At 42.6% G+C, this 53100-nt stretch overlaps 1 protein-coding gene across 1 annotated transcript; it reads right to left on the reverse strand.

Moving 5' to 3' along the window:
* Positions 1 to 9561: 9561 nt before the first annotated feature.
* On the reverse strand, positions 9562 to 45760 carry mylk5 (myosin, light chain kinase 5). The gene is made up of 17 exons (XM_034190395.1): positions 45420 to 45760; positions 40388 to 40537; positions 37562 to 37714; positions 36359 to 36532; positions 34996 to 35031; positions 31060 to 31187; positions 30818 to 30971; positions 30432 to 30743; positions 30250 to 30358; positions 25167 to 25370; positions 24859 to 25076; positions 24654 to 24777; positions 15748 to 15900; positions 15538 to 15667; positions 15384 to 15471; positions 15155 to 15292; positions 9562 to 10599 (listed from the first exon to the last, which is right to left on the reverse strand). Exons 1-17 carry the CDS (start codon positions 45556 to 45558, stop codon positions 10394 to 10396), a joined length of 2616 nt encoding a protein of 871 aa, XP_034046286.1. The 5' UTR covers positions 45559 to 45760; the 3' UTR covers positions 9562 to 10393.
* Positions 45761 to 53100: the final 7340 nt, after the last annotated feature.

The following is a 53100-nucleotide window of genomic DNA, read 5'->3' on the forward strand; positions in this document are numbered from 1 at the left end:
TAAAGAAGACCTCTAACGGTCGAAGCATCGCGACGGAGCTCTTTTATCAGCTAACCTTCATCAGCGTTGGCAAGCTAACTAGCTTGCTAACGCTTTCGTTTTTATTTTTATTTTATTTTTTAGCACTGTTGTCGTGCTGCTCCACAGCCTGCCTAGTGGATTTTTATTTTATTTTAGCACTGTTGTCGTGCGTTACCTGTGCTGCTCCACAGCCTGTCCAGTGGATTTTTATTTTATTTTTTAGCACTGTTGTCGTGCGTTGCCTGTGCTGCTCCACAGCCTGTCCAGTGGATTTTTATTTTATTTTTAGCACTGTTGTCGTGTGTTACCTGTGCTGTTCCACAGCCTGTCCAGTGGATTTTTATTTTATTTTTTACCACTGTTGTCGTGTGTTACCTGTGCTGCTCCACAGCCTGTTCAGTGGATTTTTATTTTATTTTTTAGCACTGTTGTCGTGCGTTGCCTGTGCTGCTCCACAGCCTGTTCAGTGGATTTTTATTTTATTTTTTAGCACTGTTGTCGTGCGTTGCCTGTGCTGCTCCACAGCCTGTCCAGTGGATTTTGATTTTTATTTTATTTTATTTTTTAGCACTGTTGTTGTGCGTTACCTGTGCTGCTCCACAGCCTGTCTAGTGGATTTTTATTTTATTTTTAGCACTGTTGTCGTGTGTTACCTGTGCTGCTCCACAGCCTGTTCAGTGGATTTTTATTTTATTTTTTAGCACTGTTGTCGTGCGTTGCCTGTGCTGCTCCACAGCCTGTCCAGTGGATTTTTATTTTTATTTTATTTTATTTTTTAGCACTGTTGTTGTGCGTTACCTGTGCTGCTCCACAGCCTGTCTAGTGGATTTTTATTTTATTTTAGCACTGTTGTCGTGCGTTACCTGTGCTGCTCCACAGCCTGTCTAGTGGATTTTTATTTTATTTTAGCACTGTTGTCGTGCGTTACCTGTGCTGCTCCACAGCCTGTCTAGTGGATTTTTATTTTATTTTAGCACTGTTGTCGTGTGTTACCTGTGCTGCTCCACAGCCTGTCTAGTGGATTTTTATTTTGTTTTAGCACTGTTGTCGTGCGTTGCCTGTGCTGCTCCACAGCCTGTCCAGTGGATTTTGATTTTGATTTTTTTTTTTTTTGGCACTGTTGTCGTGTGTTACCTGTGCTGCTCCACAGCCTGTCTAGTGGATTTTTATTTTATTTTTACCACTGTTGTCGTGTGTTACCTGTGCTGCTCCGCAGCCTGTCCAGTGGATTTTTATTTTATTATTTTATTTTATTTATTTATTTATTTATTTATTTTTTTAGCACTGTTGTCGTGCGTTACCTGTGCTGCTCCACAGCCTGTCCAGTGGATTTTTATTTTATTTTTTACCACTGTTGTCGTGCGTTACCTGTGCTGCTCCACAGCCTGTCCAGTGGATTTTGATTTTGATTTTATTTTTTTGGGCGCTGTTGTCGTGCGTTACCTGTGCTGCTCCACAGCCTGTCCAGTGGATTTTTATTTAGCGCTGTTGTCGTGCGTTACCTGTGCTGCTCCACAGCCTGTCTAGTGGATTTTTATTTTGTTTTAGCACTGTTGTCGTGCGTTACCTGTGCTGCTCCACAGCCTGTCCAGTGGATTTTTATTTTATTTTTAGCACTGTTGTCGTGCGTTACCTGTGCTGCTCCACAGCCTGTCCAGTGGATTTTTATTTTATTTTTTACCACTGTTGTCGTGCGTTACCTGTGCTGCTCCACAGCCTGTCCAGTGGATTTTGATTTTTATTTTATTTTTTTGGGCGCTGTTGTCGTGCGTTACCTGTGCTGCTCCACAGCCTGTCCAGTGGATTTTTATTTAGCGCTGTTGTCGTGCGTTACCTGTGCTGCTCCACAGCCTGTCTAGTGGATTTTTATTTTGTTTTAGCACTGTTGTCGTGCGTTGCCTGTGCTGCTCCACAGCCTGTCCAGTGGATTTTTATTTTTATTTTATTTTATTTTTTAGCACTGTTGTTGTGCGTTACCTGTGCTGCTCCACAGCCTGTCTAGTGGATTTTTATTTTATTTTAGCACTGTTGTCGTGCGTTACCTGTGCTGCTCCACAGCCTGTGTAGTGTCAGATTCCCTGTTTGGGAATCCGCTAGCTTAGCGTAGCTACTAGCTCTTAGCCGTTTTAGCATGGCGGCTTCTCCTGTCTCTCCCGTACTTTTCTGCTCTGGGTGTGAAATGTTTCGTTATTCCTCGGCCTCTTTTAGCAGTAACGGTACATGTAATAAGTGCAGCTTATTCATAGCTTTGGAGGCCAGGCTGGGCGAATTGGAGGCTCGGCTCCGCACCGTGGAAAATTCTACAGCTAGCCAGGCCCCAAGGTAGCTTAGCCGCCGTTAGTTCCCCCCTGGCAGACCCCGTGCAGTCGGGAAGGCAGGCTGACTGGGTGACTGTGAGGAGGAAGCGTAGCCCTAAACAGAAGCCCTGTGTACACCGTCAACCCGTTCACATCTCTAACCGTTTTTCCCCACTCGACGATACACTCGCCGAGGATCAAACTCTGGTTATTGGCGACTCTGTTTTGAGAAATGTGAAGTTAGCGACACCAGCAACCATTGTCAATTGTCTTCCGGGGGCCAGAGCAGGCGACATCGAAGGACATTTGAAATTGCTGGCTAAGGCTAAGCGTAAATTTGGTAAGATTGTAATTCACGTCGGCAGTAATGACACTCGGTTACGCCAATCGGAGGTCACTAAAATTAACATTGAATCGGTGTGTAACTTTGCAAAAACAATGTCGGACTCTGTTGTTTTCTCTGGGCCCCTCCCCAATCAGACCGGGAGTGACATGTTTAGCCGCATGTTCTCCTTGAATTGCTGGCTGTCTGAGTGGTGTCCAAAAAATGAGGTGGGCTTCATTGATAATTGGCAAAGCTTCTGGGGAAAACCTGGTCTTGTTAGGAGAGACGGCATCCATCCCACTTTAGAGGGAGCAGCTCTCATTTCTAGAAATCTGGCCAATTTTTTGGGATCCTCCAAACTGTGACTGTCTAGCGTTGGGACCAGGAGGCAGAGCTGTGGTCTTATACACCTCTCTGCAGCTTCTCTCCCCCTGCCATCCCCCTATTACCCCATCCCCGTAGAGACGGTGCCTGCTCCCAGACCACCAATAACTAGCAAAAATCTATTTAAGCATAAAAATTCAAAAAGAAAAAATAATATAGCACCTTCAATTGCACCACAGACTAAAACAGTTAAATGTGGTCTATTAAACATTAGGTCTCTTTCTTCTAAGTCCCTGTTGGTAAATGATATAATAATTGATCAACGTATTGATTTATTCTGCCTAACAGAAACTTGGTTACAGCAGGATGAATATGTTAGTTTAAATGAGTCAACACCCCCGAGTCACACTAACTGTCAGAATGCTCGTAGCACGGGCCGGGGCGGAGGATTAGCAGCAATCTTCCATTCCAGCTTATTAATTAATCAAAAACCTAGACAGAGCTTTAATTCATTTGAAAGCTTGTCTCTTAGTCTTGTCCATCCAAATTGGAAGTCCCAAAAACCAGTTTTATTTGTTATTATCTATCGTCCACCTGGTCGTTACTGTGAGTTTCTCTGTGAATTTTCAGACCTTTTGTCTGACTTAGTGCTTAGCTCAGATAAGATAATTATAGTGGGCGATTTTAACATCCACACAGATGCTGAGAATGACAGCCTCAACACTGCATTTAATCTATTATTAGACTCTATCGGCTTTGCTCAAAAAGTAAATGAGTCCACCCACCACTTTAATCATATTTTAGATCTTGTTCTGACTTATGGTATGGAAATAGAAGACTTAACAGTATTCCCTGAAAACTCCCTTTTGTCTGATCATTTTTTAATAACATTTACATTTACTCTGATGGACTACCCTGCAGTGGGGAATAAGTTTCATTACACTAGAAGTCTTTCAGAAAGCGCTGTAACTAGGTTTAAGGATATGATTCCTTCTTTATGTTCTCTAATGTCATATACCAACACAGAGCAGAGTAGCTACCTAAACTCTGTAAGGGAGTTAGAGTATCTTGTCAATAGTTTTACATCCTCATTGAAGACAACTTTGGATGCTGTAGCTCCTCTGAAAAAGAGAGCTTTAAATCAGAAGTGTCTGACTCCGTGGTATAACTCACAAACTCGTAGCTTAAAGCAGAAAACCCGTAAGTTGGAGAGGAAATGGCGTCTCACTAATTTAGAAGATCTTCACTTAGCCTGGAAAAAGAGTTTGTTGCTCTATAAGAAAGCCCTTCGTGAAGCTAGGACATCTTTCTACTCATCACTAATTGAAGAAAATAAGAACAACCCCAGGTTTCTTTTCAGCACTGTAGCCAGGCTGACAAAGAGTCAGAGCTCTATTGAGCTGAGTATTCCATTAACTTTAACTAGTAATGACTTCATGACTTTCTTTGCTAACAAAATTTTGACTATTAGAGAAAAAATTACTCATAACCATCCCAAAGATGTATCGTTATCTTTGGCTGCTTTCAGTGATGCCGGTATTTGGTTAGACTCTTTCTCTCCGATTGTTCTGTCTGAGTTATTTTCATTAGTTACTTCATCCAAACCATCAACATGCTTATTAGACCCCATTCCTGCCAGGCTGCTCAAGGAAGTCCTACCATTATTTAATGCTTCAATCTTAAATATGATCAATCTATCTTTGTTAGTTGGTTATGTACCACAGGCCTTTAAGGTGGCAGTAATTAAACCATTACTTAAAAAGCCATCACTTGACCCAGCTATCTTAGCTAATTATAGGCCAATCTCCAACCTTCCTTTTCTCTCAAAGATTCTTGAGAGGGTAGTTGTAAAACAGCTAACTGATCACCTGCAGAGGAATGATCTATTTGAAGAGTTTCAGTCAGGTTTTAGAATTCATCATAGTACAGAAACAGCATTAGTGAAGGTTACAAATGATCTTCTTATGGCTTCGGACAGTGGACTTATCTCTGTGCTTGTTCTGTTGGACCTCAGTGCTGCTTTTGATACTGTTGACCATAAAATTTTATTACAGAGATTAGAGCATGTCATAGGTATTAAAGGCATTGCGCTGCGGTGGTTTGAATCATATTTGTCTAATAGATTACAGTTTGTTCATGTAAATGGGGAATCTTCTTCACAGACTAAAGTTAATTATGGAGTTCCACAAGGTTCTGTGCTAGGACCAATTTTATTCACTTTATACATGCTTCCCTTGGGCAGTATTATTAGACGGTATTGCTTAAATTTTCATTGTTACGCAGATGATACCCAGCTTTATCTATCCATGAAGCCAGAGGATACGCACCAATTAGCTAAACTGCAGGATTGTCTTACAGACATAAAGACATGGATGACCTCTAATTTCCTGCTTTTAAACTCAGATAAAACTGAAGTTATTGTACTTGGCCCCACAAATCTTAGAAGCATGGTGTCTAACCAGATCGTTACTCTGGATGGCATTTCCCTGATCTCTAGTAATACTGTGAGAAATCTTGGAGTTATTTTTGATCAGGATATGTCATTCAAAGCGCATATTAAACAAATATGTAGGACTGCCTTTTTGCATTTACGCAATATCTCTAAAATCAGAAAGGTCTTGTCTCAGAGTGATGCTGAAAAACTAATTCATGCATTTGTTTCCTCTAGGCTGGACTATTGTAATTCATTATTATCAGGTTGTCCTAAAAGTTCCCTAAAAAGCCTTCAGTTGGTTCAGAATGCTGCAGCTAGAGTACTGACGGGGACTAGCAGGAGAGAGCATATCTCACCCGTGTTGGCCTCCCTTCATTGGCTTCCTGTTAATGCTAGAATAGAATTTAAAATTCTTCTTCTTACTTATAAGGTTTTGAATAATCAGGTCCCATCTTATCTTAGGGACCTCGTAGTACCATATTACCCCATTAGAGCGCTTCGCTCTCAGACTGCGGGCTTACTTGTAGTTCCTAGGGTTTGTAAGAGTAGAATGGGAGGCAGAGCCTTCAGCTTTCAGGCTCCTCTCCTGTGGAACCAGCTCCCAATTCAGATCAGGGAGACAGATACCCTCTCTACTTTTAAGATTAGGCTTAAAACCTTCCTTTTCGCTAAGGCTTATAGTTAGGGCTGGATCGGGTGACCCTGGACCATCCCTTGGTTATGTTGCTTTAGACGTAGACTGTGTTTCATAATTATTGTATGGCCTTGCCTTGCAATGTGGAGCGCCTTGGGGCAACTGTTTGTTGTGATTTGGCGCTATACAAGAAAAAAGTTGATTGATTGATTGACTTCTCCAGCAGATGCTCAAAATGCTTAACAATGATGCTTTACATTTTGCTTCCCCAACCAAGGTCTACATATTGACAAGCCATGTCCTTATCCACTGCACTACATATACTCTGGAGGGCACGGTGTCCTTCTAGCAATTTTTACCTGTAGACTTATTTTTTTAAAGCAACATACTGGAAAAATGCTTACGGTTCAACAACTGTAGTGTCGATGTCACGTCGTTCATGATTCTTAAAACACATACTGTGGCTCGAAAAATTATTTGGCTCCTTGGTATGTCACACATTTTAACTTGTTTATACCATTTTCAAAAACAAAAAGTAATTCAGGCTTCTCAGTATAAACAATTCTAAAATTGTCTTCCTTAAACTCAAAGCAAATCTCTACAACTTGATATAAATTAATTAAAAATATGCAACCCATCATCTTCACTTTTATAAGTAATGGTCCACTTTGGTATAATATATGGGTAGGCACACGCTGATCTGATCAGTGTGGCGAGTGTGCAGCCCCGGACATCTAAGGGCATCACAGACCTGTTATTGCTCAATCTTGTGTGGCTGAACGCCACTCGTCTCTCTAAGAACTTGACGCTGACCTTCTCGGGTGTTCCGAGTCCACCACGTGATCTCTGCCTTTACATTTGTTGTGCATTTTGTTCGTTAGCTTGCTGGTGGATTATAGATAAGTATTTATGATCAAAGTTAGACATTGGTCTCAAAGGTCAAGTAATCATGACAAAGATCAGGGTCTAAGGTCAGCAAGCGGGGTCAAAGATCAGGATCAACAATTAGCAGAGGTGGGTCTTCATGGCCTGCAAGGCCTTTTGTGTTGGCAGAAGAAAATGCATTTTCAGTATTTAATGTTTTCAATCATGTTAGGTGTCGAAGGCATGGCAAACCTCTGAAGATGAGCAATGATGAACAAACATCAGGATCAAAGTTTATGCAACGTAATGATTAAAGATGAGTAATCCAGATCAAACGTCAGCAACCAAGATCAAAGTTCAGAAAACAGAATGTAAAGTAAGGTTTAACCCTATAACGCCAAGTGTATCATATTTGATTGTCTGCTTCATCAGTGTGATATTTTCTCCCCAAAAAACCCATCGTATACAATGAGATACTTGTAGTGCACAGACAAACCACCAGATGTCAGTATCTTATGCATCAGAGGGCCTTCAGATGAGACATTCAAAATGCAGCATTTTATAGGTTTGAAATGTTATGTTTGCTCTGGATTTAAAATGGATGTTTTTATGCTAGAACGCCCAATGTAGCAAATATGATACAAATAAAAACTCATACTTGTATATGCAAAAAGGTTTTTTTTTTTTTTTTTTTGGTGGGTTTGTTAAAAAGTCCAATAAAGACTCTTGTTTCAAAAAATTAGAATTTTCTGACAATTATTTCACAGGGTGGGCTTTATAGGGTTAAGATGAGTAATACAGGTCAAAGGTCAGCTATCAGGATCAAAGCAATGGTCGTAATTAGCCAAGGGGATGAGACAGCGTACAGGCGAGAAGTGGAGAACCTGACACGGTGGTGCAGAGACAACAACCTCATCCTCAACACCCAGAAGACCAAGGAGATAGTTGTTGACTTCCACAGGTCAGCCCCCACCACCCCCTCCCCCCTCTACATCAATAGAGCAGCGGTGGAGATCGTCTCCTCCATCAGATATCTTGGAGTCCACTTCTCCAACACTGTCACCTGGCACAGCAACACCACGGCTGTCATCAAGAAAGCCCACCAAGGTCTGTATTTTTTGAGGAAATTGGGAAGGGCTGGACTGACCACCGAGGTCCTCAGGGCCTTCTACAGCTGTGCAGTGGAGAGTGTTCTGTCCTGCTGCCTCCCTGTGTGGTATGGTGGTTGCATGGTGGCGGAGAAGAAAGTGCTGCAGCGGGTGGTGAAGTGTGCACAGAGGACCATCAGATGCAGCTTACCACCCATTGAGGACATCTACATCTCCAGATGTAGAGACAAAGCCACCTGCATCCTTCGAGACTCCACCCACCCTGTGCACAGTCTGTTCACACCCCTTACCTCTGGAAGGAGGCTGAGCAGCATCCGGGCAAGAACATCCAGACTGCACAGTCACTTCTTAATACTCTTAATGCTGCTGCTGCTGCCAACCCTGTGCCTTGTATATATATTCTATGGCCACAGGGGTGCACATATTGCACATTGCAAAAGTTTATACAATAGGTTAGGTTAAAAAACAAACAAAAAACTGTCCCAGTCAACTACACCAATACCTGGAGAAACTGCATTTCGTTCTGCCTGTAAGGGTCGTGTGACAATAAAAGTGAATCTGAGTCTGATAATGAAGAAGTATCTGATAAAAAAAGAAAATGTCAACAGAGACATGAACAGAGGATGAGTTGATGTTTGGCAGATGTTTGCACTCTAACGGCCCCTTAGTTACAGGCTTCAACATTATAATCTCATGGAACAGGCTAAACGGGATAAGTTGCAAATGCTGGCACATGACAGAACTGATACTTTAGGTGTTCTGAACTTGAGATCACGCTTTCATTTTAATGCCATTATCTCATCACATCCAACATGTGGCGTCACTTTCAGTAAAATGGTTAATTGTCAGGTTGAATGACCTCAAGAGTTACGCGGCTTATTTGACACTTGCTGACATTTCCTTCTCACAGCTTGTTGGAAACATGCAGATTTATTGAATGTATTCTTTGCAACCATCAGCCTGTGATGTGTAATATATATGATTAATGAAGGAGGAGTTAGTTTTGCTTTGTGTTATCAGCTGTGGTGTTACAACGCAGTGATGAAATAACAGGAAAAGTTGTGCAAGATCACCAAATGAGATAAGGACAGAGTGAGAGCTGTGGGATACACAACAGAAACTCTGAGTTAACTTTTGCACCATCTGACTGTGACGTGCACTAGGAATGTGCTGAGGGTTGCAGGAGGGATGATGATAACTTTGGTGGACATTATCCCTCTTCTGATGCATTTTTTTGTCATGATGATCAAATCATGTTATTAAACGCATAGCCAGAAAAATAGGCACACTTAATTCTGCATTAAAATGGTCTTAATTTAAAAAAATTCACGCAATAAAACGCCAACCAAATTCAATTAAAATCAGATTTACATTAAAATACTAATTGTGAGCACATTGTTGGGATGTTAGTGACACAGTGAACTAATAACCACCAGCACAAGATGTTTTTCATTTATAGAATTTTTATTCTTTGGCTTTGTAAAAGCCTACACTTGTACATTGTGAAATGGAGCACGTGAATGAATGAATCCATCCCGTCTGACGTGTGAACACAGTAACTCAAAAATAATAAATACTACCATTTTGTAACTTAATTAAAAAGGCAAAAATGATGACAAACTGTTAAATTTGTAGGACCCGATCAATTTAAAAAGCTTTATATCAGCCACTTGCCGAACACTGCCATCTGCTGGATGCCTGGTAGGTGCTGTAAATTACGAGCAGGTGTGCAAGAATTTACACAAAGCTTGTCTGCCACCTGCTGGACATGTCTGGGAATGTTGCAGTGAATAATGTTATCACATGCATGATGTGAATCAGGAGCAGCAGGAGTGGCTGAACTTAAATGGAGCTTGAAATAAGCTTGTTTGTCAGTTTGTTTTTATTTCCAAACCCTCACGGGGTTCGTCTCCATGGCCACCCCGCTACTTGTGTTGCAGAGCTATGAATATGGTAATTTATTTAAATATATTAATGTCATTATGACTGTGGAGATAGAAGTGGTATATATTATGAAAATATATATTATTATGTTCAGAAGCAAAATAATAATAAAATTAATAAATGTAAATGGTTAAGTGGTTAAAATGTTGGTTTATAACCAGAGAATCCTTGATTCAATCTCCGCCTGACCAGAAATTCACTGAGGGCCCTTGAGCAAGGTGTTTAATCCCCAAGCTGCTGCTGATGTGCAGTTGCATGGCAGCATGCTGACGTGTGTGTGTGTGTGTGTGTGTGAGGCATCACTGTAAACTGCTGTGAGCATGATAGCGCTCTATGAATACAGTCCGTTTTCTATCTAGGACTAGAGCGAGAGAGAACCTGCAGTTCAAGACTGCACTTTATATATGTGCGGTGTGGTGGACGTATGAACAGACAGAACGTCTACTGTTTAACAAGGAGTTTGGCTGAACAGGACGCCTCTCCATGGTCATTAGTGGCTTTGCAGGTGTAAACGTTGGCATCACTGGAGCCAACTTTGGCCAAGATTAAGGAACAGCAACCATCTTCATCGTACTCTATCTGCACCGTGGGCGACTCCTCCACGGGCTCCTCCCCACACAGCCACACCACCTCCGGGTCTGGATATCCTGCCGAAACAGGTCAGAGGAAAAAAGTATTCAACCAAATTGATCAAACTGAGCAAATAGCACCAAAACATACTGAAATGTCCCAAACAGAACACAGAGATGTTGCACTGAGGAGGTGTGGATGACATCATGCTGAAGATAACTAGGAGGGCACAGAACGTCCAAACATCTGCTAAGGTCCTGCAGTCCTCTGGTTACTTCATTTGTATTGGCAATGTCCTTTCATTGATCCTGATAGTTGATCTTTAATCCTGATCGTTGACTGTGATGACCTACCTTTGATTCTGGACTTCAACTGGATTAATCAATTAATCAATTCAATCAATTTTATTTATATAGCGCCAAATCACAACAAACAGTTGCCCCAAGGCGCTTTATATTGTAAGGCAAGGCCATACAATAATTACGTAAAAAACCCCAACGGTCAAAACGACCCCCTGTGAGCAAGCACTTGGCAACAGTGGGAAGGAAAAACTCCCTTTTAACAGGAAGAAACCTCCAGCAGAACCAGGCTCAGGGAGGGGCAGTCTTCTGCTGGGACTGGTTGGGGCTGAGGGAGAGAACCAGGAAAAAGACATGCTGTGGAGGGGAGCAGAGATCAATCACTAATGATTAAATGCAGAGTGGTGCATACAGAGCAAAAAGAGAAAGAAACACTCAGTGCATCATGGGAACCCCCCAGCAGTCTAAGTCTATAGCAGCATAACTAAGAGATGGTTCAAGGTCACCTGATCCAGCCCTAACTATAAGCTTGAGCAAAAAGGAAAGTTTTAAGCCTAATCTTAAAAGTAGAGAGGGTGTCTGTCTCCCTGATCTGAATTGGGAGCTGGTTCCACAGGAGAGGAGCCTGAAAGCTGAAGGCTCTGCCTCCCATTCTACTCTTACAAACCCTAGGAACTACAAGTAAGCCTGCAGTCTGAGAGCGAAGCACTCTATTGGGGTGATATGGTACTATGAGGTCCCTAAGATAAGATGGGACCTGATTATTCAAAACCTTATAAGTAAGAAGAAGAATTTTAAATTCTATTCTAGAATTAACAGGAAGCCAATGAAGAGAGGCCAATATGGGTGAGATATGCTCTCTCCTTCTAGTCCCCGTTAGTACTCTAGCTGCAGCATTTTGAATTAACTGAAGGCTTTTCAGGGAACTTTTAGGACAACCTGATAATAATGAATTACAATAGTCCAGCCTAGAGGAAATAAATGCATGAATTAGTTTTTCAGCATCACTCTGAGACAAGACCTTTCTAATTTTAGAGATATTGCGTAAATGCAAAAAAGCAGTCCTACATATTTGTTTAATATGCGCATTGAATGACATATCCTGATCAAAAATGACTCCAAGATTTCTCACAGTATTACTAGAGGTCAGGGTAATGCCATCCAGAGTAAGGATCTGGTTAGACACCATGTTTCTAAGATTTGTGGGGCCAAGTACAATAACTTCAGTTTTATCTGAGTTTAAAAGCAGGAAATTAGAGGTCATCCATGTCTTTATGTCTGTAAGACAATCCTGCAGTTTAGCTAATTGGTGTGTGTCCTCTGGCTTCATGGATTGATAAAGCTGGGTATCATCTGCGTAACAATGAAAATTTAAGCAATGCCGTCTAATAATACTGCCTAAGGGAAGCATGTATAAAGTGAATAAAATTGGTCCTAGCACAGAACCTTGTGGAACTCCATAATTAACCTTAGTCTGTGAAGAAGATTCCCCATTTACATGAACAAATTGTAATCTATTAGATAAATATGATTCAAACCACTGCAGCGCAGTGCCGTTAATACCTATGGCATGCTCTAATCTCTGTAATAAAATTTTATGGTCAACAGTATCAAAAGCAGCACTGAGGTCTAACAGAACAAGCACAGAGATGAGTCCACTGTCTGAGGCCATAAGAAGATCATTTGTAACCTTCACTAATGCTGTTTCTGTACTATGATGAATTCTAAAACCTGACTGAAACTCTTCAAATAGACCATTCCTCTGCAGATGATCAGTTAGCTGTTTTAAAACTACCCTTTCAAGAATTTGTGAGAGAAAAGGAAGGTTGGAGATTGGCCTATAATTAGCTAAGATAGCTGGGTCAAGTGATGGCTTTTTAAGTAATGGTTTAATTACTGCCACCTTAAAAGCCTGTGGTACATAGCCAACTAATAAAGATAGATTGATCATATTTAAGATCGAAGCATTAAATAATGGTAGGGCTTCCTTGAGCAGCCTGGTAGGAATGGGGTCTAATAGACATGTTGATGGTTTGGATGAAGTAACTAATGAAAATAACTCAGACAGAACAATCGGAGAGAAAGAGTCTAACCAAATACCGGCATCACTGAAAGCAGCCAAAGATAACGATACGTCTTTGGGATGGTTATGAGTAATTTTTTCTCTAATAGTTAAAATTTTATTAGCAAAGAAAGTCATGAAGTCATTACTGAAAAGAAACCTGGTGTTGTTCTTATTTTCTTCAATTAGTGATGAGTAGTAAGATGTCCTAGCTTTACGGAGGGCTTTTTTATAGAGCAACAGACTCTTTTTCCAGGCTAAGTGAAGATCTTCTAAATTAGTGAGACGCCATTTCCTCTCCAGCTTACGGGTTATCTGCTTTAAGCTGCGAGTTTGTGAGTTATACCACAGAGTCAGGCACTTCTGATTTAAAGCTCTCTTTTTCAGAGGAGCTACAGCATCCAAAGTTGTCTTCAATGAGGATGTAAAACTATTGACGAGATACTCTATCTCACTTACAGAGTTTAGGTAGCTACTCTGCACTGTGTTGGTATATGGCATTAGAGAACATAAAGAAGGAATCATATCCTTAAACCTAGTTACAGCGCTTTCTGAAAGACTTCTAGTGTAATGAAACTTATTCCCCACTGCTGGGTAGTCCATCAGAGTAAATGTAAATGTTATTAAGAAATGATCAGACAGAAGGGAGTTTTCAGGGAATACTGTTAAGTCTTCAATTTCCATACCATAAGTCAGAACAAGATCTAAGATATGATTAAAGTGGTGGGTGGACTCATTTACATTTTGAGCAAAGCCAATTGAGTCTAATAATAGATTAAATGCAGTGTTGAGGCTGTCATTCTCAGCATCTGTGTGGATGTTAAAATCGCCCACTATAATTATCTTATCTGAGCTAAGCAATAAGTCAGACAAAAGGTCTGAAAATTCACAGAGAAACTCACAGTAACGACCAGGTGGACAATAGATAATAACAAATAAAACTGGTTTTTGGGACTTCCAATTTGGATGGACTAAGACTAAGAGTCAAGCTTTCAAATGAATTAAAGCTCTGTCTGGGTTTTTGATTAATTAATAAGCTGGAATGGAAGATTGCTGCTAATCCTCCGCCTCGGCCCGTGCTACGAGCATTCTGACAGTTAGTGTGACTCGGGGGTGTTGACTCATTTAAACTAACATATTCATCCTGCTGTAACCAGGTTTCTGTAAGGCAGAATAAATCAATATGTTGATCAATTATTATTTCATTTACCAACAGGGACTTAGAAGAGAGAGACCTGTTTAATAGACCACATTTAACTGTTTTAGTCTGTGGTGCAGTTGAAGGTGCTATATTATTTTTTCTTTTTGAATTTTTATGCTTAAATAGATTTTTACTGGTTATTGGTGGTCTGGGAGCAGGCACCGTCTCTACGGGGATGGGGTAATGAGGGGATGGCAGGGGGAGAGAAGCTGCAGAGAGGTGTGTAAGACTACAACTCTGCTTCCTGGTCCCAACCCTGTATAGTCACGGTTTGGAGGATTTAAGAAAATTGGCCAGATTTCTAGAAATGAGAGCTGCTCCATCCAAAGTGGGATGGATGCCGTCTCTCCTAACAAGACCAGGTTTTCCCCAGAAGCTTTGCCAATTATCTATGAAGCCCACCTCATTTTTTGGACACCACTCAGACAGCCAGCAATTCAAGGAGAACATGCGGCTAAACATGTTTATTTACTAAACATATAAATTGAGGTTATGCCTTCATAGCTGTCTGTCTATCTCTGTCAGCAATAAATTGCCATAGATCTCTATTCTGATTCCAAAAATTCTGGTAAAAGGGACCAAAGATCAAAGGAAAGCAGTGTTAATTTCGATAGCAAATTTGGGTTAGTTTTAGTCATAGTCAATGACGTAGCAAACAAGAGACTTTGATCAACTAAATCTGCTGGAGACTTAGTTGACTATAATCTGATGATGATTAGGTGACTAAACTGCCATTTACTTTTAGCCATAATTTAGTCACCTGAATTGCCATTTTAGTTTACTAAATCAAATTTTAGACAGAAGATTTCATCAACCAAAGTCTCTTCTCTAAAATCTTTGTCAATGAGTATGACTAAAACTAAATCAAAATATGCTGTCAAAATTAACACTGATGAGAAGATCCACCACTTGTTCCAGATCTCTACCAACATCGAATCAATTCTTCCTTCACCAAAGTTGCATCTTGCCACCAAATTCTCTTTCCATCTTTTCATGTCTTTCTGAGATGAGATGTTCTGAGTACAGTACCAACATAACGTCTTCAATAGAGGTAGTAAGTCTTTGAATACCAGTGAGATGGCAGGACAGTCGGACACTGGATCCTTGTGCCACCTTCATATCCTCCAGGCTCTGGGTGAAGCGGGGAGGTTCTTGCATCTTTAGCTCCAGAGACTGCAGCACATGTGCTTCTGGGACCAGTGGAGCAACTGCAGAGAGCAGGAAGAGGAAAACAGCTGAAGGGAAAACCCAGCTGTAAAGTTAAACCTGGAAACAGAACGGCGAGTGCTGCTACATTACCCTCTTTGGGGCTGGTTGGAAATCCAGAGCTTTCTCCTTTGGACAGCAGAGCCATTCTCCTCAGGGCCAGCATGGCCTTGCCTGCTTTCTAAAGCATCAAATATGAATGCTAAAACCAAAGCATTTGAAATAAACTCCTGCTATCGTTTCTTACCTTCCACTTCTGCCTGGTGAGGAACTTCTTCATTTTCTCTTTGGACAGACTCTTGGTGACAGTGTGAGCTCCAGAATCAAATGCTGCCATCCACGGGTGAGCAAGAGCCTGTCTACAGGACATCCTCCGCCTGAGAAGGACGAAGAGGGTCAGAAATGGTAGATAGGGGTTGTTCATTACCGATTACGTAAGTGATGCTTCTGATTTCACCGCGTGTCCTTGGTGAGCAGCGCGCTGATAAAACTTTGGGCCTCCCCTGTGATCTCCTCAAAACTCTCCTCATCAAACTCGAACTGGGCCGCCGTCACCAAGGACAAGGTCTCTGCATCGCTGCTACCCTGGAATGGAGACTCACCGCTCAGTCTGAAAAGAAAGAAAACATAGCTATTATTATTACTATCACTATTATTATTATTATTATTAGTGCAGTGCCTTTAGGAAATTTGTATTGGGAGCTTAAGTAGATTTCTCATGTACGGCCGTATGAGGCTGTGTTTGAAGGTGGGATTATCTATCCATGAAGCCAGAGGACACACACCAATTAGTTAAACTGCAGGATTGTCTTACAGACATAAAGACATGGATGCCCTCTAATTTCCTGCTTTTAAATTCAGATAAAACTGAAGTTATTGTACTTGGCCCCACAAATCTTAGAAACATGGTGTCTAACCAGATCCTTACTCTGGATGGCATTACCCTGACCTCTAGTAATACTGTGAGAAATCTTGGTCATTTTTGATCAGGATATGTCCTTCAATGCTCATATTAAGCAAATATGTAGGACTGCTTTTTTGCATTTGCGCAATATCTCTAAAATTAGAAAGGTCTTGTTACAGAGTAATGCTGAAAAACTAATTCATGCATTTATTTCCTCTAGGCTGGACTATTGTAATTCATTATTATCAGGTTGTCCTAAAAGTTCCCTGAAAAGCCTTAATTCAAAATGCTGCAGCTAGAGTACTGACGGGGACTAGAAGGAGAGAGCATATCTCACCCATATTGGCCTCTCTTCATTGGCTTCCTGTTAATTCTAGAATAGAATTTAAAATTCTTCTTCTTACTTATAAGGTTTTGAATAATCAGTGTTGTGTGGGCCGCCAGAAGAGGAGGTACTGCTGGCCCACCACCAGAGGGCGCCCTGCCTGAAGTGCGGGCTTCAGGCACGAGAGGGCGCTGCCGCCACGGACACAGCCGGGGGTGACAGCTGTCACTCATTATCTCATGACAGCTGTCACCCATCTACACTTCATCATACTACTCCATAAAACCCGGACGTCATCTCCACCTCATTGCCGAGATATCATCTACCTGTGAAGGTAATATTCTCTGCTGAACTAAAACATTGAGTAATACTCTGAACTTCTTTGCAGCTGTTTTCCTGTAAGTGTTGCCTTATCTGTGGGATTGGCGTTTGGTGTGATCAGCGACGGCTTCGCTTCACACTCCAACCAGATAAGTGGATTAACAGGAGCTGCACGAGTGTGTGATTAGAGGTGGAGGTGACTTTCCACCTTCTGACTGTTTTTGTTACTGGGTGTGCACACATCCACATCTCACTGCTCCTCGCCAGCAGTACCAGATCCGACAGTTGGGGACGGTGATCACCTGGGAATTCGGGACTTGGCGGCTCCAGTATTCACCAGGTTCGGTGGCGGCGGAAATCGTGTGGTTCCGGCTCTTCTCAGGGCAGACGTCTTCTATCCTCGAGCCTGGCCACATGTCACCTTTGTGTATTGACTGCTATCAGATTCTGAGATTGTCTGTATACTCGTTGTGCACATTCACAACATTAAATTGTTACCTTTTGGCTCATCTATTGACCGTTCATTTGCGCCCCCTGTTGTGGGTCCGTGTCACTACACTTTCCCCAACAGGATATCTCGGCCAACGTCATGGATCCCGAGGGGCGTCAACCATCTGTTTGACACCCAATGGAAGAGCAGGGTGCACAGGCGTCGGCTGGAGGCGTGATTGGTGAGTTGCAGCACATCCTCACCGCCTTTACCGCTCGGATGGACCTGATGACTGAGCAAAACATCATCCTTAATCGCAGGATGGAGGCTCTCACCGCGCAGGTGGAAGCGCGCGCTCAGGGCGCTGCTGCAGCTCCTCCTCCTGCCGACCCGGTGCCGAATACAGACATTCCACTGGTCATTCAGCGACCCCCCCCCACCATCCCCTGAAGCATACATAAGCCCCCCAGAGCCGTACGGAGGTTGTGTGGAGACGTGCGCGGACTTTCTTATGCAGTGTTCGCTCGTCTTTGCACAGAGTCCCGTGATGTACGCGTCTGATGCCAGCAAGGTGGCTTACGTGATTAATTTGCTTCGAGGTGAGGCACGCGCTTGGGCTACAGCGCTTTGAGAACAAGGTTCATGGCTCCTCGCCTCTTATACTGGGTTTGTGAGGGAGCTCAGAACTGTTTTTGATCACCCTAACAGAGGCGAAACCGCGTCTACCGTGCTGCTGTCAATGAGACAGGGGCGCCGGAGCGCAGCCGAATATGCAGTCGACTTCCGCATCACGGCTGCGAGATCCGGCTGGAATATGACTGCGCTCCGCGCCGCCTTCATAAACGGACTGTCGTCGGTCCTGAAGGAGCACCTGGTGGCTAAGGAGGAACCGCGGGATTTGGCTGAGCTTATCGATTTGGTTATACGATTGGACAATCGGTTAGAAGAACGCCGACGGGAGCGAGGCGAAGGGTGTGGTCAGGCACAAGCCGTCCCTCTTCCTCCCGGGTCCGAAAGGGAGCCGTCTTCCCCACGCTCCACAGCCACAGCGCTCCGTGTGGCTACAGCTCCCCCTGCTGACGGTGCTAGGGACACAAGCAGGGCCACATTCAGACAGAGGAGGCTGGTCAGCGGGGACTGTTTTGTCTGCGGCTCGAGTGAGCATCAGCAGAGAGACTGCCTCAAACGGTCAAAACACAAATGCCCGCCCTTAGAGACTGGGCTGAGGGGGGGGTCAAAACATTCACGTGGGTCATACACATCTGTCAACACGACTCCCAGTTAAAATCCTGAGCGGGGATTTAACCCTTCAAGCCCCAGCACTGGTGGACACGGGGTCAGAAGGGAATCTGCTGGATAGCAGATGGGCAAGGGAGGTAGGGCTCCCTCTGGTGGCGCTTTCTTCGCCAGTGAAGGTGCGAGCACTAGATGGCACTCTTCTCCCTTTTATCACACACAAGACACTACCTGTAACCCTTGTAGTGTCTGGGAATAACCGGGAGGAGATTGAGTTTTTTGTAACTCCTTCTACCTCCCGCGTGATTTTGGGCTTCCCATGGATGATTAAACACAATCCCCGGATTGATTGGCCGTCTGGGGTTGTGACTCAGTGGAGCGAAACCTGCCACCGGAATTGTTTAGGATCCTCAGTTCCTCCCGGTGTAAATGCTAATGAGGAGGTTAAAGTCCCTCCCAATCTGACAGCGGTGCCGGTTGAGTACCACGACCTTGCTGACGTCTTCAGCAAGGATCTGGCGCTCACCCTTCCCCCGCACCGTCAGTACGATTGTGCCATTGATTTGGTCCTGAGCGCGAATCAATGGAGACCTACATCTGGGACTCATTAGCTGCCGGGCTGATCCGGAATTCCACCTCCCCGATGGGTGCAGGTTTCTTTTTTGTGGGCAAGAAAGACGGCGGACTCCGTCCATGCATTGATTACAGGGGGCTGAACGACATAACGGTTCGTAATCAATACCCTTTACGCCTGTTGGATTCAGTGATCACGCCCCTGCATGGAGCCCAAATTTTCACCAAACTGGACCTTAGGAATGCGTATCACCTGGTTCGGATCTGGAAGGGAGACAAATGGAAGACGGCATTTAACACCCCATTGGGTCATTTTGAGTACCTGGTCATGCCATTTGGCCTCACTAACGCCCCCCCGACGTTCCAAGCATTGGTAAACGACGTCTTGCAGGACTTCCTGCACCGCTTCATCTTCGTATATCTGGATGACATACTCATCTTTTCCCCGGACCCTAAGACTCATGTCCAGCATGTACGTCAGGTCCTGCAGCGGTTGTTGGAGAACCGGCTGTTTGTGAAGGGCGAGAAGTGTGAGTTTCACCGCACCTCTTTGTCCTTCCTGGGGTTTATCATCTCCTCCAACTCCGTCGCCCCTGATCCGGCCAAGGTTGCGGCGGTGAGAGATTGGCCCCAACCAACAAGCCGTAGGAAGTTGCAACAGTTCCTCGGCTTTGCAAATTTCTACAGGAGGTTCATTAAGGGCTACAGTCAGGTAGTTAGCCCCCTGACAGCCCTGACCTCTCCAAAAGTCCCCTTCACCTGGTCGGATCGGTGCGAAGCTGCGTTCAAGGAGTTGAAACGCCGGTTCTCGTCTGCACCAGTTCTGGTGCAGCCCGACCCTAGCCGCCAGTTAGTGGTTGAAGTGGACGCTTCTGACTCAGGGATAGGAGCCGTGCTATCCCAGAGCGGAGAGACCGATAAGGTTCTTCACCCGTGTGCCTACTTTTCTCGCAGGTTGACCCCCGCTGAACGGAACTATGACGTCGGCAGTCAGGAACTCCTTGCGGTGAAAGAGGCTCTTGAGGAGTGGAGACACCTGTTGGAGGGAGCGTCTGTGCCGTTCACGGTTTTCACTGACCATCGGAACCTGGAGTATATCAGGACCGCCAGGCGGATGAACCCCAGGCAAGCCCGCTGGTCACTGTTCTTCGGACGTTTTGACTTCCGGTTCACCTATCGCCCCGGGACCAAGAACCAGAGATCGGATGCCTTGTCCCGGGTACACGAAGACGAAGTCAAAACTGAGCTGTCGGATCCACCGGAGCCCATCATTCCGGAGTCCACTATCGTGGCCACCCTCACCTGGGACGTGGAGAAGACCGTCCGGGAGGCCCTGGCACGGAGCACGGATCCCGGAACTGGGCCGAAGAACCGTCTATACGTCCCAACAGAGGCCAGAGCTGCAGTATTGGATTTCTGTCACGGTTCCAAGCTCTCCTCTCATCCAGGGGTGCGAAGGACCGTGGCAGTTGTCCGGCAGCGCTTCTGGTGGGCGTCTATGGAGGCCGACGTCCGGGAGTATATCCAGGCCTGCACCACCTGTGCCAGGGGCAAGGCAGACCACAAAAGTTCCCAGGGACTTCTCCAGCCGCTTCCTGTGCCTCATCGCCCCATGTCCCATATCGGCCTGGATTTCGTCACGGGCCTCCCGCCGTCCCAGGGCAACACCACCATCCTCACGATAGTGGACCGATTCTCCAAGGCAGCCCACTTCGTGGCCCTCCCGAAGCTCCCAACGGCCCAGGAGACAGCAGACCTCCTGGTCCACCACATCGTCCGTCTGCATGGGATACCAACTGACGTTGTCTCGGATTGTGGTCCCCAGTTTTCCTCTCAAGTCTGGAGGAGTTTCTGCAGAGAACTGGGGGCCACCGTAAGCCTCTCGTCCGGGTACCACCCACAGACGAATGGACAGGCAGAACGGGCCAACCAAGAGTTGGAACAGACCCTCCGCTGTGTGACATCCGCGCACCCTGACGGCCTGGAGTACCCATCTGGCCTGGATCGAGTATGCACATAACAGCCAGGTGTCTTCTGCCACCGGCCTCTCCCCATTTGAGGTGTGTCTGGGGTACCAGCTCCCATTGTTTCCCGTGGTGGAGGGAGAGGTCGGTGTGCCCTCGGTCCAGGCCCACCTGCGGAGGTGCCGTCAGGTGTGGCGCACCGCCCGTTCTGCCTTGTTAAAGGCCCGGACGAGGGCTAAGGCCCATGCAGACCGCCAGCGGTCCCCGGCCCCTGCATACCAGCCCGGGCAGGAGGTGTGGTTATCAACGAAGGACATCCCCCTCCAAGTGGACTCCCCTAAGTTGAAAGACAGGTACATTGGACCATTTAAAATCCTCAAGATCCTCAGCCCTGCCGCAGTGAAGCTCCAACTCCCGGCTTCACTGCGGATCCATCCTTGTTTTCCATGTGTCCAGACTGAAACCACACCACACCTCACCCCTCTGTGCTCCCGGTCCGGCGCCGCCTCCTGCCCGGATCATTGATGGGGAGCCGGCTTGGACAGTGCACCGGCTCCTGGACGTCCGTCGTAAGGGCCGGGGGTTCCAGTATTTGGTGGACTGGGAGGGGTATGGACCCGAAGAACGCTCCTGGGTGAAGAGGAGCTTCATCCTGGATCCGGTCCTCCTGGCCGATTTCTACCGCCGACACCCGGATAAACCTGGTCGGGCGCCAGGAGGCGCCCGTTGAGGGGGGGGTCCTGTTGTGTGGGCCGCCAGAAAAGGAGGTACTGCTGGCCCACCACCAGAGGGCGCCCTGCCTGAAGTGCGGGCTTCAGGCACAAGAGGGCGCTGCCGCTACGGACACAGCCGGGGGTGACAGCTGTCACTCATTATCTCATGACAGCTGTCACCCATCTACACTTCATCATACTACTCCATAAAACCCGGACGTCATCTCCACCTCATTGTCGAGATATCATCTACCTGTGAAGGTAATATTCTCTGCTGAACTAAAACATTGAGTAATACTCTAAACTTCTTTGCAGCCGTTTTCCTGTAAGTGTTGCCTTATCTGTGGGATTGGCGTTTGGTGTGATCAGCGACGGCTTCGCTTCACACTCCAACCAGATAAGTGGATTAACAGGAGCTGCACGAGTGTGTGATTAGAGGTGGAGGTGACTTTCCACCTTCTGACTGTTTTTGTTACTGGGTGTGCACACACCCACATCTCACTGCTCCTCGCCAGCAGTACCAGATCCGACAGTTGGGGACGGTGATCACCTGGGAATTCGGGACTTGGCGGCTCCAGTATTCACCAGGTTCGGTGGCGGCGGAAATCGTGTGGTTCCGGCTCTTCTCAGGGCAGACGTCTTCTATCCTCGAGCCTGGCCACATGTCACCTTTGTGTATTGACTGCTATCAGATTCTGAGATTGTCTGTATACTCGTTGTGCACATTCACAACATTAAATTGTTACCTTTTGGCTCATCTATTGACTGTTCATTTGTGCCCCCTGTTGTGGGTCCGTGTCACTACACTTTCCCCAACAAGCAGGTCCCATCTTATCTTAGGGACCTCATAGTACCATATCACCCCAATAGAGTGCTTCGCTCTCAGACTGCAGGCTTACTTGTAGTTCCTAGGGTTTGTAAGAGTAGAATGGGAGGCAGAGCCTTCAGCTTTCAGGCTCCTCTCCTGTGGAACCAGCTCCCAATTCAGATCAGGGAGACAGACACCCTCTCTACTTTTAACATTAGGCTTAAAAGTTTCCTTTTTGCTAAAGCTTATAGTTAGGGCTGGATCAGGTGACCCTGAACCATCCCTTAGTTATGCTGCTATAGACTTAGACTGCTGGGGGGTTCCCATGATGCACTGAGTGTTTCTTTCTGTTTTTGCTCTGTATGCACCACTCTGCATTTAATCATTAGTGATTGATCTCTGCTCTCTTCCACAGCATGTCTTTTTCCTGATTCTCTCCCCTCAGCCCCAACCAGTCCCAGCAGAAGACTGCCCCTCCCTGAGCCTGGTTCTGCTGGAGGTTTCTTCCTGTTAAAAGGGAGTTTTTCCTTCCCACTGTCGCCAAGTGCTTGCTCACAGGGGGTCGTTTTGACCGTTGGGGTTTTTCTGTAATTATTGTATGGCTTTTGCCTTACAATATAAAGCACCTTGGGTCAACTGTTTGTTGTGATTTGGCGCTATATAAATAAAATTGATTTAATATGATTTGATCAATCAATCAATCAACTTTTTTCTTATATGTACAAAGAGGTGTACTTGTATTATTCTTTGAATGTAGTATTTCATATTGTTTAAAAAACTCAATTTCATTATCAATTATATGATAAAAGGATTCCTATTAAACAGGTTGTTGGAAGAGACTCAGTCAAAATTAAACAGAACATTTAGAATATTTGAAACAACAAATCCTCAGTACCCCTACCTCCTAAACATGGTTTATTTATTTATTCAGCTTATGTAATTAACGAAAAGTTGCACAAATTGTGGGAAAATATAAGATTTTATTCAGCTTATGTTGAAACGTTATACGGAAAAACGGATTTTAGCTAGTCTCCTCAGTGTTGTCAAGTTAAACTCAGTTGCAAGGAACACTGACAGCACGCCTTTCACAGTAAAAGTATTTACTGGAATGCTGGCATTAAACGTTTAATTTTGAAACGGTGCGAGCAAAATGAACTATCTGATGTCGTCTAACTTTGCTACAAGTAACGTCACCGAGTCACGCCATGTTGGAAGTACGAATGTGACAATGTTAATCAAAATTAAGGTTTCAAAATAAAGGTTTTGAACATTAATCCCAAAAAGTTTCATAATAAAAGATGCACATCATCATGCCATGCGCAAGACATATCTGAAAGCTGAGGCTGATTTGACAAACAGAGAGCTATGTGAGCTATGTGATGTTTCTTGCTTTATAGATACATTATTATATCATGTTATTATGACCCATTCAGTCTGCATCCACTAGAAGGCAATGCAAGACAAAAATAGTCCAAAATACAACCAAAAAAAAAAAAAAAACCCAACAAAAAAAAAAACACATTGTGGTCTGGTGGTACATGTGCTGCTCCTAGTGGTCCATGAGTATGTAGGTAAAATAATCACCTTTTAAATTAATAACTGAAAAATGTTTCTCAAACCAATCAAATACATGCAGTTGCCAGGATTAATTTCAGGGTCCAGGCTGATTCATACAGGCACATTCATAAACTGACTTTTTGTTTCTCCATATTGAATCGTTTGTAGATTCTCATTCACCAATGGCCTTGGAATGTACCATCAATCCAAAACCTTCCAACTGTGAAAAGCTCATCTCCAGTCAAAAGATTTGCCCCGAGAAATCGACAACTGCTGCCCTGCCTGAGGCCCAGATCAGCTTTGTAAGCATCTACAATGGGGTTTGCTGATTTCCTCGCTAAAGCTGGGTGAGGTCATCATGTAACAGACAGACAGGTAAACATTACAAGTAAATGTACATACATCATAGGGCCAGAGCTAATGTTGTGAGCACAAAAGGTCATAACGGAGATAAAGTTTGGATTTGGTCACTTCAATTCACTGGTCAGAAACTGTTAGAAGAACAGTTCCAGTAACTGATAGTGTGACTCACAAAATGTAGCAGATGACCCCGATGCTCCACATGTCCGTGGCCAAACACACGGGCTCATAACTGATGACTTCAGGGGCCACAAACTCTGGAGTCCCATGCATCACCATCAGAGGCTTGTTTCCATCTTTTAAACAAAAAATGTACACATTAGTACTGATGTATTTCCATTTTAAAGTAAAGGTGTGTCCACCATCAGCTCACATACCGAGCCAGCTGGCCAATCCAAAGTCAATGACCTTTATGGCAGTGCCGCTGCTGTTGACACACACGATATTCTCAGGTTTGAGGTCCAGATGGACGATGTTCTGCTGATGCATGTAGTCCACGCCCTCCAGGATCTGCTGCACGTAATGTACACTGGCAGCCTCGGTGTGCTCAAACTTATCATCCACGATACGTTCAAACAATTCTCCACCAGCAATGCTGCAAACAAGACAGTTTGTATTTACTGTAGCCGGCCGTATTATGAAGGTGTGTCAGGGAATAATGTATATATATAATAATGGCACTTACTACTCCATGACCATGACGATCTCAGACTTGTGATCGTACGCTGCCAGGCACTGAACCAGTTTGGGGTGATGAAGGTGGTTCATCAGCTTGACCTCTTTGCGAGCAGCCTCCCTGTCCTTGGCGAGACGGCCTTTGTAGAATTTGCCGGCGCACACTTGTCCTGATTGTTTGTGGATCAGCTTGAAGACCAGACTGAACTTTCCCCTAATGAAGACAAACCTCCGGTCACTTTTACCAACACTGAAAACATTGAATGAGGTATGTCATTTTTAAGAGGTTGTGATTGTCAGTGAGTCAGTAGTTTTCCATTATAGATGCGGTAAACAGAGTACGTAGCAGATGATTCTGTCCCGTTAGTATTTTTTGTGTGTTGGATGAGTCCTTCTCTGTATGTGTTTGCCTGTTATCACGCCCCCATGAGATTCTGTGTGCACCTGTTTCCCATGTGGAGCATGTGTGTGTGTCCGCACCTGTCACCCCTGGTCTGTGTCTGTCATGTGTGTGTGTGCAATTGTGTGTCTGCCGTCCTGTGTGTTTGTATCTGGAGTCTCGTGTGTGTCTCTGTCGTGTTGTCCCGTAGGTGTATGTGTTTGTGTGTCACTCGTGTGTGTCTCTGTCGTGTTGTCCCGTAGGTGTATGTGTTTGTGTGTCACTCATGTGTGTCTCTGTCGTGTTGTCCCGTAGGTGTATGTGTTTGTGTGTCACTCGTGTGTGTCTCTGTCGTGTTGTCCCGTAGGTGTATGTGTTTGTGTGTCACTCGTGTGTGTCTCTGTCGTGTTGTCCCGTAGGTGTATGTGTTTGTGTGTCACTCGTGTGTGTCTCTGTCGTGTTGTCCCGCAGGTGTATGTGTTTGTGTGTCACTCGTGTGTGTCTCTGTCGTGTTGTCCCGTAGGTGTATGTGTTTGTGTGTCACTCGTGTGTGTCTCTGTCGTGTTGTCCCGTAGGTGTATGTGTTTGTGTGTCACTCGTGTGTGTCTCTGTCGTGTTGTCCCGTAGGTGTATGTGTTTGTGTGTCACTCGTGTGTGTCTCTGTCGTGTTGTCCCGTAGGTGTATGTGTTTGTGTGTCACTCGTGTGTGTCTCGGTCGGGTGTATCTCTCTGGCGGCCTTCTCTCATTTGTGTCGCGTGTCAGTGTGTGTGGATGTGGGTGTGTCCCCCGCCAAGGGTGCAATTTAGAACTAGAAATGGGGGGGGGACAAAGTGCGAGGCCTGCAGGGCCGAAGCCCATAGGCCGGGGGTCTAGCCAACGGTTTCTAGATAAGCTCAGATGCATTCTGAGCATCCAGAACAGTAATTTTAATGTTTTGAGAAGACCATAAAGTGGACACCATTTGACTTATGCAATTTGAAACTGTGGATATAAGTACTTTATTCTGACAATAGCCAGCATTGATTTTATTAACATCCTGGTGTAAATAAGGTATCACCACATGTGTAGAACCCAAAAAGAATGATAGGTTGAGTTTTCATTAAAAAACAACAACTGCAATGTGGTAAAATGTATTCATAAATATGAAAGAACAGGCTCTTAATAATTATTAACTATCGCATACTGTATTTTTTTTTTCTCAAGATTTGTTTTTGCATAAGTTTGAAAAAACAACAGATTATAAGTTTAGGATAAATTACTTATCATGAATTTAATTTTCGAAATGGCACTAATGACAACACTCATACTGAACATCATTTCGCTTGCATAGACTGATTTTGGAGATCAAGCAATAATTGCAGATGGGCTTTCTGAGGTCCCAGATAGCTTTTCTGATTTCCTTTTCTAACTTTCAGAATTTAGTAAATTAGCATATGGTCCATTGATACTTATGTGTAGACACTAGTCCCAGGGGTGGGCAATCATGTGCCATAAAAGGCCGAGACACTGCAGGTTTTCTGTGCAACCAATCACCTCAGCAGGTGATTTCATTAATGATCATGTGTCTCAGCAGGTGATTTCATTGACAACCAGGTGTTTATGTTCAGAGCAAAAGCTCATCACCAACCCACCTGCTGAGGTGATTGGTTGCACGGAAAACCTGCAGTGTCTTGGCCCTCGACGCCCACCCCTGCCCTAGAGGCAACTATTTTTGATTTCAAATCTGGGCAAATGCAGTCCCAGAAAATTCTGAATGTGACAAACAAGAAACAGGTGTTGTAAACAAGTCAATACTGCTAAAAATATAAACTTGCAGAAACAAAGATACTATTCTGACATGGTTTTGCACATAAGACTGACATGGTTTTGCACACAAGACTGACATAGCATGTTTCAAGTACACAAATATATGTCAGAAGGTGGGGGGGCATACCATATTCTGTCCCCCTGGTTGAAAAGGTGGGGGGGGACATGTCCCCCCTATCCCCCACCAAATTGTGCCCATGTCCCCCACTGTCACTCTCCTTCTTGTTCACACTCCTCGGTTCCCAGTCCATCGTGTCTCTGTGTATTATACTCCCGTTCTGTCCCGGTCTCCTCCATCCTTGATTCTTCTTGTGTCTGTGGTTTGGTTTCTTGTGTGTCTTTCACAGTCTGTGCCGCGATTTGCCACCTGTTCACTGTTCTGTATTTTATGATTTGCATTTTGTCCTTTCGTTAGCCTTATGATGCTTGTCTGAGTGTTTATCATGTATCATGCAGGTTTCTATGCCTTTGGGGTTTTGTATTTTTATGTGCTTTGTGCATTACTTATGTGCATTGTTAGTTTGCACCTGTGTCTCATTTGTGTTTTTGTATTTAAGACACTCCTGTTTTGTTTTTCATGGCGGGTCGATTGTCGAGTGTTGTCCTTTTTGACATGGTGTCCTGTGCTTCCGTTCGCTCCCTGTTTATAAAGAGTTGTAAGTACCCTGTTGGATTCTTCACACTTCTTTTTGTCAGCCCTTTTTGTTATCACCTCACCGTCACACCTGCTGGCCTCCTTCAGTCCTGTGTTTAGCGTGACCTTTGTATTTTTGTTGTGACCCCCTCTGCACCTGTGTCTGTTGTTTTACTCACCGTGTGGATTATTAAAGCACTTTGGATTTTTTTTGTGCACTTATCCCTGGTGTCCTGGCTGATCTGCATATTTGGGGTTCAGTTTAGTTTCCGCTCCAGCATGCTGTAACAGATTTATTGTTTTGGTGATTTGGATCAACCTCAGAATGTTGTTTTTTTCTTTACTCTTTCCTAAGCACTGAGTGAAATGGATTCATTTAAAAAAAAAAAATTATTGCTATTAATGAGAAACCACTTCATGAGATCACAAAGATCTGTAAATATTCACCCACCTCTATATTGGTTATTTATCCAATGATGGAGGAATGAACTGTCTTAGTGCCCGCATTTTTGTTTGTTTGTGTGAATTTGTAGTGGTTATGATGGTATATGTCTAATTTTATATACATATGTATAATTTTTAATTTTGGTTTAAGGGGTAGGCCTTTACAAACTTCGTGGTATGTTTTTGTTGTTTTTGACTTGTGTGTGCCGAATTAATCCATTCATTCACTCATTCATTCAGTTGGACTGTGTTTTATTTTGGCAATTGAAAATCAGCCTATAAGGTCACTCAGTGGGTCTTGCATCCACACAAAGAATCCCCTCCAAAAACAGTTATCTTTCAGAAGGGAACAAACCTTTGCATTTCAATGGCATCCACTAGGGAGCAGTATGCTTTTGAGTTTAACCCACATGGGCACCAGAAAGCTGCAGGACACTCAGGACACAAAAAATGTCAACTAATGTTTCATAATATAAGAAAAGCAAGTTTGAAAATTAGTTTCCTGCCAGAAGCAAAAGTAAACAGCAGTGGTATCACACCTTGAGGGCAGGCACAGTTTGATCACGTTTCTTCTTCTGTCAGTACAAGTGGAGGAAGATTTTAGTGTCATATCCGCGTTAATAGCAGCCACTGTCACTGTGGAGCATCTGTTCTTAATAAAAATGACAAAGATCGTTGTTTGTCTGTGACTCGCTCAGTTGCTTTGTTAGTCAGTTAGTAGAATATCCCAAACAGATATCAATAAAACGTGGTAGAGAGATAGGCCTTGGGTTAAGAAACAAAGTGTTTAATTTTTGGTTCCGACCCAGATCAAAGGCAAGATTCATGTCTTTGATGGTGACCTGATCAAGGATGAATCCTTCCATTCATCTTTGATGTTTGATCCTAATTCCTTTGTTCCTGACTGCAGGATCAACACAACCAGAATATAGATAAGAATCAAAGCTCAGGCTCTACCTGTCGCTCCTTATATCTTTGATTAGCATTAAAGGATCAAAGAAATACACAAACAGATGGAAAAGCAAATGGTGATGAAAAATAGCTTCTGTGACATGGATCAAAGATGACTAATCAAAATCAAAGACAGGTGATCAGGATCAAAATTCAGTAATCCAAATCAAAGGTTAGTAATTAGGATTAGACCTGAGGATCAAAGATCAAGAATCAAAGATGAGTGACCAGAATCAAAGCTTGATGATCAGGATGAAAGATCAGACTCACAGACCAGCAAAATGACATGTTTATAAGAGATGTTAGAGAAGGGATAATAAAGAATTATCCCTTCCATGCATCCTTGATCTTTGATCTTTGTTCCTGATTGTTTTGTTCTTGATTACAGGATCAGTGCAACCCAAATCTAATTTCACTATCAAGAATCAAGGCTTGGAATCTACCCATTGTTCGTGATATTGTTGATTCTCATTAAAGTATCTAAGAAAGAGAGAAAGACAAATGGTGACAAAATCATAATCTCTGTGGCATGGATCAAAGATGACTGATCAGGATCAAAACTCAGTCATCAGAATCACAGTTTGGCCACCAGGATTAAATCTCTGTATCAAGAATTAATAATCAAAGATGACTGACCAGGATCAAAGGTTAGGATCACAGAGGTGTCAAAGAGATGTCTGAGATAAGTTAGAGAAGGGAAATACTGAATAAAAGAGACCAAAGTAAAATGCTGAAGGATGACTGTTGGGCGTTGGTAAAAGTTTTTACTCCCTGACTGTCCTTCTAGTTCATTTCGATGCAATGCTGAATTTTTGGCACTAATCTGTCTGTTGACTCCTCGCCTTTAGAAAATGGGATTTCTCCTGACTGATACTCACATTCCCAGTTTTTCCAGCACGTTGTAGTGATCTGTGACTTTGTGTGAAGAATCAACAGTGACATAGGCGTATGCCCGAGGAGCCTCCTCTTCTTCAGACTTCCCTGAGCCTACCAGCAGACACACTGATTAGAACATAGGCCTTGTTTCTCTTTTCCTACGCTGTGTCGCTGATCCGCTCACCTTTCTGCTCCAGCCTCACTGATGGTGAAACGGGGCCTGGCTCACTCATCCCCACAGCGTTATAGGCCCGTACTCTAAAACAGTATTCCTCCTCCGGCTCCAGCCCCGAACACACTCTGTAAGAAGTACTTGCGCATTGGGAGGTGATCTCAGTCCAGTCCCGAGGCTCAGCTCCTCGGTGGTTCTTTACTTCAATCACGTAACCAAGGATGGCACTGCCACCGTCGTAGCAGGGGCCCGACCAGGACAGCACGAGGCTGCTCGCGGAGACGACGGAGGCCACGGGGCAGGAGGCGGGAGGCTGTGGCTTTTCTGGAGGAAGAACAGAAAAGACTGCTGAGGACTACAGTCCATCAGGAGTCACTGCAGAGGATGCGGCGTCTTACCGAGGACAGAAAGAGTGAGCATGTGCTGTGCTGAGCTCTTGCGGTCTTTGACGATAACGGTGTAGCGACCTGCGTGCTGGGGTTTGGCCTCTACTATCACCAGTGTGCTGCTCCTGTCAGTATTCTCTGTCCACTGCTCCGGCCCGTCCACAACCTGAAAACAAACAAACAAAAAAAAAACCATGGAGATCAAGCAGAGCAGCTGGTGGAATATCTGAAATCGTGCTTTTGTCCTGCACCACCTGCTCTTTGTTTCTGATCCAGCAGGACACCACAGGAGGACTGCTGGTGAAGAGACACGTCAGATGGGCAGTTTGTTCAACATTCACCTCAACGTGCTGCGGAGGGTTTTGAAAATGTAATCCTGGACCTGCAGGAGCAACACCGATAACGTGAGAATCTTTCGTTCAAAAACGTGTGCTGAGCATAGCATCTTTATACGGCATTAAACCAGCTCAATTCCAAAAACTAACTACTACCAGGTCCATACGTATTTGGATGGGGTGTCACAAAACAGATCAAGCAGGGGACTGCCTGTTGGGGTGAAATATGGTGAGGACCTTGTATACCACACTATGAAGACCCAACAGGAACCCTGAACACGAGGTGGCTACCTGGGTTCTGGTGAAACAAGAAGTTCAAAACAGCAGATCAGGTGGAGGAGATGATCAAGAAGGAGAGTGCCATCTCCTACCCATAATCAACACCACTCACACACCACCAACTCCCCCAGGAAGAGAGGCAACCAATGGCATTGCACCAGTACCAGGTTAAGCAGGCACTGCTTGGCATCAGCGGCAGGAAGGCAACTGTTCCAGATGCTGTCCCAGGTCGTGCCCAAAAGTCTTGTGCACACTGACTTGTGGCTGTCTTCTTGGACATGTTCAGCAGGTCACTGAAGGAGGTCACAGTCCCCTCCTGCTTGAAGGCTTCAACCATCATCCCTGTCCTGATGCACTCCGCAGTCACGTGCTCGGCTCATTATTGGTCTGTTGCACTGACACCGATAATCATGAAATGCTTTGAGAGACTGGCAATGAGACACATCAAGGCCTCCACCCCTGCCGATCTGGACCAGTACCAGCACTAGTTTGCCATCAAAAGAAACAGATGCACCAAGGATGCCATCTCTCCTGCTCCACATTGCCCTCGCTAATCACACACCTGGAGAACTGTTGACTTCAGCTCCACCTTCAACACCATCAACTCCAGCAAGTTGGTCAACAAGTTGCTGTCATTAGGCCTGGACTACCACCTCTGCAGCTGGATTAAGGACTTCCTCTCCAACAGATCACAGCACAAGACTTGGAGACCTCATCTCCTCTCCATCTTCAACACCGGCACCCCACAAGGCTGTGTTCTTGTTCCACTCTTATACTCACAACTCCTCTCCCATTCATAGCACAAATTGCATATTGTAGTTTGCATATGACACAGCCATGGTGGGGATGATAACCAACAACACTGAGGCAGCCTACAGAGAGGAGGTCCAGGCCCTCACATCCTGGTGTCAGAACAATGACTTGCTCCACAGTACCAACAAGACAATGGAGCTTGTCATTGACTTCAGGAAACACAAGGCCACAGCATGTGCCAGCCTGGTGATCAGTGGAGAAGAAGTGGAACAGGTGAGGAGTTTCAAGTACTTTGGTGTTCACCTCTTAGAAGCCCTGAGGTGGGGAGTGAACACCAAGGAGCTGATGAAGAACAGCCCAGCAAAGATTCTTCTTGATGCAGACCCTCAGGAAATCTGGGATCCCACAGAAACGTCTCACCAACTTCTACAAGTGCACCATAGAAAGTGTCCTGAGCTTTGGATGCACGGTGTGGTTCTCCAGCTGCACCTCAGAGGAGAGGAAAGATCTGCAGCGGATCATCAAATCTGCACAAGAGATCATATCTGGACCATATCTACTCTGCCTGGCTGAGAAACAGAGCAGAGAAGTTCAGGTCTGACTGCACACACCCTGGACAATGTCATTTTGACACCCTGCCCTCTGGCAGGCTCAGAGTCATGAAGACATGGAGAAAAAGACTAAAAAACTGTTTCTTCCCCAGGGCTGTGAAAGCTCTGCAGACAGCCTGAGCCGGACCTTTGCACCTTCACTCTGCACTTTCTATTTAATGACCATTATGTCCTTTACATTCTAAATTGTAGTTAATTTTTATTACTTGATATTTTATTCCTGCTGCCGTGAACATAGGGACTGCTTTAAAAACACTACATTTCTTCAGAAACGACAAGGAACTAAAGTATTTTCAGACATTTTCCAAAACAAGGATGCTTTACGTATGTGGATCACAGAGCTGCGGGTCATAGAGCTTTCTCTTACCGTGCCCCTGTTTTGTGGAATGATCTTCCTGTGTCAATAAGGCAGTCAGATTCTGTGGACTTAAGACGGACTTGTTTTCTCTTTCGTATGGCTAGCATATTAGAATACTGTGTTACTATGCATTCTACTTAAAAAAAAATCTTTTAATTTTTTGATTCATTTTGTTTTGTTTTCTGAGTTATTTTGTGTGAAGCATCTTGAGGCGACTCTGTTGTGATTCGGTGCTGTATAAATGAATAAATTGAAATTGAAATTGGATAAGTTTTCGTCAGGCTGTGATGATGAATCCAACTGAAACGAACAGGTAAGACTAAGACTTTATATTTACTCCATGTGTGAATGGTTTTAATATTTGAAACAGTCAGAACCGTACGCATGACTGAGCCAATCCATGGACAGCATCAATGGACATATTTTGACTTATGAGTAACTTACAAGAAACATGTGTCAATAATCACATAACTTACCTACAACTTATGATACATCCCATGTATGCGGGATGTATCAGTCATGTGCTGGCATGTGTTGAAAATATTGTGCATGCCCAAAATTAAAAACTCGCCGTACACCAGCGTACTTCAACGTGCTGTTAACTTATACAAAACTTATCCATAACTATACCAGTGTATTCAGCGTATTTTTAATACGTCGGCATATGCTGGATAAATCCTCAAGGTGTGACAGGGCCTGTACTTAGAAATCCAGTGGGAAGCCAATAAACAAACTTTTGCCTTCTGACTAGCATGCTAACATTTGATGCTAACAATAGCTGGCAAGGGTGACGGAGGCCTGTGGTAGTCAAAGGCCTCACTCCCCCCGACAGCCAAAGGATACTCTGGCCACTCTGGCCAGAACCCAGGTTTTAGTCAACTGGACAGAGCGTCCACCTCCCATGCCAGAAAGCATGAGTTTGCATCCCAAGTGGAGCAAGTGGGAGGAGTCATACACAACGCAGAGGAAAACGTACAAGCTGCTACACAAGCAAACTTTTTTCATGTCTTGTATCTAATGTTAAGGTTAAAGTACGTTTGCTAACTAGCATTAGCAATAGATGCTCACTGTTCTTCAGTGGAGACACAACGTTCACAACACAAACGTTCATAAAGTCTGGGGAGTAGGTTGAGTTCCTGCCCTGAAAACGTGCCTTATATGTGCACATATCGCAATCCTGCACAGCAGCTAAGGTGGACCCTCATGCAGTTCTCATGCCCTCCCCCCACCCCGCCTTCTCCCACTACCCACATATATAAAAAAAAATCCTGGAGCCGCCCCTGCTCCATCATGAATCCCTGTATTATTGAAGCAAACACTGGACCTGTTGTTTCAAATAGAAACAAATTTACCAAACACAGATGACCTCTTGCACACGTATAACCAGTCCTTACGATATCAAAGAGAAACTTACTGAAAAGAGTCAAACAGATATATCAAATTATCAAATAATGTCCACATTAATCACATACGCTCACATTAAAATGAGTAAAAACCTCATTATGTTTGAACAGCAGTACTGTTTTACAGGAGTACTCATCGCTTTGCTGCACTGTAACATTATCCCCTGGCTTAATGTCACTTTGTGTCTAAATGAAACCATAATCCTCCATTGTATAACACAAACAGGTTATCTCTGGGCAGCAACAATGCCCTCTGGACTCATAATCGGAACGATAACGTGAGCACCTCATCCGTTTATTGTTGTTGCCATGCAAGTCAAGTTAGTCAAGAACAACAAATCTGAGCCAAACAATGTCATAAAAACAAACCGCAGCAATGCAACATGGAAGAGTTTCATTACCACAAAGGATGGAAGGATGATGTGGAACAGGTGCAGAGGTCATTTCATACCTGACGCTGAGTTGGCTCGCCTCTTTGGGATGACTTCTGCAGACAGAAATGAGGTGCAAGCATGTTTTAGTCAGTGGAGGTGTGGTCCTGCTCTCTCTACACCTATCAACTTACAGGGTTTACTCTACCTGCAGCACTGCACTTCTGTGAGGTCTTTATTTGGATCTTTATATAAAAGCCTACAGAACCCCCCCCCCCCCCCCACACACACACACAGGGACTGGAAGTGACACATTTCCTCTTCACTAAAGTGGATTACTTGGATATCCGGATGACATTGTTAACGAAGCCTAGATGTTTTCCTGTTTATGCGTCTCGTCTGTGCAACATCACTGTCTACACACTGTAAACCCAAATGTTCAAATTAATTAAAATGATTAAGTAGTGTAAACTCAAAGTTTTAAGAAAACATTCTACTTACTTAAATATTTCAAGTTTGTGTAACATGGTCTTGTTTTTAGTAAATTAAACTCAGAATTTTTGATTGATTTGAACTAATTGTATATTAAGTAAGCAAACCTTCAAAGCATAACTTAAGCACAACTTAAAAGAATTAAGTAATTATATATGAAAATATTTGAGTTGACATAATGAACACATTAGCGGGGTTATAGCCAAGTGGTTAGTGTGCTTGGTTTTGGTGTAGAAGGCTCTACTTACTTAAATATTTAAAGTTTGTGTAACATGGTCTTGCTTTTCAAGTAAATTAAACTCAAATTTTTTGATTGACTTGAACAAATTGTATATTACATAAGCAAAACCCCAAAGCATAACTTAAGCACAACTTAAAAGAATTAAGTAATTATATCTGAAAATATTTGAGTTGACATAATGAACACTTTAGCAGGGTTGTGGAGAAGTGGTTAGTGGGCTTGGTTTTGGTGCAGAAGGTTTGGCTTAATTAAATATTTAAAGTTTGTGCAACATGGTCTTGCTTTTTGAGTAAATTAAACTCAGAATTTTTGATTGATGTGAACAAATTGTAAATTAAGTAAGCAAAACCCCAAAGCATAACTTAAGCACAACTTAAAAGAATTAAGTAATTATATATGAAAATATTTGAATTGATGTAATGAACACCTTAGCAGGGGTTGTGGCCAAGTGGTTAGTGTGCTTGGTTCTGGTACAAAAGGTTTTACTTACTTAAATATTTAAAGTTTGTGTAACATGGGCTTGCTTTTTTAGTAAATTAAACTCAAAATTTTTGATTGACTTGAACTAATTGTATATTAAGTAAGCAAAACTTCAAAGCAATGGATTGCCTCAATATTATTGAGTTCTGCTAACTTATGCGGGTTTACAGTACCAGATAGCCACACTATATGTGTGTTTACCTTGTGTTGTGTTGTGTGTGTTGTGTTACCTTTTGGAGGTGGAGTCGGGTTGTCCTTTTCAGAGTGTGCCCCTGAGACACGTGCCGTAGAGCCGCCAGACTTCAAGACCTCATCTTTAGGGATCCCATTTTCTGTTATACTGTTGGATGTAGAACTGTGGATCTTTGGAATACGATTCTGCACATTGCAGATAGTTTCAAAGTCTGGCTCGGTTGTGTCCAGAACAACAGTGACAAAGCAGAAGACACAACAAACCACAGGACAGTGTTACCACAAATTAAACTGAGGCTCACTTCTTATAATCCAACTTTCACAGTTCAACAGCTGAATGAGAAACAGTCTATTTGTAAGATAGTTATAAAATGCTTTTGTATACCAAAAAAATAAAAGCCATTTATAACTTAGATTGTACACATTAATAAAACAGTCACCAACTATTTTTAATTTCGTATCTTAATTTCATCCTGTGAATTAAGTGAAGCAACACTCCCTCTGTGCGCTGAGCTTTTTTGCATCCTGTTTACAGTTTGGCTGCATGTCCACATTTCCGCATGTGCACTTCCTGCCCTATGAAATTGTTGTCCATCCCCGTGTTTTTAACCACATGGCTGTTGTATTTTTTTCCAAGATGGTGGATGGACACTATTCCTAACAGGATTCTGTTCCAGCTACTTTGCTGCTCAGCGACTGGAACAATCTGGTTTTATGCCCAAGAAGTGAATCATCAACTGCATTCTAGCGTGATTAAAGGCAATGCTTCACTGCAGTCTATGTTGCTTTTTGAGAGAGTTCAGCTCAGTTCACCAGGCTGCTCACTGGGACATGTTAATTTATGGATCTTCAAGAAATTCCTGGACATCATAGTCAACCTACACACAGACAGTGTGAGTGCTGCATGGAGCTGAGTCAGTGACTCTGAGTTTGTCCCACTGAAAACTGGTGTTCATCAGGGATGTACTCTAGGTCCTACACTGTTTAATGCTTGCTGGACTTGGTGTTGGGTAGGGTTGTGGAAACCCGCAACATACTTTTTTGGTGAGGAAACGTTTACTGACATTGACTTTGTGGATAATACTTTAACAGAATAAATGAACACCGTGATTGCAAGACTTTCTGGTTGCTTACTGTTCTACAATATTGAAGACAAAATATAAATAAAAATAGGTGTAAACTGTTGATTATGTGCGTTATGTGCGATTGTAGAAAAGGGAGTGTCTCAGTGTCCATCTCACCTCTGACAAACACGGCAGCACAGCAGGATGTTTTTCCCGCGCTGTTCTCGGTTAAGCAGGTGTAGGCACCAGCATCTTCCGGGAGGCATTCTTTCACCACAAAACTCACCTCCTTGTCATTGAAGGAAGACTTCCCAAAATGGGCAACTTCACCTGCCACAGGAAGAAAGACACTAGCAACACTCTCCTAATCCAATACTCCCACTGTTGTGTACAAGTACCTAAGCTAAACTGAAGTAAATCCCTAAAATCGTTACAAGCTACAACAAAAAGTTTTATTTTGTCCACAAAGTAGGGGCACAATATGCAAAGACAATATGCAAAACTCCACAGGATACTGACTTCTACATAAGTATCCAATGCAAGTCCACATCCTTAGACCGCAAGGCCTGAGACACCACGTAAGGCTCAACACTTTCTGCAACATAAACGAGAGCAAAACTATTCACAGTCTTATTGGTTAACAACAAATCCTTTAAATTGCCATTTCAGTTCACTGGAAGCCACCAAAGGTAACAGATCTAGTTTTAGTGAAAACTCTTGCAGTCATATTCTGATCTTTGTTTGGATTCTAAATTGTTTATTTAAATAAGTAATCAAATAAAGAGGTCATTTAAATAAGTCATGTGTCAAGTGTCAAGTTGATTTAAATATAATTATGCAGCCATTATATTTAAATCAATACTGCATGAACCTACACTTACAACAAGCAGAAAAACAACATTTAAGGGGAGCACCAGGAATCATAAAGGTCATTTATTTAATGAGCCTCACTCACACCCCAGTGTTGGAACAAAATAGCAGGAACTGCCGCAGTCCTAATTATTAACTACTAGCCAGATCACCAGTCCGTCTCCACCCCCTGAAGTTATCCATCTATCCGCCACCGCCAGGTAAAATCCACTGAGGCACCTGCATGTTGGATCATGCTCAGGGAAGCATGTCGCATTGCTGTCGTGTCATAGCAGTTACCCCTCCAGCAGTAATCAACAACTCTCCAGAAACACCTGTTATCAAAGATATGAAAGATCTTTGCTCGAGATAACCGGTTAGAGTGCATGTTTTACAACATAGTAAGACTGCAGCACCAGAAGCCCAAAGACTTTGAACTTTATTCCCCTGCAAAGATACAGTAAGAGTCTCACCAAGCCCCTCTGTCCAACTACCTCAGGACTCCATAAGCTCCTCACAAATGTCTCTTGACCTCTTAGTCCAAGCTTTCAGAAAAATTAATGTCAATGCTTAGATAAGTGAGTCTCTCAACATTTTTTAAGACTTTCACCACATACAGATCCAATTCTGAAGGTTGAACCCAGAAAGTCATTGAAAGCCTGGATTATAATCTTGATCCAGGACAACCGCAAGCCCACATGGTCCAACTCTTTACTCAGCTTCTCAAGGGCTACAATCAGAGAATCTACTGATACACACAACAAATAAAGTTCAGTTCAATGAGAATTACCCTTGCAAATATTGTACCTTGTCTGGTATGGAGAACAGTGTCAAACCTTGAAGTTTTTGCAGTCCAGGCAATCAGATGCTCCTTTCCAGAGAAGAATAACAAGTTCTTTCTTCCATTGTGTTGGGATGATACCTGTTTCCCAAATGGTAGCAATGATTTTAAAAGAGTTCAAGCCCTGGCAGCTTTTGTGGTTTTGTCGTGAAAGTCCAATGGTCTATTCAGATTATTTGTTATATTCATGTTTGCAAAGCTCTTTTAAGCAATCCTGCCCTTATCTATTAGTATGATGTTGAGGTCTAGTCACATGAAGCAATCAACTAAATCCTTGCGGAAGCTACAATTCTGCTGCCAGAATTTTAAAAACAGGCCCTTTTATAGACCCTGAAGTTCTATTTGAGTCCCCGGTGTCTTCCGAAGATAATCGATCACATTAGTTACACAACCAGTACTAGATAATCACATCCAGCAGTTCCGCTCTGTCTGCAGGAACTCGGCTCTACCAACTCACTGGCCAAGTCAAACAGCACTGAGACATTTTCAATATGGTTGCCAGATCCATGGGGTGTACTTGTTTGATTGCCCTCTGAGGTAGTTGTCAATCATCTAGTGAAGCTGCGAGCAAAAAGTGCACCTCAATAAGGTATCGCTCAAAGCCACAAACAAGAAACCCAAATCTCACCCAAGTCCGAACCTTCAAATACAGCAAGAATGAGATCTAACACCATCAGAAGGAGCCTGTCCCCTAAAACAACAACCATTCCTTCAGTTTGCCACCCATCAAGATCAAAGCGGCCAAAAAGCAGGTGTATCCACTGACTGAGATGAGGCATTTTCCCAGTTTGCAGGCTTATAAATGATTCAATTTGAATTTGAATTTTCGGGGAGTGCTGCTACAGCAATGCAGAGCTTTCCAAGCTACCTCAACAGCACTGGAAAATGGTGAGCCTTGCTGATAGAAAAAATGTTCCAAATGGTCTCTCACATGAGCATCTTCAGATTTGAGCCTATCTTTTGTAGGCATGAGCATCCAAATGGTTTCCCCCCATTCCCTTCACAACACGTTATCCCCTAGTGGAAGGCAGCAGCAGTGCAGAAACAACAGATCATCTTTTCCAGTGTTGACCGCTATGAAATATTTCATTGTGGCAAGAGTGACAACCCCCCCGGACCATAAGAATTTAAATACAGCCTGGAGAACCTGCAATTCTCCTGGATGCAGTGTAACCAAGTGAGAGACACATTTATTTCTTGCAACACACTTGACTCTTAAAACCATATTATTCTTGTTTTCTTGACAGTATGGTGCTTTGTTAGTTTGTTTCTTTCTTTTTTTGCTCACATTTGCATAAATTGTTTCTGCTCACCATTGTGCAACCATGACACCTTGATGGGCTGACTTCCTGTGAGAAACCCACGCAACACGATGTCACTTCCTTCATCCACACAGAGGTCCTCCAGAGGTTCCATGAACACTGGCGGGTCCAGACGTTTGCAAGACGGGACACCAACAGACCCTGAAAATGAGGAGGAAGGGATGGATGGAGGGGAAGAATGAAAGAAGGATAGAGCTCCATAAGCACGTCTGCGATTTAGAAAATTTATAAGAGCGCCACATTTCACAAGTTTCCGTGCTGCAGAAAACACAAATGTCTTCATACATAAAACCACTTCCTCTCTTTCTCGTCTTCATTCTTGTAAATGAAATTTGGAGCATCTCCGTGCACGCAGCTACAGAACCAACAGTGCACTAGTAATAATTAGGAAATGCATTGCTGAAGTTGTTGTATATTAATAACTGATTTCAATAAACACATGTCACAGGTGTTTTGGTGGCTCCCGTCACTAGTCTGCTACATGCATGGTACCCTGTTTGTTTGACAGCCTGCTCATGACAGACTTACCACATGGTACTATACTGTTTCTATATGTTAAGAATTTATTTATATGAACACAGGAGCCTATAATTCCTTTAGAGCTGTCACGGGTGTCTTGGTGGCTTCCCTCACAAGTGTCTTTCTTTTTGAGAACTGCCTGCTCCAGACATGTTTACCATACTGTTTGTATTTCTTAAAGACTGATGGAAATGAAGTCCAAGACATATTCAGTGACATGAAAATGTTCATGTATCCATCCAAACTGTAAAAGTGGTGATTTCGATGAGTTATATGGGGTGCATACTTATGGATTATTATTATACTTACCACTATTTTGTGCTTTATTTAACCCTCAAGCAACCAAGCTATTTTAGGAGCTAAAATTACTGAGTGGGGTCATTTCTGAAACTGTTATAGTTTTACCCGAGGCCAAAATACGGCCATCGGGTATTGTGAAGACTTTGCGTCTGTCTGTCTGTCTGTCTGTCTGTCTGTACTCAGTATAACTCCAGTCCTATTACTGCCAGGATCTTCAAATTCACAGGTAGCATTCTTGGGACACAGATCTTGGACAAGGTTGAAGATGGCTAACCTACACCTATTTTAAGAGGTCAAAAGGTCACATTCTGTTTCCTATTTTTATGCTCATACAGTTGAGGGTATTTTAGCATAATTTGCATTGAACACACCTATAACACTTCCTTTAGAGCTTCACCACACATAGTGCGAATACGTATAACTCAGTATAACGAATACGTATAACGGGCAGGCGTGCACGATGATGGTGCGACAGTTCATGCACACGACAGTGTCTTTCAAACAGGAACACAGTGTGAGATCGCACTGTGTTCCATGGGATGTGTTGCACCACATCGTGCCGCTGATGTGGAAGAAAATAAAATAAAAACCACTTGTATAATTAGTGAATATCACTGGGTTGATATAAATAATACATAAAAGGGGATGCAATACAGAAACCCGCAGTTAAATAACCCTGGTAAAAAACTCACAGGATTCGACACACACACTCTGATTACCAGACAGAAACTTTACCACTGCACTACAATCACTATCTTGTAACAGGAGCATGAAATCAATCAATCAACTTTTTTCTTGTATAGCGCCAAATCACAACAAACAGTTGCCCCAAGGCGCTCCACATTGCAAGGCAAGGCCATACAAATGGTTAAAATGAACAAGCAGATAAACGTATTTTCTAAGAAAAGAAAAAAGCGCTGTGCTAACTGATCAAACGGAGTTTGGTATGACATATTTCTGCGGATACATGACTGAAAGGGGTGTATTTGTCATACTGTTGGGTTGTCCTGGTCCTACGACATGCTGCTCACAGCCCTCACAGCCCGACACGCGTGTCCTGTCAGATGTGACGTTTGGATCACCTGCTGCATGTCCAAATGGACTGATGGTCCATTTTTCTCTTTTTCCACACGGAACAGCCGATAAGAAGCCCATGTCTGGGCCATGATCTGGGCGTTGCCATGTTGACAGCAGTGGCATGATGAACTCATCAGTGCATAAATGGGTGGCACATCGCTGGTTCCGTGTGTGACGAAAGCAACCCAATATCACTCCACTTTGTGATGCCATCACGAAAAGTAAATTCATCTATTAGTATTTTTTTTGACGGTATCACAAATTCATTTTGTGATGGTATCACGAATCACTGGGTGATCTCGAAGGGGGGTGTTGGTGGGGTCTCAGGGGGCTAGTGTTAGGGGAAAAGTGTAGGGTTAGAAATAGTAAAATAAAAAAAAGTCATGAAAATGTGACTCATTTTGTGATGAGACTACAAGAAAAAAGTGTGAGACTGGGCTGGACAAAAGACACTTGAACACGCCACTGTCTTAGAGTCCAAACCACCTAAGTCCATACGGAAGCAGAACGTCCATCATTTTCAAAAACTGCTCTATAAACACACCATTTCAAGAAATATCTGCATACATGCAAAACCACTGAAAACAAGAGCAAAAGATTTCTGACGTTCACCAGTCCGGATCTGGATCACCTCCAAAATTCAATGGCAGCCCAGTCTCACGGGTTTTTTTTCGTACACCCGTCACAAAATGATTCAAATTTTTGTGATGGTTTTTTTTTTAACTCATTATTAATAACCCTACTCCTACCCCCAACCCTAACCTTAACCATAACCTAACCCTACTCTTTCCCCTAACTCTAACCATCCCAACCTTTGCTGCACTTTTAATTACGTGCACCCGTCACGGAATAAATTAGAATAAATTTGTGCTCCCATGACAAAAATTTTGCACTTTTGGTGACAATATGACAAACCAATAGATTAATGTATATTTCATGCTGCTGAATCACGACATACCGTGAGAGTGGGTTGATGCCGTAATATCTATCTCTGGTGCACATTTCATGAGAATCCGTGAAGTAGTTTTGACTTAATCCTTCAAAACCTATATAAAGTGAAATCTTGATCCAGAATCTAGATTTGGATCTGGATCACGTCCAAAATTTAATGGAGTTGTTCATGGCCTAATATGTAATCCGTGGTGAAAATCTGGTGAGAATCTGTTCAGTAGTTTTGACTTAATCCTTCAAAGACTATATAAAGTGAAATCTTGATCCAGAATTTGGATTTGACTCTGGATCACGTCCAAAATTTAATGGAGTCTTTCATGGCGTAATATGTAATCCGTGCTGAAAATCTGGTGAGAATCTGTTCAGTAGTTTTGACTTAATCCTTCAAAGACTATATAAAGTGAATCTTGATCCAGAATCTGGATTTGGATCTGGATCACGTCCAAAATTTAATGGAGTCTTTCATGGCCTAATATGTAATCCGTGGTGAAAAGCTGGTGAGAATCTGTTCAGTAATTTGGCTTAATCCTTCAAAGACTATATAAAGTGAATCTTGATCCAGAATCTGGATTTGGATCACGTCCAAAATTTAATGGCCTAATATGCATCTGTGGTGAAAACTTCGTCAAACTATGTGCAGTAGTTTTGACGTAATCCTGCTGAGAGACAGACAAACAGACAAATAAATAAATCCCGATGATTTTATTATGTCCTTGGTGGACATAATGACTGAAAATGCTGTAGTATATATGCCAGGCCTGTATGTGGTGCTGTAATGCTTCCACGCAAACATGAAGAAGAACACATGCAGCATGCACACAAAGCTTGTGAAAAAGAAGAAGATGATAACGTCTTCATTTCACAAAAGTTGTGTATTGGTGGTTGTTCACACAAGAATGCACAACTGTTTTGAGATTTATCCACTCCGGGACCCGTTTTCAAAAATAGCATGTTCGGATTCTGAAAAAAACACTAGTTCCATGTGGATGAAACACCAATACAATACATAACTTTTGTGGACACGCCTAAACTCATCTCCATGTGAATGAGCCCTAAGCTAACAGGCTAACCTCAGTTCTGATGTTTACTGAATCATAACTTTGTGGACCTTGCGTTGCTTCTCCTAACGATTTGCTTTGGTGTGGACATTAAAAGTTATGAGCTGTTTATTTGCTTGGTAATCATTAATGAACGGGGCTTAACGGATCAGGCTACCGACGGCTAATAAAAGTGCTAACGCAGTTAGCATACAACATTAAAGTCAAAATCAAAAACATGCTTATTTACGGTCTGATCTTTTCTCTGCCCCTGACCAAGGCAGTGTCTGCATGTGGAGTTGGTCCCCGGGCGCTGGATTGTGGCTGCCCACTGCTCCTAGTGGTTAGATTGTGTCTAACTGTAATTAGGATGGTTAAATGCAAAGGCCAGCTTTCGTTGTATGTATATATGTGCAATGACAATAAAGGCTCTATTCTATTGTATTCTATTCTAAGTCTGTATCTCATGGAGCGGCAAATGCTGATGAACATCGAGAATTCAGGGGTTTCATCAGGGTTCTTAAAAGGTTGAAAAATAGCTTTCAAACCGGTTTTAAGGTTACAAACAGTATTTCTTGTCGCAAATACATTTTTGAACATGTTCAAAACTTCTTAGCGAATTTATTATTCTGCAAACAGTTGCTTTTTTTTTTTTTGCTTTTTTTTCAGTGTTACATCTGATTTTGTCACCTTTGAGATCGCCTGGCTAATTGTGTGTGATAAATTATACTGGGAGCCAATTTTCACTACAGACATGTTTAGCTTCACGTCTTGCTGTGAGGCTTGTTTAACTTGGGTGTGTTTGCAAATCAGCCCACAGAACCAGTTTAAATTTGAACAAGAACCAGATAAATGTTCAGGATCATAAACATGACATTGGATATTGTACATGATGTAATGTTTTCTGACACATACCCTCTTTTTTTTTGTTTTGCAAGGTAGCTAATGAAACATCATGTTTGCAGTGTGTGTAGCGGCTGCATAAGAAAGGCTGAGTAACCTTGTTCAGACTTGTATAATGTGTTGTGTAGTAGATGTTTGGCAAATGCCACCAGTGGGACTGTTTCCAGCAGAAAGTGCAGTCAGAGCTGATCAGTTTCTGTCTCTCATCCCCCCCATCATTCTCTTTGATCCCTTACCTGGATCAGTGCCTTTGACGGGGGTCCTGCTGTCTTCAGATCTTGTCCTGCTCCCCCGTGCAGAGGAGGTGCAACATGGCTTGATGTGCATCCTGAAGGTGGACACGTAGCGTTTCGTGCTGCTGCTGCTGTTGTTCATGTCTGTTTCGGGGCAGCGCTATCTCTGTCTGGTGCAGCAACAAATAATTTTCACAGTCATTTCCCCTCACGCTATCACACTTCCTTTCCCTGTTGCCCACCTCTCCTGCACTGCTGGGTGGACCTCCACTCTGCAGCCTGCTCTTCTGTGTGCCGACGTCTGCCCAGCTCTGACTCCTCTCCTCTGCATATGTTCAAACCCTTGTTTTTCACCCTCCCCTGACTCCACACAAACTCCACCTCTGCTTGCAAATCTTTCTCTTTTATTTGGACCCGTACAGACAGGACAGCCACCTCCATATGTCAGATCCCCCGCCTCTCCAAGCTGCCGCTCAAACCCTCATTATCGTGGTTGAAAGACACTGCACATAAACAAGGAGAGAGAGAGAGAAAGAGTGGGAGGACAGCAGGCAGTTATCTCCCCTTCCAGCCAAAGGTCATATTGTTTGCTGCCATTTATTGATTTCCCTGTTCGCTTGCTCATGGTCAGTGTTGCCACCGGTATCACTCTGTCATACCAGCAACACTGGCATTGGAAGACACACAATCCACACTGGTTGACAACAATAAATTACTATAGATAAAATAACATGAATATTAATAGCCACGGCCTTGTTAAGTAAAGCTTTGGTTTAGGAATTAACAAGGAGACCAATGTATTTACTAAATTCGATAAAGCGCGTGCCAACCTTTAGTCCAAATCATGATGGCATTCCACGTTACACCGAGGTGGGACCAGGATTTTGGGTTTGGGTCCTTGATTATAAAACTCTTCTTTCTGGTAGGCAGTTGATCAACAAGTATTAAAACACGAAAACTGGTAGATGGAAATTAAGTTAACCAATTTTTGCTCCAGAATTACAACAAATTGTGATATTTGTGAAAGACTTTGCTGTGCATCATTAAGTTGAAATGTTCAGCAGTAGATGATGCTAACCTGGCGCCACCTGGTGAGTGAGGCAAGAAACAGTCATCTGAGGTCCCTCAGAACTGGTACCAGCAAAGACCTAGAAAGAAATTTTTCTTCTGGGTGGACCACAAAGTTTGAGTTGTGTGGAAACAAGTCTCATTTCCAATACTTGCTTTTGGGATATACATTAAGTGTGAATGCTGCGTCCGGTTTACTCCTATTATTATTATTATTATTGTCATGTCATAACAACAAGCAACTCTATTTGTATGGTTTCTTTAGTAAAATTAAAGAAAGAAAGGTTTAATGAGTTAACAATTACAAAGTTTTGGTGAACTGGAATTTAATTTCACTATCTAACTGTCACCCACTGGACTCCCATGTGAAACTTAGCTGGACCCTGAATTCAGGCTCCTCCAGTTGAGAATCTGGCAGAACCGTTATCTTGGACTCCCTGAATTGAGAAAGTGGTAGGTCTTGTACACCCAGACTCCCCCTTGTGAAAAACTGGCATGACCCTAAACTTAACTTCACCCAGGTGAGAAAATGGTTGGGATCTTTGATTTAAAGTTACCCAATTGAGAGATTGGTGGGATGTGTAGACCTATGGTTCCCATAGTTGAGAAATGCAGCACAGTGCACAGTAAGTTCTACCGGGAGACTCATATCTTTATTAATTATTAATTAATTCATATCAGCTTTAACCGCCAAATGAAATAGGTCTATTACTCATCAACTCTCAACCAGTACGCACATTCCTTAAAATATCAATGAGCATGTTTACCTCTCGCTGTTTACAGATCACTGACAAGACATCGCCTCCTCCACCCCACCACCAGCTGTTGGTCCCTGTCCTCTACCTGGGGATCATCTCCGTCCCTGCCATTTCCATTGGCAGGATTTGCAATCCTCTCAGCCATGATGGGGACCAGTGCCAGATCTGCTACATCATAGACTATACCTTTCTATACATTATCTTGTTGCATTAAAATGATCAACTTTAACTTGCCTCCTGAGTCTTTCTACTAGAACTCAGCAGAACCCTTAACTGGGCTCCCTCAGATGAGAAACGGTCATGACCTGTAATCACTTTCAGCCGGAGACATTTCCTCCGTACATTTTTCCCAGCAAACGATGCAACAGAGCCACCTGCTGCTATGGTGACTGGGAACCATCTGAAGAGGGGCCTGCTGCTGATCATGTGGCAAACATATGGTGTTGAGGTGACCTACCAGGTATAATTAACGCAGGAGGTGAGCGCAACAATAAAGACATCCCACACTACAAATCAGTGCCAGTGTGATGCAACAATGAAGCAACAAATGTGCAATAAACATCATCTTTCATGCACATAACGTGTCTAAATGAATTAGTCCTGATGAGGTGATGAAGGCGCACATCACCGAACACAAAAGAAACCCACCGATCTGTTGAAAACATTCCTGTTGACTTTCATCACAGCTTCCCAAATTCCACATCAGTGAGCACACAGAATAGCACTGCGAGGGGCTTGTTTCATTTCGGGGAAGTGAGAATTCCAAATCAAACATTTACCCGAAGTTGTACAGGAACACAATAATCAGGAGGTATTCATAAACAGACCGTTAATACTCTGGGACGGTTTTTGTGCAGCTGCATACTGTAAGTTTATAGCACGGGCCAAATTTATGAACACATTTAATTCTGTGGCAGGAACTGTGATGCCTGCTTTGGTAAATGCTTCTGGATGTTCTCGTCTTTGTGTTTTTGTTGTCATTGTTCTGAGATTGTGAGTTGACTACACCGGGCAAGGACTAGTCAATGAAAAGTAGAATTTCTCAACGGTTCATAACTCATTTTCTTTCTGCAATTTGTTGAACATCCTCTAGGTTTAAGATTATCACGCCTCCATTTCTGACTCCAACAAGCAAGAACAGGACAGTCTGATGAGTCCACAAGATAATATCGCAGTCAGGTAGACCATACCTGAGCATAGTTAAGTTCATCTCACCCGCCGACCACACCAGTTCACTTCAGGCTGAAGACGCCAACTGGATCAGGGGTCAAACGCCTGCAAGAAACAAGTCTAATTGCTTTTTTTGGTCTCAATTCTAGCCATCATCTGGGAATTCCTCAGACCACTCAGTGAACACGATTAGAAGGAGACACGAGTAGAAGGGCTACAGAAGAATAGTTGATTCCAATGTGTCAGAGTACAAGGATAAATTGGGAAATGTTTAACTGTAACGTATCTGATAATCTGCAAACAGCAACCTGGAATAAAGAAATAACACAGAGAAAGTTGACATGAACTGTTGGATCTGCTCCATGAGATGGACCAAAGTGTTAGACTGCTGTCATCTCATCCTGTGCTGTAGCTTTGACTGAATGATGGCATGTGAGCAAAGGCTTTGATCAGATCTCTGAAAAATGTCTGCCAGGATAAAAAGGCTCTTATCTTTGTAAAACTGGCCTCCGTGTCTCCTCGTCACGGCAGAGGGAAGAAAGAATTCTGCATATGGCAATCAATGAAGACCATCTGAAAATGCTCTAAACCCTAAAAAACAAACCCAGAACAAATTTTTAAAAATGATCACGTGACCCCATATAATTATGAATATCTAAAAATGTTACACAAGAGAGGAATTTGTTTGTTTATTTGGTGCTCAGAAGGACACAAACAGATTTCTGTGAGGATAAAATGAAGTGGAATACATTTTGTTGAAGCTGTGAATCAACATGCAAATGTTGTCTTTAAGTGTGTTTTTTTTGAGAACCAGGACCTGAATGGATTTCAGGGACATTTGGTGGAGAGAAATTTGTGTCCAGTTTTATATCAACGAGTGAATCTTGCCTTTGATATTGAACTAAATCCTGCCTTTGATCTTTTAACCTGTTAAACAGGCAGCGCCTTCTTTGACCTGTGACCCTTGATCTTTGCACCAATGTCTTTGAACTTGAGCCTGCTTTAGATCATGACTTTTTTAACCTGGTCAAGAGATGATCTTTACTTGATATTTGAACTTTATTCCTGATTTCTTAAATCCAGATCCTGCCTTTGATCACTGATCCTACTCTGTGAGCAGGTCCTTTGTTTGAGCTTTGATCTATGATCCAGTGTTTTGGGTTTGATCCTTCTTTGACTGTTGATTATGACTCATTTGAGTCTGTTCAAGAGATGATCTTTACTTGATTTCAATCTTTAATCCTGATTTCTTTGATCCATGTCCAGCTTTTGATCACTGATCCTATTCAGTGGCCAGAACCCATTTTTGATCCTTGATCTCTGATCCTCATTTCTTTGATCTTGTCCCTGCTTTTGATCTTTGATCATGACTCCTTTGGACCCAATCAAGAAGTGATCCCTATGATCTTTTCTACTGACTTTGTTGGTCCTAATTACAGTATCAAATCAAACAGCAAACAAGATCTGAATTGAGCAATAAGGAAAAGTCAGGCTCTACCTCTTGTCTGATTCCTTTGCTCCTGATTGCAGGTTCAAAGCAAAGCATAGAAGGCAGTAACAAAAACATGACTTTCTTTGCAAGGTTGAAAAGTCTATAATCCGTGTTGGAGAAAAGATGAATTGTTGGGATTGAAAGTCAGCAGCCTGGATCAAAGCTCAAGATCAAAAATCCATCATCAAAGGTGGGCTTTAAAGTGGCTGTAAAGTGGTCTGCATAGCCAAGGCACAGGTATGGACTCTCTGAGTGGTCTTCTGGTTTCTAACTAATATATTTGAGAAATGTACTGCAGATACAAAAACTCAAATATTTTGATTCATGATAAACCTTGATTTTAATTACAACACACGTCAAAGAGTTCCTCAGCCTCACCTGGAAACAGACACATCTGAAGGCTCAAGATGTGACCTTCTTCCACGAAGGGACAGGGAAGTTTTAAAACTGGTGGACCAACTGTGACTTTCAGGGAGACTGTGTGGAAAAATAATGCAAGAACAATCTTTCTCCTGTGAGGTTTTCTGGGTGAGACAGAGAACATGCTGATGTACCCTCATAAATAAGACTGAACTATGAAAAAATGCATTAAATAAGTAACATCAGAAATTCTAATTGTCAAGAAATAATTATAAAATCATGAATATAAAATAAATGGTAACTTAAAATTCAACAATGACAGGATTTCTCCATGAATATTATTTACATTATAATGAACCTTGCTTATTATTACTTATGTGTGCAATCTTGTCCTCCACTTCATGATGCTCATATTCCCTCATATTCAATATATTGCACAGAAATATATCAACAAAAACGTGAATAATACACAGTAAATAACATTCATATTATCTGCATTGACTGTATGTTAAAATACAGAGAAACATACTCATAAGTCTGCTCATAATGTGTTTAATGTTCATATTTCTTGCATACTATAAGTATAGATGGACCAGCAGCGCCCTCTTGTGTAAGGGTTCTCTGCTTATGCTTGGAAAATATCGCCAAGTGTGGACTAGCTGGTCACGTGTGTGCATGCTGGCAAACTATATATTTAGTATTGTGATTTTTTTTTTCTTGCAATTGCTTCTGTTCAGTTGGGGCTCCCACAGCAAATCGCCCAGTTCCAGGACAGAACTCCGACTTTCTGGATCCGCATACTGATTTGGCACACGCTTTGCACCGGATGTCATACCTGAGCCAGCACCCAATCTAAAGGACAAACATCCTCATGTGCAGGTTTTGATGGTGGTATGAAACTGGAGTTGCAGTGAAAAATCATTCAAGCATGTGGAAAACATGCAGAATATAAACCACTGATTTTCAACAGATGGTGCTAAAACACCAAATATGCTACCATTCATTGAAAGTGGATGTGTAATATCACATAGGCTGCAGAACATCTCCAACATACTTCTTTGCTCTGAAATGCTGTAAATTGAAATGTGTGGGACTATAATAATACAGCAGCTGAATTAAAGGTTCAAACGTTCAAAGTTTCAAAGAGCTTTGATGTTTTAAGTGGAAATGAAATGTCATTAAGTCTTCCTCGTGCCAACATGTGATCGCGTCATCGCCGTGCTTTCTTCTTCTCCCTGTCTCCACAACCGGCAGACACGCAGTCTTTTCCAACGCGCCATTACATTCTAAGGTGGTTAACAAACATACCACCTTTCATCCAGAAAGCTTTTGAAGTGTCCGAGGCTACGTGAAACATGTGCCTTTTAGGATGACAACTGACCTCTGATCTCTCCCACAGCAGCTCCCAGACTTGCAGGACAAACAGGCATGCATAGCCTCTGGCTGGAACAAGGAGACACTGATGTTCTGCAGCCAGTTTTTCAAACTATTATTGCTTTTACTATTTACGTATAATAGCAATACTAATAATCTGTACCATCTATACCATAATTCTCTTATTTCTGTGCCATCTATACCATAATTCTCTTATTTATAATAGCAATACTAGTAATCTGTACCATCTATACCATAATTCTCTTATTTATAATAGCAATACTAATAATCTGTACCATCTATACCATAATTCTCTTATTTATAATAGCAATACTAATAATCTGTACCATCTATACCATAATTCTCTTATTTATAACAGCAATACTAATAATCTGTACCATCTATACCATAATTCTTTTTTATAACAGCAATACTAGCAATCTGTACCATCTATACCATGATTCTCTTATTTATAATAGCAATACTAATAATCTGTACCATCTATACCATAATTCTTTTATTTATAATAGCAATGCTAATTATCTGTGCCATCTATACCATAATTCTCTTATTTATAATAGCAATACTAATAATCTGTACCATCTATACCATAATTCTTTTATTTATAATAGCAATGCTAATTATCTGTGCCATCTATACCATAATTCTCTTATTTATAACAGCAATACTAATAATCTGTACCATCTATACCATAATTCTTTTTTTTATAACAGCAATACTAATAATCTGTACCATCTATACCATAATTCTCTTATTTATAATAGCAATACTAATTATCTGTACCATCTATACCATAATTCTCTTATTTATAACAGCAATACTAGTAATCTGTACCATCTATACCATGATTCTCTTATTTATAATAGCAATACTAATAATCTGTACCATCTATACCATAATTCTTTTATTTATAATAGCAGTGCTAATTATCTGTGCCATATATACCAGAATTCTCTTATTTATAACAGCAATACTAATAATCTGTACCATCTATACCATAATTCTTTTTTTATAACAGCAATACTAATAATCTGTACCATCTATACCATAATTCTCTTATTTATAATAGCAATACTAATAATCTGTACCATCTATACCATAATTCTTTTATTTATAATAGCAGTGCTAATTATCTGTGCCATATATACCATAATTCTCTTATTTATAACAGCAATACTAATAATCTGTACCATCTATACCATCATTCTTTTATTTATAACAGCAATACTAATAATCTGTACCATCTATACCATAATTCTCTTATTTATAATAGCAATACTAATAATCTGTACCATCTATACCATAATTCTCTTATTTATAATAGCAATACTAATTATCTGTACCATCTATACCATAATTCTCTTATTTATAACAGCAATACTAGTAATCTGTACCATCTATACCATGATTCTCTTATTTATAATAGCAATACTAATAATCT

The sequence above is a fragment of the Thalassophryne amazonica genome, chromosome 16 (genome assembly GCF_902500255.1).
Source record: "Thalassophryne amazonica chromosome 16, fThaAma1.1, whole genome shotgun sequence".
In the NCBI taxonomy this organism is placed as follows: domain Eukaryota; kingdom Metazoa; phylum Chordata; class Actinopteri; order Batrachoidiformes; family Batrachoididae; genus Thalassophryne; species Thalassophryne amazonica.

Coding starts and splice junctions, on each gene's coding strand:
- mylk5 (XM_034190395.1), bottom strand. CDS start 45,558: ATGAACAACAGCAGCAGCAGCACGAAACGCTACGTGTCCACCTTCAGG. Junction 25,371..30,249: donor GTGCTGGAAAAACTGGGAAT/GTGAGTATCAGT, acceptor TGTCTTCATTAG/GGGAAAGTTCAGTCTGGTCT. Junction 10,600..15,154: donor ACTGTCCTGCCATCTCACTG/GTATTCAAAGAC, acceptor CTGTTTCGGCAG/GATATCCAGACCCGGAGGTG.